Source organism: Gopherus evgoodei, unplaced genomic scaffold (genome assembly GCF_007399415.2).
Source record: "Gopherus evgoodei ecotype Sinaloan lineage unplaced genomic scaffold, rGopEvg1_v1.p scaffold_39_arrow_ctg1, whole genome shotgun sequence".
NCBI lineage: Eukaryota > Metazoa > Chordata > Testudines > Testudinidae > Gopherus > Gopherus evgoodei.
Genome location: NW_022060060.1, coordinates 2,244,949 through 2,316,812, shown reverse-complemented (window position 1 = coordinate 2,316,812; position 71,864 = coordinate 2,244,949). Strand labels below are relative to the sequence as shown.

General features: G+C 48.1%; 3 gene segments (V, D, J or C); all 3 read left to right on the top strand.

The window, feature by feature from the left end:
* The first annotated feature begins 18,928 nt into the window (after positions 1 to 18,928).
* LOC115642334 lies at positions 18,929 to 30,198 on the top strand. The segment is given in 5 exon segments: positions 18,929 to 19,037; positions 25,631 to 25,921; positions 27,324 to 27,386; positions 29,384 to 29,500; positions 29,983 to 30,198. Coding segments are annotated over 4 exon segments (564 nt in total).
* Positions 30,199 to 38,100: 7,902 nt separating this feature from the next.
* Positions 38,101 to 38,553, top strand: LOC115642277. The segment is given in 1 exon segment: positions 38,101 to 38,553. A coding segment is annotated over 1 exon segment (453 nt).
* A 6,471-nt stretch (positions 38,554 to 45,024) lies between these two features.
* Positions 45,025 to 45,691, top strand: LOC115642347. The segment is given in 2 exon segments: positions 45,025 to 45,166; positions 45,260 to 45,691. Coding segments are annotated over 2 exon segments (417 nt in total).
* Positions 45,692 to 71,864: the final 26,173 nt, after the last annotated feature.

Genomic DNA, 71,864 nt, shown 5'->3' with positions numbered 1-71,864 from the left:
CCACATAAATGCCGGCCTGCTGGTGGGGGGGGGGGAACGCACCGTGGAGCTGGCTGCCTGCTGGGAAGGGGGGGGAGAGACCAGAGGGCACCACGGGGCTGGCTACGTGCTGGAAAGGGGGGGTGGAGACCGGAGTGCACCGCGGGGCTGGCTGCCTGCTGGAAAGTGGGGGAGGAGACCGTAGCTCACCGCGGGGCTGGCTACGTGCTGGAAGGGGGTGGGGAGACCAGAATGCACCGCGGGGCTGGGGGGGGGGCCGCGAACCTGGCGCCCTGCACTCAAGTGCAGGGGGGGACCGCGAACCTGGCGCCCTAAATTCTCAACAGGGTTTCCTACTGTCAGATATATCACTGCTGCGTGTTACCTGGGAAGGGCGGGAGGGTCTTCTACAGCAATGTGGATTCTGTCCTGGCCCCTATGCAGCTTGCCTGTGTGCAGCCATGGTCCCCTCACCCCTCGCTGCACAATGGCTCGGACGAGTTAGCCTGACCGGGACAAGGACCACGGTGGCTCTCCCGATAAACTTGCGAAAGCACATTGCCCACGCTCTGGCTGCAACTTTTCAAGAGATTACCGAGGCCGATTACAGAGACGTGATAGAGCAAATCAATGGGCTATTCCACGTTTAGGCATGCATGCAGGCAGCCATAACCCAAACCCTCCTCTCTCAAAACATAAAAATCTGCTTACCCCGAGCACGCTCCTCTGCTTCTTCCTCACCAGCAACTTCCAGCTGCTGCGACTGGCTAGCCTCCTCCTGGCTTGAGAAGAGCTCCTGGCTGCATGCCTCCTGGAACTGCAGGGTGCCTCCTTCCACCCCAGTAGCCTGACTCTCGGCTTCCTCTACACCCTCCCCCACTTCTCCCTGCTCTGAACTCTCCATCGTGCTCCTCGCATTGGCAGTGGGGTCACACCCAAGTATGGCATCCAGCTCCTTGTAAAAACGGCAGGTTGTGGGGGCAGCTCCTGAGCGGCGATTTCCCTCAAGGGCTTTGCAGTAAGCACTCCTCAGCTCTTCTATTTTGACCCTGCACTGCAACGCGTCCCGTTCATGGCCCTTTCTCAGCAAGGACTGTGATATCTGCCCATAGGTATCATAATTTCTCTGGCTGGAGCGCAGCTGTGCTTGCACAGCTTCCTCACCCCAAACACTGATGAGGTCCTGCAGCTGGGAACTGTTCCATGCTGGGGCTCGTCTGGGGCATGGAGGCATGGTCGCTTATTGATTGAATGATTGATTGCACTCCACACCTGGCTGAGCAAACAGGAAGGGGATTTTTAAAATTCCCGGGGCATTTAAAGGTGGAGTCAGCTGAGCCCAGGGCAGTGAAGTGTGCATGATTACCAGAGAGGCTTCTAAGGTATGCTGGGATACCTCCTTATACCCCGGAGGTCAATAAAAGCACTGGTGAGAGTCCACACTTGCTGACCAGCGCTGGATCACCAGCGCTGGAATCCCTACACCCGAGGCTCGACCGGGTGTACAGCCAGCGCTGCAACCAGGGAGTTGCAGCGCTGGCCGTGCTTTCCAAGTGTGGACACATCCTAAGTTGCAGCGCTGTAACCCCCTCATCAGCGCTTCAACTCTCTAGTGTAACCATGGCCTCTGTCTCTTTTCTTCCCTTTGAACTCCCACATGCAGAAACCCTCACTCTCTCCCTTTCTCTCCTACCACACTGATCATCATGGTACGTGAGCGCCTCCTGCCAAGTTTTGTTCTGAGACAAATTGAAAAGAGCAGATCTTGCAAAGACCAGTCAGCACCGCAGTGGTGGAAACACTGCAACTGTTAATTGACAGCAGCTTTTCCTGCAGATTCAGAGAAATCAAAAGGCTGCTGCGGTTTTGTGGGAAGAGTGGCCCAGAGAGACTAGTCCCTGAGTTCGCCAAACCAAACCGCAACACACAGCGTGGGAAAGTGCTCGCTAGGCAAGTCTCAGGTGTGCAGCCAGCCCAGACAAACATTGACTGCGCTGTGGGGGTTGGGAGTCACGGGAAGAGGGTTGTGTGCAGTTAGAGGCGAGAAAATCCGCAAAACTTCCTCTTTTCACTGGAAGGGATTCAAAGACTGGCTGGAGAGAGATTGTTGTGGCTGGGTAATTTTATCCCCTTAATTTATGAAAAGGACAAAACAGAAACAAATCCATTAAATAAAAAGAATAATTTAATAATGTTGTATAAACAATACAATAGCAACAGCACTGCATTACAGTAACTATAGCAATGGGAATACAAATAACAGTACCAATGACAACAGCCATAACAATGTAATTGGCAACACCCAGAGCAATACAATGTCTTTAACAATAGCAATAATATTCGTTCATAATGTGAAAGAACCCGGCAAACCAGCAACCTATGCATCAGCCACCAAGCCAACCAAATTCTCAATCAAGAAACCAAATAAATAACCAGACAAATAAATAATCCAAGTGAGCAACAAAGTAATCAAAATGAATAAATAACAAATTAAACCAACCAAATATATAACCCAACCCAAATCAACTAAACAAATAAGAAACCAAGCAGCAAATCAAGCAAAGAACCAGATGATCAAATGGATAATGAAGCAACGAAACACAAAGAAAGAACTCCTGTGAGGTTGGCAGACCAGGCCAAAGCCCCAGGCCTTACCGCACACTTACAAACTCACAGCTGGAAGCCCAGCCAGTTCACCTGTGTACTAGTACAGATCAAAGCGATTGTTATGTATTTTATAATGTATTTGGTGTTTAAACATCATGAAAACTAATGAGATGCTGCATGCATTGTTTTAACGTATCTGTATCCTGCTATAATGTAATAGCAAACATTTACACTGCGTATAACCCAGAGATTAAATAAGCCACCAAATGAGAAAGAAGCCTTGTGGAATGAAAATAAAGAACTTTAATAGGAAAATGCTAATTTCAAACAAAGGATCTTTTGTATGTGGTGATAGGAATTCAAAGGCTCTAAATGCAGAGACTGCTCTCCAAGAAAGAGCCCACCTATGTGGCGACCCTCGGCAGCTTGTATTCTGTGAGAGGAAGCTGTAAGTATGGACACAAGGAAAAATTCTTCACCTCTGGGCTGTTTGGATTCTAATGAGAAGGTGGAGAACCCCAGAGTTATTCTGGGCAGCCCTGAGAGATTTGTTTGGAAACTGGCAGATTACTACATCTCTGCTACCATTTGGAATCATAGATCATGACTCACCTGTACAAAAAATTTTTTATCTGCTTTAACCTCTCAGTAACTCTCACTCCTTTGTCCTAGCTAATAAGCCTTCCATTAGTTTCCTATAGAACTGGCGTCCAGCATTGTCTTTGATGTGAGATCTAGAATGCTAATCAACCTGGCTGAGTGACTGCTCTCTGGGCCTGGGTGTAACCTGATGTTTTATGATTTTTGTGTAAGTGACCATTGATCACATAGTCCAGATTGAGTGAGTGAAAGAGAGATTGGAGTCTGTGCCTCCATTATTGCTGTACTTCAGGAGTTCACATTTATTACTGGGTTGGTGAAATTTAATTATAGAATATACCACCAGTCGGGCTGCACACCCTGCTGCTTTTGACAATGTGTGCTGAGGTGGGTACTCATGGTTGTGAGCCACCGCAGACAGCGTGACACCCCTTAACATGTAACTGATCAAATAAAAGCAGCCAAATAAAAACCCAACTGATCAATCAGCCAAACACCTCATCACCAAGCAAATGATGAATCAAACAAATAACCACCAACCCAGCAAGAGTCATGTCCTTATCTGTTTCTCAGTTTCCCCATCTGTAAAATGGGTATGACATACTGACCTCCTTGTTAAATAATTTTGAGATCTACACAAGAAAAAGCATTATATAAGAGGTAGGCTTTACTATTATTATTATTATTATTATTATTATTATTATTATTATTATTATTATTATTATTATTATTATTATTATTAGACACAAATAAACACATTCTAAACTTTTAAACTCTCAGAAGAGTCTTGAGTCTCAGACTCATTCTTTGTGCTGGGAAAAGTTTGTTTTATGGCTCCCAAATGTCTATGGCAACTTTGAACATTTGAGCCCCAAATTAAGATTTTCATAAATCCCAAAGAATTTCAGTAAGGTCTGGGTCCCTACCTTTCAAAAGATGCCTATATTTGGAGAGAGAGAAGATATATTTTAAAGAAAATTCACAGTATATTAAGGGTTAGATTTCCAAAGCAGCTAAAGGAAGTCGTGGACAAACCTTTCATTGAAAATCCCCTAGCCTCCTTTGAAAATACCAGCCTAGTTCTCTATAAATGCTTCCCGTTGCCTCCTTTGAAAATACTAGCCAAGTTATCTACAAATGTCTCTTAAAAATAAATAAGTAAACTTACGGTCAAATCCCCAGCCAATGTAAATTGGCAGGGATCCACTGATCTGAATGGAGCAACATTGATTTACATCTGCTGGTGGGGTTGGGCTCTTAATCTTTCAAAAAAGTAACCATGGAACCTCTATTTTCAGTTTCTAAGCACAGTATTTTGGCAGGGCAATTACAGATTAGCTGGGGCTGGTAAGCCTGGTGTTTGAGAATGTGCGATTGCGTCATGTGGTGGTAGAGTGAAGTCTGAGAGGTTTTTGTAACACTGTCTATCACTGTGTATACTACGTACCACAGTGGTTGAAGATAACTGAGTTACTGTACATAAACCAGCCGCTGTAGTTTCTGAAGGGGGAGCTGTATCCTTAGATGCTCCAAAGAAAGGAGGTTAAAAAGATAATGAAAGAGCAGCTGCTTTTAATCTAAACCGCAGAAACTGAGACATTCATGTGCAGTTTGGTCCCCTTATTACAGTCAAGGCAGCATTCTTGGTGAAGGGCAGGGCAGGTGCTACCATTTATGCGGACTAGGCGGTTGTCTAGGGCACCAGGATTTGGGGGCACCAAGAAGTGGCTCCCTCCAATTTTTTTTTAAGTGTTTGAGTGACCACTGCCTTGGGAGGGAAACGGAGTCTGAGCTGCCACCTGCAGCCCAGGGAATCACCAGAGTCAGCGCCTCGACAGCCGGCAGCCCAGAGGTTTCTCTGAGTCAGCGGGCCACCGCCGACAGCTGGCAGCCCAGGGATTCCCCTGGGTCAGCGGGCCACAGTCGACAGCCCAGGGGTTCCCCTAAGTCAGCGGGCCACCGCCGACAGCCAGCAGCCCAGGGGTTCCCATGGGTCAGTGCGCCACCACTGGCAGCCAAGGGATTCCCCTGAGTCAGCGGGCCACCACCAACAGTCCAGGGATTCCCCTGAGTCAGCGGGCCACCGCCGACAGCCCAGGGGTTCCTTGGTCAGCATGCTGCAGCCGACAATCGACAGCCCAGGGGTTCCCATGGGTCAGCAGGCCACTGCCGACAGTCCAGGGATTCCCCTGGGTCAGCGGGCCACAGCCGACAGCCGGCAGCCCAGGGGTTCCCATGGGTCAGCGGGCCACCGCCGGCAGCCTGCAGCCCAGAGGTTCCCCTAAGTCAGCGGGCCACCGCCGACAGCCGGCAGCCCACGGGTTCCCATGGGTCAGCGCGCTGCTGCCGATAGCCCAGGGGTTCCCATGGGTCAGCGGGCCACCGCCGGCAGCCGGCAGCCAAGGGGTTCCCCTAAGTCAGCGGGCCACCGTCGACAGCCAGCAGCCCAGGGGTTCCCCTGAGTCAGCAGGCCACTGCCGACAGCCCAGGGGTTCCCCTGGGTCAGCGGGCCACAGCCGACAGCCGGCAGCCCAGGGGTTCCCATGGGTCAGAGGGCCACCGCCGGCAGCCGGCAGCCCAGGGGTTCCCCTGAGTCAGCGGGCCACCGCCGACAGCCGGCAGCCCACGGGTTCCCATGGGTCAGCGCGCTGCTGCCGACAGCCCAGGGGTTCCCATGGGTCAGCGGACCACAGCCGGCAGCCGGCAGCCCAGGGGTTCCCCTAAGTCAGCGGGCCACCGCCGACAGCCGGCAGCCCACGGGTTCCCATGGGTCAGCGCGCTGCTGCCGACAGCCCAGGGGTTCCCATGGGTCAGCGGACCATAGCTGGCAGCCGGCAGCCCAGGGGTTCCCCTAAGTCAGCGGGCCACAGCCGACAGCCGGCAGCCCAGGGGTTCCCATGGGTCAGCGGGCCACCGTCGACAGCCGGCAGCCCAGGGGTTCCCCAGGGTCAGCACGCCACTGCCGGCAACCTGGGGGTTCCACCACGCAGTTCCTGCTTCGGTTCTCCCACCTCCCAATCAGCTGTTTGGCACTGCATGCCTGGGAGGAGAATTGGAGCAGGACAGCGTGCTCGGAGAAGATGTGGAGCAGAGGTGAGCTGTGGTGGGGAGGTACTGCAGGGCTCCCCGGGCCTGGGGGTGGGGAACTGCCGCGGGGGGTCGGGAGCTGCTGAGGGAGGGGGCGCTCCTCAGGGCAGAGGGGAGCTGCTGCAGGTCTGGGGGTGGGGAACTGCTGCTGGGGGTCGAGAGCTGCTGCTGGGGGGGCTCCTCAGGGCAGAGGGGAGCTGCTGCAGGGCTGGGGGTGAGGGCGCAAGGTACAAGTTTTGTCTAGGGTGCGACACTTCCTTGCACCGACCCTGGTGAAGGGGGATCAGGGAGGGAAGCAAACTTCCAGGCGGGATCTGACTACCCCACTGCGGTGACCCTTACTCCATGTCACAACATCTTCTTCAATAAAGCTTTCATCCCAGGACCAGAGTGACAGCCAGAATGGCAAGCCCCACAATAAAAAACAAACAGAAAAACAAACAAACAAAAAATGGACCAAAACAACCAGGAGTCCTTGTGGCACCTTAGAGACTAACACATTTATTTGGGCATAAGCTTTTGTGGGCTAGAACCCATTTCACCAGATGCATGGAGAGGAAGATACAGGAGCAGGTATAAATACATGAAAAGATATAAATTGCCTTACCAAATGTGAGGTCAGTCTAACGAGACAATCCAGTTGACACCAGGTTACCAAGGGAGGAAAAATAACTTGTGAAGTGTTAATGAAAGTGACCCATTTCCAGGGGGCAGCTCCAGGCCCCAGCACGCCAAATGTGTGCTTGGGGCTGCAAGGCGTGGGGGGTGCTCTGCTGGTCGCAGTGAGGGTGGCAGGCAGGCTGCCTGTGGAGGAGGGTCCGCTGGTCCCGCGGCTTTGGCGGACCTCCCGCAGACATGCCTGTGGAGGGTCCGCTGGTCCAGCGGCTTCGGTGGACCAGCGGAGCCTTCGCAGGCAAGCCACAGAAGGCAGCCTGCCTGCCATGCTTGGGGTGGCAAAATGCCTAGAGCCGCCCTTGCCCATTTCAGACAGTTGACGAGAAGGTATGAGTAATCGTAGGAGTAAATTAATATTGAGGAAGTTAGGTTTAGGTTTTATAATGACCCAACCACTCCCAATCTTTATTCAGGCCTAATCTGATGGTGTCCAGTTTGCAAATTAATTCCAGTTGGAGACTGTTTTTGAAGTTTTTTTGTTGAAGAATTGCCAGTTTTAGGTCTGTTATTGAGTGACCAGGGAGACTGAAGTGTTCTCTGACTGGTTTTTGAATCTGACATCAGGAATCACAATGTTCAAAAACCAGTCGGAGAACACTTGCAACGCCAGGCCTCTGCCTAACTCCCTGTTATGAGTCAGGCCCCAAAGGAGGCAGATTGGCCCTTACTGGGATTTTTACATGATTGGTCCCATGATCCTGAGTGATTTAGGAACACACAGGTCTCCTTCCAAGTTAAATCTCACCAGGAACCTTCACCTCAACCCCTACCCTGATTTTAAAGCTTTATGATTTCAGTGCCTGTCTGGATGTGTGTCCCGCATTCCCAATTCAGAGTGTGTCCAGCTTCAATCTTACTGCACTTTTGGAAGGTGTGAATTCAACAGAGGATGTCGTTATTTCGCTGTAAGTTTGTGAGCCGGCCAGCCCGGACTCCGGGGCTTTAACCACAAGCCCATCTAACCCTTTTTTGTGTGCTTGGAAATTGGAATTGCTTAACACTTAACAAAGGATGTTAATACTGGTGCCCCCTTTGGCTTCCCTTCCTTTGTAAAGCATTTTATACTCTCCAGAAGAAACAATATTATCTATGAGCTAAGCAGTACCATTCAACCAAAGCCAGGTCTCTTGATTCAGTGGCTAGAGCACTGGACTGGGACTTCAAAAATCCTGTATTTATTCCTGCTTTGTCTTTGTGCAGTGACTGGGGAATGGGTCCCTGATCCCTGACTGGGGCTCCTACACAACACCTTAATACAAAGAGTTAATGATTAGTGGTAATAATAAAATTCTTGTCCCTGACAGTGACTTGCCATGTGACCCTGGGCAACTAACTGCAGTGTTTCTGTGCCTCAGTTTCCCCACCTATACCATGCAGACACTGACATTTACTTTCTTTTGAGAAGAACAGATGAAACTGCGATATGGGACTGATCCAAAACAAAATGAAGTCAATGGGAGTCTTTCCACTTACTTCAATTCCTTATGGATCAGTTCCTACAGGAATTAGTGTTATGTCTGGTGATTTCAAACTGGCTAGGGAGTTAACTGATACAATTCCATGAGAATTTAATACAAGTTAGGCAACTAATTGCCTTTGGCTCTTTTGCACATCCCAGTGTAATTAATTGGAATTATATCCATAGTGGTAATTATCCCTGATATGCAAGGGAGTTCTTTCCTATTCAGAGTTCGCACTATAGAAAAAGATTCTTGTTTCAGGGCCTATTATATCTCTTTTTTATGGAAAGGGAAACTTTAATGCCCATCAGAGTCTGGCAGTTTTTGCTTAATACTAAGCTATTGGTTTTATGAGAGGCATTCCTAGAAAATTTAGATGCAGGCTTCCCATTCCTTGGTTCTACTCCCAGCAGGAAATATGCAGTTGGTGTTCATTTCTTATGTCACCTTGGCTTTCCCAAGAGGGAGGTATTTACTGAGCAGAGTGGATTAACTTTCTGTTCAAAGTGTGTTAGTAGCAAAGTTTGTCAAGAAACAGCGGGGAGGAATGTTAGAATATTTTAGGTTTCCTTTTCTAGATTTTATAATGCTGGAATTAGAAAGTTCATTGACATTGTGCAGTTTGGAATTATTTTGATGAGCTCTTCAGCTGTTTGAAGAAGAAAGGGAGACTTCATGTCGATGGTTGTGAAAAATTGATTTTAGGTTTAAATTCAAATTTGAAAATTCATCCTTAGGCCCCAATCACTCAATGACTTTGGCACGTACAGAAATTTACTCACATAAGGATTCCCATTGAAGTCAATAGGGTTACTCATGTACGCAAAGTTAACACACACTTTAGTCTTTGCAGCCAGACAGAAGACTGCTCCTGATAAGCACATGCTAGCCCAGGAGTTAGGAGACAGGAGGTTTGCCACATGGCTGCAAGGAAGTTCAGTAGGGCCAGATGTTTAAAAGTATTAAGGCACCTAAAGATGCAGACAGACACGTAGTCAAGTTTTCAGAAGTGATTTCTGTTAGAGTTAGATGTCTGCCCTTTTGAAAATCCCACTAGGCACCTATCTGCTTCCCTAGGCACCCAAATATCTTTTGAAAACTGGCTCTTAGTCTCTCAATGCCTCATGTGTATAACTGGGACGAAACTTCCTATCTCACTGGTATGAAGTGTGAATAAATACACTGCAGACTGTGAAGTGCTCACATACCGCAGCAATGCAGCCATATAAATAGCTATAAATCTGGGACATTCCACATTACTTGGACTCTTTGAGTCTATCGTGCAAATTACCAGCCTTAATCCTTCTGGCTCACGGGCTGTGTACTTTTTGAGGGTGATGCGATCTGTATATGCAAATAAAGAGGAAAATTCTTTCCTTTTTAAATAACAGTGACTGGTCCTCAGGGGATGCTCTTTGCAGCAAAACGAGTCATTGTGTTCTGCTACTGCAGGGGTGTTGAGAAGAATAACCATGAGATGTTGGGTCAGTTTTCTCCTCTTGTTGGCAGCTTTCCCAGGTAGGTGAATTTCACTGGCACAAGGAAGGGGAAAAACAGAACTAGCCACAAGAATTCTCACCCTGCTTCTTCTTTCCTCACAGGGGTAAAGGCTCAGATCCAGCTGATCCAGCCTGGTGCAGAGGTGAAGAAGCCGGAGGAGTCTGTGAAGGTGTCCTGTAAAGGATCTGGTTACACATTCACTAGCTATGCTATCAACTGGGTTCGACAGGCTCCTGGAAAAGGGCTGGTTTCCATTAAATGGATTAACACAAATACAAGGGTGCCTACTTATGCGGATAGTTTTAAGGGGAAAGTCACCATGACTCTGGACACATCCATCAGCACAGCCTTTCTGCAAGTGAGCAGCCTCAAAGCTGATGACACGGTTGTTTATTACTGTGCCAGAGACATGGTGAGAGAAACCTCATTCAGAGCCATTCAAAAAGGAGAAGTGGATTTACTCCTGGTGTGTGGCACTATCTGCTTATTACATCAACAAGCACCATCCTGATTTCACTGCTACATTCTGCACACTTCTGTTCCTGGTATCCACCTGTTGGGGGATACTCCGAGTCTCCCAGGGAATTTGGACATCCCATTTCTGTAGATTTCTGATGGGTACTGAGCATACCTAACCCTAAACTGCTCTGAAAATCTCATCCTCACATAGTCCTCTCTCTGGGGCATTAGCCAGCATTTCTTTAGGGATGCATGTGACACCTAGCACCATGAAGGCCTGATCTCTGACTGTGGCCTCGAAATGCTATAATAGTAATATTAATATATGTAACAAATGTGTCCCCACATTGACATGCCAGAGCCATTTACAGAGATGTTCACTCCAAGGTACAGGTTCTCAGCTGGTATATATAAGCATAACACCATTGGCTTTAACGGAACTATACTGGTTTATGCCAGCTGGGAACCTGTCCTATTGACTCGCATGGAGAGATGTTGATTTACAACAGCTGGGATTCTGGTTCCATTGATTCCAATGAAGTGATGAACAATTTACTTCACTTCGGATTTTGGCCCACTGTCAATAGAGCTACATGAATTGGAATGAGCTGGGAATCTGGCTCTACGGTAAATAATCTTGAAAAGTGCAGCTAGAGATAAGTACAGTAAAATTGAATGAAATGGGTTTGTGTCAGAAATGTAAGTGATCATTACAAGTTTATAGTGGGAGACTCAGAATGCAGGAGGTGACGGCTTTTTCTTCCTAAATCAAGAAAATAAGCAAAAATAAACCTTCAATAAAACAAAACAAGCATGAGGTTGAATAAACAAGTTGAACAAAAGAAAAAAGCGGAAATAATAGATACACAATTGCAGAGAAAGCGATATACAGCAGGATATCACAAATTATTTCTTCACTCAGAAGTAAAATGAGGAGAGTTTTATCAAACATCGTCACCATCTATCTAGGTTCTCCTGGCTTCCACATCACCAAGATAACTTAATAACGTCATTTCGACTTGCCAGAGGCCCTAAGGCCGAGCAAGGACTTGAGGCCAGCTTTTTCAAAATGCCTGTGTGGCACTGTGTTACTGAGTGACAAAGCAGCACAGTTCCTACTGAAAAACCAGTGCTCAGCCATGGGCTTGCACCCAAATCACTGATTTTAAACCTTTCACCTCTCAGTGTCAGTCTCTGACGGATTCTCTTTAATTCCAGGTAACAGTGTTCTCTTTTCATCTGCCTTAGGTTGGTGAGCGTGTGAATTACACCAGCGTGGTCCTCTTGTTGCAAGTTTGTGCGAAGGCCAGCCCTGAACCTAGTGTTTTGTTTATTGGGGGGGATATTCCATTTTTTGATATTTTCTCAGAAAAGTCAATCCCCTGGTAAATGTGGACAAGCCCTTAGGATGTGTCTACGCTACCAATTTAGGTCAAATTTATTTAAGTCAACATTTAGGCGCTGATTTTGGAAAGTCGATGCTGGATGTCCCCACTACGCACATTCCATCAGCGGAGCGCATCCTCACTACCATGAGTAGCATGGACCCACGGAGTGGTGCACTGTGGGCAGCTATCCCACAGTTCCTGTTGCCAACTGGAATTCTGGGTTAGGCTCCCAATGCCTGATGGGACAAAAACATTTTCATGAGTTATTTTGGGTACACGTCGTCAGCCTCCTGTGATGCACTTGCCTCCTCCCTTCCTCCCTCCATCCCTGAAAGCAACCTGGATCACCTGGATCGATCCGTCCTCAGCTGTCATTAAGACTGCGCCGATCACAACACATCCTCCATTCTTCTCACATTCTTGCCTTTCTTCTCCATGTTAGTCCGAAACGTTTTACAATGTCATCTTCCCATCTTCTTGGAGGCCGACCTGGTGGCCTTTTCTGTTCTTGAGGGTACCACTCAGTAATGATTGCAGTCCACCTATTGTCAGTGAACCATGCTCTGTGGCCGGCCCATCGTATCTTATTATATCTGCTTTCCACAACAATATCTTTCACACCTCTGCGTTCTCTAATCATTTCATTTGGGATACTATCCAGAAGGGAAATTCCCGACATAGCTCGTTCCACTGCCCTTTCAGCTACCGACAGCCGCTGTTCTCTCTTCGTCAGTGCCGACGTTTCACTGCCATACAGCATGGCTGGCAGCACTGTTGAATTGAAGATATTTGTCATGTGGTCTTGTCGATTTTTCCTTTGAGGATGTCCTTGATGGCATTAAATGCACATCATCCTGCCTGAATCCTTCATGAGAGCAATGGCAAACAATCATTTTCATGCCTAAGCCTGGGTTATGCGTGCAGATGCCATAGTACAGCAACCATGAGCACTGCTCAGCTGTACGCTGTTGTTGTGAGCATCACAAACACCTCACACATCATCCTGTGGTATTTGCAGAGCCTAACCAGGAGCCGCAGTGTGGAAGAATGTGATGCCACGCAAACAGCTGTGCTGGAAGCCATGGAATGGAGCAATTCACACACTCTGGCAGCAGCAGCTGGCCTTGTTGACACAGTGGAATGCTGCTTCTGGGCCCAGGAAACAAGCATAGACTGGTGGGACCGCAGAGCTATGCAGGTGTGGGATAAGGAACAGTGGCTGCAAAACTTTTGAATGCATAAGGCCACTTTCATGGAACTTTGTGAATTGCTTTCCCCAGCCCTGAAGTGCAGGAATACCAGAATGAGACCTGCTCTGACAGTTGAGTAGTGAGTGGTGATAGCCCTGTGGGAGCTTGCAATGCCAGATTGCTAGCGGTCAGTCAGGTATCAGTTTGGAGTGGGTAAATCTACTGTGGGGACTGCTGTGATCCAAGTAGCCAGGACAATCAATTCACTTTTGCTAAGAAGGGTAGTGACTCTGAGAAATGTGCATGACATAGTGGATGGCTTTGCCATGACGGGGCTCCCTAACTGGTGGGGCGATAGATGGAACTCCCATCCCAATCTTGGCACCAGAGCACTGTGCAAAGAGTACATTAACTGGAAGGGGTACTTCTCAAAGGTGTTGCAAGTGCTAGTGGACCACAAGGGCCATTTCACCGACATCAGCGTGGGATGGTTGGGAAAGGTACATGACGCTCTCATCTTTAGGAAGTCCGGTCTCTTCAGAAAGATTCAAGAGGAAACTTTATTCCCAGGGCAGAAAATTACTGTTGGTGACATTGAAATGCCAATAGTTATCCTTGGAGACCCAGCCTACCCCTTACTCCCGCGGCTCATGAAGCCGTCCACAGGCAGCCTGGACAGCAGTGAGGAGCAGTTCAACCCTAGGCTGAGCAAGTGCAGAATGCTAGTAGGATGTGCCTTTGGATGTCTAAAGAGGAGCTGTAGCACTTTACTCACTGGGTTAGAGCTCAGCAAAAGCGATATTCCCATTGCCATTGCTGCTCGCTGTGTGCTCCATAATATCTGTGAGAGTAAGCGGGGACAGTTTCTGGTGGGATAGGGGGTTGAGGCAGATCACCTGGCTGCCAATTATGAGCAGCCAGACACGAGGGCAATAAGAAGAGCACATCGAGGTGCACTGTGTTTCTAAGAGGCTTTGAAAACCAATTTCATGAATGATCCAACACTGATGTGACAGTTCTGAGTGTTGTTCCTTACCAACCTGCCCCCTTTTTTGCATGTACTGCCCTGTAAACTAAACCCCCACCAACCGCTGTGTGCACAGTGAATAAAGAGCCTCTTGTCCTCAATTCGTGCATTTTTATTATGCTAACAAACCCTGAACAGAGACAGCACCAAATAGCAATGACAACCAGGTAAGGGCCTGGTAAGACAGGGAGGAAGGGGCAAGGACACATAGCTTATTACCATTGCACTGTCTAGCAATCACAGCTGTGGGAATGAGAGCTTTCTGCTCCATGAACCATCCTCTGGAGCTGAGTTCAAGGGATAATGGAACTTCCCACACACACACATTCTAGGACGTCTAGGAGAGGAGGATATGGAGTTTGGTGAGGAGGGCATCATTGGGTGCAGTGGGACTCTAAGATCTAGCTGCCTTTCCTGCACCTGAACCAGATGCCTCAACATATCTGTTTGCTCCCCGATAACCCTCAACATCTCCTTTTGCATGTTACACTCTTGTTCCTGCCTGGTTTCCTGCCCTCTTGGTCAGTGCACATGCTCTCTGAGGCCTCGTCCAGACTAGGGGAGGAAAATCGATCTTAGATACGCAACTCCAGCTACGTGAATAACGTAGCTGAAGTCGAATATCTAAGATCGGATTACTCACCCGTCCAGATGGCGCGGGATCGATGTTCGCGGCTCTCCGTGTCGATTCCGCAACTCCGTTCGGGTTGATGAAGTTCCGGAATCGATATAAGCGCACTCGGGGATCGATATATCACGTCTAGACTAGACACGATATATCGATCCCCGAGCAATCGATTTTAACCCGCCGATACGGCGGGGTAGTCTGGACGTGGGCTGAGAGTGTGAGCCTCCATGCATGGAGCTGGGCTCTGTCAGCCTCAGAGGAATGCATCAAATCACAGAACATGTCTTCCCTTCTCCACTTCTTTCGCCTTCTAATCTGAGACAGCCTTTGTGCTGGAGTGGAGGAAGAACCCCCAGACAAGGTTGCAGCTGCAAGGAAAACAAAGAAACAAACCGCAAGGGTAGCCTTACAGAACATGCATTGTTGAAAACAGAAGGTTAACTCTTGCAATGAATGAAACACTTCACAGCAGTAAATACATTCCCTGAGGTACTCAGCCACATTTTGTCTTTTAAAAGAAGAGCCTGCCAGTAAGGTACAACACACGGCAGACCACTGGGCAGCAGATTTTGGTTTGCAGGCAGGCATGGTGAGCACACACGAAAGGGTAGGCGGTGTCAGGACACACACGGGGATATTTTTTGCTGTGGAAACTCTTGGCACATAAACAGGTTTTTCTGGGGAGCATCCTTTGCATGTGTACCTCAAATTAAACAGTAACCACAATTGCATTTAACCCCAGTAGTGTTATTACAAGTGTGCACTCACCAGAAATGCCTTTCCTGCCATCACAGTCCTGCACCAGTGGATCCTGGGAGGGGATTAGCTCCAGAATTAGGAAAAGGTCATGACTGTTGGAGAGAATGGATCCTCCGCTTGCCTGCTGTGCATTCGCCTACTCCTCCTCCTCTTCCTCAACAACAATGTCCTCCTCATTGCTGCCCACGGCCGTCTGGGTCCCCTGGGAGTATCCACGGAGAGTGTTGGTGTACCGGTGAGGTCCTTGCCTAGAATCCCATGCAGCTGCTCATAGAAGCGGCATGTCTGTGGCTCCACACCAGAGTGACTGGTTGCCTCCCTTGTCTTCTGGTAGGCTTGCCTGAGATCCTTTATTTTCACATGATACTGCTCTGTGTCCCTGGTGTAGCCTTTTCCCCCATGCCCTGTGCAGTTTTGGCATAGATGTCAGCATTTATTCTGCTGGTTCAGAGCTCTGCCTGCACAGACTCTTCTCCCCAGGCAGCAATCAGATCCAGTGTCTCCTGTTCGCTCCACGCTGGAGCACATTTACTGCCTTGGGCAGGATGATGTGCATCCGGTGTGCATTTGGGCAGGATGGTGTGCATTTAATTCCATCTAAGACATCCTCAAAGGAAAAATCGACAAGACCACATATACAAATATCTTCAATTCAACAGGAATGTGCTGGTGAGCTCTCCACGCTGATCAAACAGGAAATGAAATTTGAAATTTCCCGGGGCTTTTCTTGTGTACCTAGCTGAAGTGCAGTGGAGTTGAAAATGCTGTCCAGAGTGGCCACATTGGAGCACTCTGGGACACCTCCCGGATGCCAATCCCATTGAATTACACAGAATTGTGTCAACCCGACCTCTAATTTGACCTGGAAAGGCCAGCACTAGTGCTACTCCTCTCACCGAGGTGGAGTACAGGCATCGATTTTAGAAACCCTTTAGGTCGGGGGAAAGGGCTCAGGAGTGTAGACAGGCACATTGTAAATTCGACTCAACACAGGGAATGTTGATCTAATGCTGTAGGGTAGACCAGGCCATAATCTCACTGACTTTAATGAAACACTGGTTCCCAAGGGCCACATTTTCAAAGGTATATAGGCATAAAGTTGCAGATAGGTGCCCAATTGTGATCCGTGTGCTGAGCTTGATGAGTCATCTGAGGTAACTACCTACCAGTTCTAAGGGTCCAGCTAATCCAAAAGCTAGGGTCTAACTAAGTGACCCCCAAGGCAGGCTCCTCGTGAAAGCAGCCAGCACAGTCTGCTTGGTGTTGCTACTTTGTTGAGATGTGTCCAGATGTGCCTGGTAGTTCTGATGGACTGCTCCTGCTCCAGCCAAAGTCATTCAACAGGCTGCCCTGTCACTAATGGGATTTTCAAACAGTGCCTAAGAAGGTTCAGGGCCAGATTTTTAAAGGTATTTAGGCACCTAGTGAGATTTCCAAAAGCATCTATGTGCATAATTCTCATTGAAAATCAATGAGTTTTAGGCGCCTACATGCTTTTGAAAATCTCACCAGGCACCTAAATACCTTTACAGATTTGGCCTTAAGTCCCTCACTCCCATGTATTCCAAAAACAGTTAGGCTTAGGCTGACCAGATAGGAAGTGTGAAAAATCGGGATGGGGGTGGGAGGTAATAGGAGCCTATATAAGAAAAAGCCCCCCAAAGTGGGGCTGTCCCTATAAAATCGGGACATCTGGTCACCCGAGTTGGGCTCCTAAGCTACTTAGCACCTTATAAAAATCCCACTAGGTGCCTATCTGTACCTATAAGTGCATAAATACCTTTGTTAATCTGTCTCCAAATCCCTTAGGTAGGTTTGAAAATCTCAGCCTCTGTGTTTAACTTACTTAGGCTCCTTTGAAAATGCCAGTCTAGAACTCAAGCTTTGAGCTCTCCTACCCAGTTTGAAAAAATTGGCCCCGTCTTCATGTTGCCAAGGTTGGAATGAAGCTGTGGTAAGCAACTGCTTTCATTTCCTTGGAACAGTCCTTGAGAAATCACATGACTGCATGCACTCTCATAGCTCTGTACAGTAAGAAAGAAGAGGGATTTTTGTAATGAGGTGTAGCATTGTGTTGGAGTGGGGTACGACCACAGTGACACAAACTCCATAGAGTGCCGTACAAAAACCTGCAGATGCAAGAACAGCAATATTTTGTAGGGGAAAATACACTAATCTGAAATTTCAGAGGAGGTAACTACAGTACTTTTTATTCTTTTTCTCTCTATTTCCATGTAACCCCAAGAAACATTTTGAACAATATCCTAAGAGCTGGAAAGAAGGTTTAGCTCAGAAGCATCTTCTGGAATAAAGTCTTTGGAATCATTCAACTACACAATGATTTTTTCTGTTTTTTGGCAGAAATAGGACATAGTACACACTTCCGGGCTCTGGATAATGTGTCTTGTAAGGATAAAGTCCTGCTTTTAGTCCTCTGTCTTGGCATGTCCACAGAGGTCCTGTAGAGACCTATTCTTCAGCAGGCTACAAACAATGTGGATACAGATAAACTCATCTTCGGAAAAGGGACCACTGTCACAGTAGAACCTAGTAAGTACAAAGCTCTGTATGTTTAAAATTACACTAGAAGGGAAGGGGAGCACTGCTACATGGTTCCACACAGAAAGGATTTTGCTTTCTGAGGTTTGTGAGGATTTTCTTGCCAGCTAAGGACTCAGCTCTGGATGCTCAGATGCATTGCACAGCTCCATTGGACGTAATGGTCCAGAGTCCCCACTTGTGTAAACCAGCATCACTCCATAGGAGGCAAAGGGCCAGATCCCTCCCTAGTGTAAATTGGATGTGGCTCTATTGGAATAAGTGAACCCAATCACTAGCTGGTGCATATCTGCATAGCCACAGTGGAGCCAGTGGTCTGGATCCTTAGCTCATATATATTGGTGTAGCGCTGCTGAACCAATGGAGTTACACTGAGATACACTAGCTCAGGACCTGATAATCTGGGCCAGATTTGGTGTCAAAGTGCCTCAGCGCCACTAAACATCAGTGGATTTGCACAGTTTTAGGTCCGTTCAGAACGCAGGCCCCGAGGGTTGAATGCTGATGTTCTAGGGAGGTTTTGTGATGGCTCTCTAACTCTGTGGAGTATGAGAAACTGATTTTCGGGAAAGGCACCAAAGTGACCGTGGAACCAAGTAAGTAATTCATCCTCAAAAAACAGCATGAGTGTTTTCTATGTTCCTGAAATAACAGCTTAATAACCTGGGGCTGAAGATTTGAAAACTGCTTAAACAATTGGGATGTCCAAGTTCCTTCAAAATGTGTGGGAACTGGATGTCCAAATTGCGTGGATTATTGGGAAAATGTCACCCATGAAGTTTAAGGTTTTTTTAAGAAAAGTAATTAAAGTTTTCAGAGATGGTTGAAATATGGGGTAGATCAGTGGAACAACTTTATAGCTGGTTGTTGGATTTCTTTGTCTCTAGTTCCTTGGGTGTAAACTGAAGAATTGGATTAGGTGGTGGTTGTTGGTTTTTGTTTTGGAAAGTGAAGCTTTAAGTTAAAGGGAAAAGATCTGGGGTTTCTGAGCCAGTTCATGGAGTTCCAGAATTCCTCTGAGCGAGATGGAACATGTAAGTTTTTGTAGGGCCCATTTGAAGTGTGTTAACACATTGCCCTTGATCTTTGGGAAAGGCACTCAGCTGAGAGTTGAACCACGTAAGTATTTCTCAGGTGTATTTTTGAGCTTTTGGGGAAGGGTATAGTGGTGGAAAGGTTGATTTTATTGTTCAGAAATATCCAGCTCTACCTAGAAACTCACAGCAGAACAGTCCTTGGTTGATTCTGGGTAAAATTTTCAAAAGCAGGAAAGGCTTAGATGCTCAACAGTCTTATGTGCCTAATTTCCATTGAAATCACATAGACACTTAATGATTGTCAGTCAGTCACATGGACTTTCAATGAGGCTTCAGCTCCTGAGGTCCAGATTTAATTGTATTTAGGTGACTACTGCTGTCAAAAGGTGCCTAGTAAGATTTTTCAAAAGCACCTAGACAGCTAACTCCCAACCGAAATCAATGCATCTCGACATGTTTGAAATCCCACCAAGTGCTTATCTGCGTCTTGAAATACCTATAAAACCTGCCTAAATTAACCTAAATACCCTTACAAATCTAGATTGTGGGTGCTTTTGAAAATATTACCCTTGAAAACCCAGTTCCCATGAAAATGACATGATCTGGGTGTCCAAACCCGGTAGGCAAAGTTATATGTTTTCAACCTTTTGCATGCTCCATGAAGGAGAATTCCAAAAAATGCTGAAGGAAGATAGGAGCACTGTTCCCTCGGCACTTTTGAGAAGCCTCTTCTCCATGACCACAGCACAGAACGCATTCAGTCATACTTACAGTTGTATTTTAAAAAAGTTGTTTGGTGGGTGGGTTAAGAAATAGTTGGACACAGGGAGAAGCCATAAATTCTGTGTGATTTTTTGTATTTTTAGCTATCTTGTTTCATATTGATTTGTTTTTTGAGAAACCGTTAAAAGAAGTGATAAAAATTGCCTTGAGGTGGGAGGTACAAGCGATTGCGTTCATTAATGACTCTAGAAAATGTGTATACCATTTGGGTCCTTGCTGCTGTTAAACCCCAGGAGAGTGAATTCCTAGCATGGAAATATCTGCTAGTCCAGCTCCAACACAACCAGAGGGGCCAGATCTCCAGCGTGTCAATCAAGAGAAATCAGTGAGGCCAAATGCTCACCTGGTGTAAATGGATGTAGCTCATTGAAGTCAGTTGGACCAACTCCCCAGATCCCCAAGCCCTGGGCCAGATCAGCAGCTGATGTAAATTGACATAACTCCAGAGAAGTCACTGGGACGGGGAGCTCTGGTTGTGTAACTTGCCAAAGCGCTGTCGATTTTACAGAGCCTCGGATTACAAATCCAGAAGGGGCCGTTGTGATCATTTAATCTGACCTCCTGTGTATCACCGGCGAAGAACTTCCCCCAAATAATTCCCATGGAATATCTCTTAAAGAAACCTCCCATCTTGACTTCAAATTGCCAGTGCTGGAAAATCCCGTGGTAAACTGTCCCACTGGTTAATTGCCTTCGGTGTTAAAATATGCCCCTTATTTCCAATCTGAATTCATCTAGGTTCAACTTCCAGCCATTGGATCATGTTAAACTGCTCTCTGTTACACTGAAAACCCATGATCAAATATTTGTTTCCTATGTAGATACCTATAAACTGTGATCAAATCACCCCTCAGCCAGCTCTGGGTTAAGATAAACAGGTTGAGCTCCCTGAGTCTATCACTATAAGGCAGGTTTTCTAACCCTTTAACCATTCTCCTGGCTCCTTTCTGACCCCTCTCCAATTTATCAACATCCTTCTTGACCTGTGAGCACCAGAGCTGGGCACAGGATTCCGGCAGGGGTTAAAATCAGCTCTCTGCTCCTGTTGCATGTTCCCCCTTTGTGCCCAGGGTGGCATTGCCCTTCTGATCTCCTTAACAGAGCTGTGCCAGCTTGCACCACCCACGAATCTGTCCCCGTGAAGTTGTCCCAGCAGCGTAGCTGGCCGGCAGCTCAGCGCTTCGATGGTGCCAGGGGTCAGAAAACGCCCTCTCGGTGCTCTGGGAGGAGAAAGCAGCGCGGCTGTCCGGGTCTCTGCGCAGCTGGGTTCCCGCAGCCGGGGGAGCGCACCAAAGGGGGCTAGCCAGGCACCCCGTTTTTGTACTGCCGCGTGTAAATGTGCCACAACAGCTCTTCTCTTCGGCAGCGGGACCCGGCTCACGGTGGAACCCGGTACGTAGCTGTTGTGTTTTAACGGCTCCGAATCATCACTGCCTGGGGCTAAGACGTTTTGCTATTCGGGGGGCTAGAGAGAGGCTCCCAGGCATCTACGGGGCGATTTTTAAAAGTGCTGCGCGTCCAGCCGCTGCCCCCGTAGAGCCCAGCGCTCCTCAGGCCCGTCCCAAAGACGGAGCCGTTGTGTGTTCAGGAAAGAAGCCGCTTATCGAGCCATCCAAACACGGATTCAGGGGCCCAGGGTTGGGCGCCCGAACCTTGGCCTGTGTGTTACGCTCGGGCTTTCCAAAGGAGCCTAGGTGAGTTAGGTGCCCACGTCCCACTGATTTCAGCACCTAGTTCTCTGGGGCACCTTTGAAAATCCCCGCGTTAAATCTAATCCCGAATCCTCCCCCTGCGCTGAGCTTGGGCAAGTCCCAAATGCGATTCAGTTTCTCCATCTGTGAACTGAGGCTTTGGAACCGGATCTCCTTGGCAAAGCTCTCGGAGATTTGTGGATGGGAAGCCCTGTGTGAGAGCGAGGTATCATTAGTGACCATTCTTGGTGGAGAACTCAGCCCCAAGCCGGCCAGAGTGTGCTGAGGCGGGGGTGGGGAATGGAGAGAACTGCTGTGTCAGAAGATTTTCCTTGCAAATAATTTAAGACTTGGGATGCTGGAAATTTCTCTCAATTGGGAGAGATTGTTCCTTAGGGTTGACATTTTCAAAGCCTCTTAGTGGATTTGGATGCTAAATTAACAGGAATTATCCCAAGTCTTTGAGAACCTCAGCTTGGTGGATACTTTATTTCCCACCAAGGGTTTTAGCCCCGTGTAAAATATCAGGGAGTATTTGACAACCTTAAAAATATCTCCCTGAACGATCGCATTTCCTCAGTAACGATGGAAGGTTCCTGCACAGCCATTTCCCCTTTGTTAGGAGAGGAACTAACTCACTTCAAGGGGAATAGAAGAGCAGTGGGTCTGAGCGAGGTGTGTGCTAGAGACATGCTGCAAATGCCCGAGGCAGGGCAGGGACTCGGTGTGAGAATTTAGCAGTTCGTTTCCCACTGTGAAACTCGCGTTTGGAAATGGGACTAAACTCACAGTCCAGGCAGGTGAGTGGGGGCAAAACAAGTTGGAAGGGTTTTCATAAACCGATAGTGAAGGCTGGGGTTTTGCACGGAGCCTAAGGGATTTACGCACCCAGATCTCATTGAATTTCAAAGGGAATCTGACACCTAAATCCTTACAGGTCCTTTGAAAATTCCAGTTTTGGGGCAAGCTAGAGATACCCTGATGTTCATGGATCCGCAGGATGCCCCACTGATTTTAACAGGGCCACGCACAGACTGAAAAGCTTCTCAATGTGCGTAAAGTTCTCAGAACGTGGCCCCTAGATTCCAGAATGTAATCCAGAAAGTCACAGATTTCAGAGCACTCTCCAATCAGCTTTTTTTGAAGAGCCTTGTCACACTGTGTGCAAAGTGCTGATTCTTTAATATTTGGGAAAGGCACAACTTTGGCTGTGGAACCAAGTAAGTCTCGTATCTCTCTCACTCTTCAGTCTGCATCTTTTCCCTGCACTAAATTCACTTTTTTTTCAAAAGAGAGAGAGAAATAAAGTAACGATTCCTTCCCTGGTTGTTCTGGTGCTACAAAGAAGTACAAAGATAATCAGTTCCCCCCCCCACCCATAAAAACGTTTCATTCCCATTGTTATTTCCATTTTTTCCTTTGCACTGGAGAAAAATGTTCTCCAGGATGAATGAAAAGCAGGCCCACTAATAAATATAGTTGGCTGAAAATTTTCACCAACTTTTTTTAAAACTTGAAAATAAACATTTTCCCCCAAAATCTGTTATGTTCAAAACCTGTCAGCTGTCAGGTTTTTTGTTGTTGTAATTTTGAAGGATACATTTAATTATTTTTAAAATTGAGATTTTGATTGACATTTTTCCTTTCATGAAAACTGCATTTTTTGATTCTATGAGTCATTTTTATAGTCCTTTTGATAAAGTTATTGCTAAAAGTTAAGAGAAATCTTCCTGGGGAAAAAAGGAAGGGCATTTCCAAGCCAGGAAAATGGAGACACATTTGAAACAAATGTCCTTCTTTCCACTGGCACGATAGAGGCCGAGAAGTGGTTACAATTAGCTGAATTTTCAGACTGAAGTGATCTGAGAGGCTTCCTTTAGAGTAGGATTTAAGACAAACTATGCAGTTATCTGACTGGAGAGAAAGTGCTTGGTTTGGAAAGCTACCGCCGTGACTTTTGGAAGTGGTATTAAGCTTTTGGCTGAGCCCAGTAAGGAACCGCTGGGTTGTATTGTCTATAGTGTTTGATTCCCATAGCATAAGCCGAAGGGATGTGTAGCGTCTCCATTTCACTGGTGCGAATCAGGCTTCCTCTGAAGTCACTCTTAGAGCAGCCTCTTGAGTTCTGTGTCTGGCCCTGCAGCACTGTGCATGGGAGACCAGAGCTCTGACTTTTGGCAAAGGCACCAGGCTTTCTGTTGAGCCCAGTAAGTATCAATTTTGTTACCTCTGATATGTCAGTTGGCTGCATTGCTAGGGGTTCTCAGCTGGTGCAAACCAGCACAGCTCTGCCTACAGTGCAGCCACGCTGGTTCTAGGTCATGCGGGAGTTTGACCCGCTGTTTCCAGTGCCTAGATAATGGGGTATGCAGAGCCAGATTATCCCCTCCTAAATCCAGAGTGACACCGTTAACGTGAATCGTGTTCCCACGGTGGAAGTGCGGGGAGAGTCTGGCTGTGATAACTTCTGTGACAATCAGTGGAGATAGAAGGTTGGTTTGACTAGGTCTTAGAATGCATTTCGCACTGAGGTCCTGAGGGATCCGTTTGCACTGTCGGGTTTGTCTCACAGGGGCGGCCTGCCAGTCAGTCTGCACAATACAGAGATCCCGGTACGGGACTGTCAATAGGATAGGGCAGAGAAGAGCTGTCGCATGTACCTGTTATTTTTATTGTAAGTTAAATGAACAAATTATCACGGAGACCCAACACAAGTGGAAAAGCAGCACATCCCCTAATCATGCAGAACTGACTCGCGATTGTGGGTATTAGCTCGCTCTGGCTGGTGTAAACTGAAATACTTCCCATTGAATTTAGTGCTGATGTTGATTTACACCAGTGGGGGATTTGGCCCTTTGATCGAATAAAGCTCTCAGGTCAGTTACACCACCCCATTGAATCCCATTGATCTGTGGCTGATTGACGCCAGATGGTGTTTGGTCCCACTGACTCCAAGGCAAAGCAATGTGAATTTATGTCAGATGCAACCTGGGTTTTCTTCATACTTACATAATTGTCACCATACACCACACCTCAGAAAACCCTGGCGATGAGCAGTTAAATTTCAGGTACTGGCAGTGCCCCTGTATCCCTCAGCCATTCCACATTAACTAGGTTTTCTGGATATTCACGGTAATGAAACATTTTGAGACACCAGCATGAACTGGTCTGATGACATCAGCTTTGCTTGCCTTTAAAGTGCCCATAACAACACTTTTCCAGAGAGGGTTGTGTTCCTTGGTCCTCTCACACGGGGGGTAGGGGAGAACGCATTTAAGAGGTGCAGAAAGAGTTGAAAGATATGGTTATAGCTCTTAGTAGAATTGCAAAAGCCTCTGTGGAACTTGGGAATTGTAAATGACTAAAGGATTTTTGGTTTTTTCCACTGTTACTAGGAGTGGTACTTTACTCCTGAAGTAGAGCCATGATTTCTGGTGCATTCCTTGTAGAGGCAGAAGTAAAAGAGAGCAGGATCGGTCACTCACCGACTGAACTTTCTTTATACTGTTATTGCGATGGTTATGTGTTTTGGCCGCATCAAAAAGCCGTGGAACACAAAGAACCTTCCCGTGGGTGCATTTATAATTTCAGAACAGGTGCTAAAATGGCGCCAATGCAGGATTAAATTATGCTGCTAAATTTGATGCTATAGGTGCGTGGAGTTTGCTAATGTTAAGGCCCCCTTGTTAAAGAGTGAAGTTCTCGCTCACACAGGAGAGGCTGCTGATGCATGTGAGTTCTCACCAATATAAGTAAGTGTTAAGGACATAGGGAACCTGGGAATTGTTTTTGATGTTCATACATGTCCACTCTTGAGTTTTCAGGCTGGGTTTTTCAGTGTGCGACTCCTTTAGTCTCCTTTGAAAATCACAGCCATAGTTCCCATCTCTCTCCTCGTCTCTGTCTTCTGATATTTCCAGCAAGGACCCCAGCTAGTGAAGGTTGCACCTAGAATTACCGTCTTTAAAAAATACCTCAGGTGATATTTTCTCTAATTACCATCAGCAGGGCCTGTATCCAAACCAGCAATTTGGAGATGTAGTGTTCTATATCCCATCACCATATCCAAAACTGAGGTGCATCTGACCCAGAGGCGAGAGACTCCATATTCCATGACTTTATTCTATGATCCTTAACCTAACTCTCCCTCCCTTTAGAATTTAATCTAATTACATTATAACCATCAATTATTTGTTCTCAGAAAATCCAGAGCATTCCCCTCCATCTGTCTTTGTTGTGAAATCGGAAAAGCCAAAACCAAGCGATGGCAACAAGTTGACGGCGGCTTGTTTAGTTAAGGATTTCTACCCCAAGAATGTACAAGTAAGCATGAGTCAAGAGAAAGACCTTGTCTACAAATCGAAAGAAGGAATTCTCTCTTCGAATGGGAAGTACAGCATGATCCAGGTGGTCAAGGTAGAACCCAATGAAGAAGTGGACTGCTATGTTACACATGAGGGAAAAACCTATAATCAAACAAAGGCTCAATCAGGTACGGTTATATGGTCCAAATGTGAATTTTATCATCGCTTTCCAGCTGCACCTCATTTCATGGTGCGTCATAGTCCTAAACTCAAGGACACTCATCCCTACCCAGAAATGTTCCAATGAACCATAGAGCCTGGGGGGCAGATGTCCAGCAGTGTTTCAGTGCCCAGAGACACACAGAGGTGCACGGAAGGGCTTTCTCCTTCCTAACCCATTTAGAGCCAGATTTTTAATGGTACTTAGGCTCCCAGTGGGCGTTAGGCACTTAGATGTTTTTGAAAAGTCCAACTAGGTGCCTAAAAATCTCACCCTCAGTGACATTTTAAACAGCATCTAAAAGCCTAACACCCATTAATCACATCAGGCTCCCGAATGCCTTTTTAGTCACCTTTGTAAATCTAACCCTGGATGGGAAACGTGTCAAACCCTATGTTTCTGTGCTGAAAAGTGACCGTTTAAGAATATGAAAAAAATTCTGCATTTAATGTTTCATGAATAATGGTGTGAGATTTTAATCAAAGTTTTTAAGGAAACATTCTTGACAATATTATTGAAATGGGTGGTTGGAATTTTCAGTAATGTAAAGCTGGATTTTAGCTAAACAAAAATTTTGGAAACTATTTGGATTATATTTTTGATTTAAAAAAACCATGATAAAATCTGAAAAAATATTGCATGGCTCAGTTTTGAACTTAGCAATGAAACTAACTTCAAAAGGTAACTTTTTCTTGGTGAAACTAGCGTTACATTTTTCAGGTGGTGCTAGTTGAAAGTATTTCTATTAGGGCTTAGATTTTCACAGCCACCTCATGGATTTGGATGTTGAATTTTCATTTACATAAATGGGAATTGGGACTTCAAATCTCAATCTTAACTTGTGATCCATCTCACATAAAGTCTCCTATTGGCATCAGTGAGACTTGGATTAGGTGTTTAATGGAAAAAGCACTTTGTTAGATCAAATTAATTAGGACTTTTCAAATATTTTGTTTCAAAACCTTTTCTTGGTGGAAAATAGGACCTTTTAAGTATGTATTTTTACAGAAAGTGTCAGCTTTTTGAGAATATTTTTTATTTTTAGTCAGAAAAAAAAGATTTTCCCCTCAAAAAGGCTTTTGTTCTGGGCTGTTTTTAGCTGAATTCTTTTTTTCAGTCTTCACCTAAACCTTTGGGACAGAATTGTTTGGGTTTTGGTTGCTGAACACCAAAACACATTTTTTTTGGACAAAATTTCTACTTTTTCTGTGGGGGAAAAATAAAAAAAAATAGGACCAATTCAAAAGTTAATTTCAACCTGATTTTCAAACATTTCCATTCACTCATTACTGGGTGTGGGGATGTTGTATTTATCGTTTGTTTCAGAACTGTTTTAATTGAGCTATATTTTCATTTTTCTCTTTCAACAGCTCTCACCCCGGCCCCAATCAATAACACTCAAGTGTGTGAATCTTCAAATTCCACGGTCGAAGGTTAGTTACCAAACATAGAATGAAAGATAATAAAGGGCCAGTGGGATTATGTTTGTTTGAGGAGGTGGATTCAATGCGGATATTTGAAAATGGAATTTCTCAGTTGAAAAATGATGTGTAACTTTTGACTATTTATGGAACACTGGTAGTTTGGAATTTCTCTTTCCATGCAGCAGCGCTGGTCACCAACAAACGTTATTCATTAGGCCCTCCCTGCCAAATTCAGGGTCATGAAAAACACATCAGGGACTGTGAAATCTCATCTCCCCCCATGACATCTGGGAGGGGTAGGGCAGGGAACACTTACCCTTTGCCAGGCTCCAGATGCTAGTCCTGACCATTTTGGGGAGGGATAGAACTTCGTTTCCCCCCACAGGGACCATTCCCAGGGCTGAGTCAGACCCATCTCCCAGACCCTCTCACAGCTACAGGAAGCTCCCCAGCTGCTGGCTGGGAGCCCAGCTCTGAAGGCAGCACTGCCACCTCCAGCAGTGCAGAAATGGAGGTGGTAATACCATGACCTCCCCTACAATTGCCTTGCAACTCCCCTGCCCCCCCAGCCCACTTTTGAGTCTGGAGCCTCACGGTTGCAACGCTATGAAACTGACAAAAATGGAGGTGAATTTGGGAGGTCCCTTGTTATGCGTGGAGTCACTCTGCCTGGGGTGGCTCACAACCATGAGGGCCTACCTCAGGGCAGACTGTCAAAAACAGGGCAGACTCCCCAAACCAGTGGTGTGCTGTAGAATAAGATTTCACCAACTCAGCACCAAATGTGAACTCCTGGATCATGGAACCAGACTTACCATGGAGTCACAGACAGTCCCTTTCCACGCTCCAGTCTATCTTGCCACCCAGTCAAAAGGACTTAGTCACTTACACCAAAAATCACACCACGCTCAGGTTGCTTCCAGACCCAAGAAACCAGTCACTTACCCCTAGAACAATCGGTGCCACAGATCTTACACCAAAGACAAGGCCTGTAGCCAATCCTGTAATAAACTATCAAAAGGTTTATTAACTAGGACAAAGGAATAAAACACTTTCCTACAGGCTAAAGCAAGCAAACATCATTGAGTTACCGGCTAATCGCAAGAGTGGCAGAGTTGTAGTGATCTGTCAATTCAAAGTGTTTTCAGGGCAGGCCAAGGAGGCAGAACTCTCTGCCCTTCAGAATTTAAACAGCTAAAAAGACGGAAAATCATCCTGTGGACTTGTTGTATTTCCTTCATTCAGCTTCTAAGCCCACATGACCAACTTCCTTGCAAGTAGCATTTCCCAGGTGCCATAGGGCCGCTACACAATCCTTTGTGTTGCAGTGGTTCTTGGTGTCCCAGTTGAGAGTGATGGTGCATCTGGATGGGCAGGGGGGATGTGGGAGGGGAATGAGTCTTCTGCCTGAGGTCGTAAGTTCAGAGCAAATATTTTTAAAGTTATAAAGCAAAACTTACATCTTTTCTGCAGCCATGACAAGTGAGACTGATGCATTCAGCACCTCACAAGCATCTGAGAGAGGGTAAATCCTAGAGACATTCTTAGAAGACTGATACCTATTTTGAGCAAAACTAACTAATAGGTGACCTGGTCTGGTCTCCAGCTATGAGTTTGTCAGTTCTTAGCTAATGCCTGCAGCCTGGGCAAGAACTGACGTCTTGCCTGCCAGGGTCACACACGGGCTGAATACAAATGAAATCCACAGTCTAGATAAAATAAAGGAATGATACTTTGTCTGTGCAAAGTGTCTCTGTCTTCTCTGGCTCTAGATTGCTGTATTTTTCTTTAATTACTTGTAATTGTTTCATTCAATCTTGTGCTAACTCTTTCTAAAATGTCTCTTTGCTTTCTTTCTTTCTTTCTTTCTTTCTTTCTTTCTTTCTTTCTTTCTTTCTTTCTTTCTTTCTTTCTTTTCTACAATTTTTACTGAGGTGTTTCCCACTTCCTGCTGATATAACACCATTCGATCCAAGACGTTCCCTCCCTCCTTTTTTTCCCCACAGAGCCAAACATGGAAAAAGTGAACATGCTGTCAGTGACTGTGCTGGGCCTGCGAGTTCTGCTTGCCAAAAGCATCGCCTTCAACATGCTCATGACGGTCAAGTTGTTCATTTTCTGAGGTAGGAACTCTTACTATCATAGTGTCCATTTTGGGGCTTGTGGGGTCATTGTTAGTGATTTTCAAAGGACTTTATGGGAGTTTTGAGATACACAATCCCATTGAAAGCCAATGGGAGTCAATGAGCCAGATTTCCAGCTGGTATAATTCAACTGTAACTCCATTGGAATCAATGGACCAGATCCCCACCAGGTATAAATTCTCTGCACACTCACTGGTTCCATTTGTGGATGCAGATTCTCAGCAGCCTTCAGAAAGGAAGGCCGTGGTCAGGAGCCCAGAATGAGAGGTTTTGTTTGGAAATGTTGGCCTATGATGCCCAAAGTCACACAGAAAGCCTGGGAACCCAGCACAGTTCTCCTGAGTCAGAATCTGGGACATTAGCCATTACAGATCATCACCAGAGCGTAGACACCAGAGTGCTGGTCCTAGTGAAATGAACAGTGTCCAGAATGTCTAACCACAGATCTATCATTTTCATAGGTTGTGACAAGTGAACCAGCAACGGGCAGAAAACAGGAGACAGGGACCAGTGCCAGTGACTTCAGTTGGGACAGATTCACAACTGGTGTAAATCAGTATTACGCTATTGAAGTGAGTTGGAACAAATCCCCAACTGGTGTAAATGGACTGTAGCACCTTTGGAGTCAGTGGGCCACATCCCAACTGCTGTCAATCGGCGACTTCAATATGTCTAGACCAATTATCACCTTCTCCGGATTTGTCCCCAGATCTTCTTTTCCATGTTTTATATTATCCAGTTTTTTCTGTTCCCCTTTCCTTTCATTGCTAGTTAGTTGTGACTCTTAACTGTCTTATCACAAGACAGTAAGTACTTGTATTCTTCTTCAGTCTTCTGTTTAATAGGACTATTTAGCCAGAAGTTTCCCTACCAAGGTATTACACTTAGGCTTCCAAATCCCCTAGGCAGCTTTGCAAAATCTCAGTTTGAATTTCTCACTATATAAAATTACTGTTTTATTGCTTAGAAAATCCATTCATAGCTGAAGCATTTTATCATTTTAGTGTAGAAAATTTATGCCTGGTCTGTCACTGGTGTAAATTGGTACAACTCCATTGACTTCAACAGAGCTATGCTGATATACAGCAGCTGAGGACTTGGTGACATATATACTCACATTATTTTTAATAGCTGGTAATTCCACCTTGGAGATCTGTGCATTTATATGGAACCGATGGTTGTAGCTTGCTGTGCTTACTACTGAAATAATAAAGGTGATTGTGCAAAAGGAAAGAACAACCTTTTCTTTTATCTTCGATCTTCAGTGATCCTGAATTTATTCTAGTCCTAAATGTGTGGCTGGGTCTGAGCTAAGCTCCAAGGATTTTATTCAATGGCCCCTGAAGTCCAGAAATCCAGGGGTTACCGCCATGACTTTCTGTGAATTGAGTTCATCTGTCTGTGGACTTGTTGCAAGAAAAACACTGCACAAAACTGTTCCCACTTTCATCATCAAGGGTCGGATTTTGAAAATTGCCTTTTGTAGTTAGGTGAACAAAGTCCACTGAAGTCAATGGGGCTATGTTCCTAATCCACGTAAATGCTTTTCACAATCCAATCGCAGAGGTATCATGAAGAAAAAGTAACACTGTTAAAGTTTGGATTTGTCAAAGGGGCCTCAAAGAGTAAGGCGCACTGCCCCCAACCCCCTAGCTTTCAATAAGATTTGGGCATCTAACTCCTTAGGTCCCTTTGAAAATTCCAACCACAATATTCTGGATATTCTTCCATCCTACAAAAAGAGACACAGAGATGCACACAAAAATAGCAGTATGCATGCATTCACATGTGTGTATGAGAATAGTGTGTGTGAGAGAGAGATGGGGGTGTAGGCAGATAGGCAGGCAGAGATAGAGATAGAGATGAGTGTGCATGGGGATAGAGAGATTGAACAGACAAAGTTTAGAAGGAAACATTTGTTGTTTTTTTCTGTTCACTGCTAACAGGAAGGCACTGGGAGGAAATAACGTTTGGTGGTTTGCCGGATGATACAGTTGCTACAGCAACCTAGGCCAGAGGTTTATTTGTAGTCAAAATATATCACCTCCTCCACCCTCTTTCCCCTGCGAGATGTCAGTTACTAGCAGGCACCCAAACGAGGCCGGATGCTGCGGTGACAGCCACTCAGCTACTCACGCCATGCAAAACATCAGCCTCTCGCTCATTTCAGAAAAACATTGTAACCGCTGCCGTCTTTGATGGGATGTTTTTCTGACGCTTGCTCTGAGTCAGGGCTGATCTCAGTGCCCCAGTGCAATGCTGAGCCGTGCTGGGCTGTAGGGTGAGCTGTGGGGCAAGGTCAAGTTTAAGGTCTCGGTCGTTAGCTCCACGGGGCTTATGGCCCAGGATACTGAAAGGAGCCTACAGCTCTGGAATGAGGCCTGTGGTCCTCCGGCAAAGTGGTCCTCCAGCAAAGTGTCATAAGGATGATGACACCGGTCTGCACAGAAACCAGAGCTTTCTCGGTGTCTGACTTGGGACGGGGACTGAACTGTCACAGGAACTAAGGACCATCCCACACCTCACTCCCATCCACTCCAAGTACAAGCTGCCCTTAAGCAGCCTGCCCATCTGTAACAGGGACACAGAGCAGCATGAGATGTTTTCCAAACGCCCTCCCAGAACAGCACTGCACCGCAGCGCAGACACAACCCTCTCTTCGGAGCGAGAGCAGAGAAAGTGTGTGTGACAGTTGTCAGTCACATTGTGCTGGGGGTGCGCTGCAGGGAATGATGTGGGGGGGCTCAGTGAGAGGGGCTCCCCCAGAGTCAATGCTGACTCCAGTGTGGCAATAGGGGGTGCTGAGCTGCAGAAAACTAGCAGGTGACAGGGTGCTGGAGCAGCCAGTTTTGAAAAAGAAAACTGAGACCCAGAGCATGCTGGATCATTGATGATCTCATAGAAGATGCTATAGCAGAGCGTGGCAGGGCCCCCCGCCCCCTTGGCTCCTGCCTCTGCTTGTTTCACAAGGTCACCCTGAGACTCGGGGGCTAGTCACCATTGGTGCACTGCGTTCACAGGCTTGTTCCCCAGCGCCTCCCGGGCTGTGGCCAAGTGGGGCCATTGGCCCCAGGCCCCGCGGGGGCCCCCACAAGAGTTTTTTTGGGCCCCTGGAGCAGGGTCCTTCACTCGCTCCAGGGGCCCAGGCTCCCGGAGCTTCTTCCACTCTGGGTCTTTGGTGGCAATATGGCAGCGGGGGGTCCTTCCGCTCCGGGACCCATTGCTGAAGTGCTGGGTCTGCGGCAGCAATTTGGCAGTGGGGGGTCCCCGCTGCACATCTTCGGGTCACTTTGGCAGTGGGGCCCAGAGCGGAAGGACCCCCCTATACCACCAAATTACCACCAAAGAGGGGTCCCCACCGCTGAAGACCCCAGACCCCCTGAATCCTCTGGGCTGCCCATTCCCACCACCATTTCACCAGATACAGTTGGCCCTTCACCATCTGCAGGGAAGAGCTACCTCTCTGCTTCCAGCCCCTGCCTTCTCTCTTTCTTTCTGATCCTCCCTTGGCTTCCTGCCTCTGAGGCTTTTATACAGCCCAAGGCTAATTAGGCTGCAGATGTCTCTGCCTCCCTAATTAAGGCCAGGTTACCTCCAGCCAGCTCTAATTTAGTCCCCTAAATGGGAGCTGATGTGACAGAAGGTTGAATCAGCAACCCTTTGCTCAGCACCCTGCAACAGACCCTATTTATATAATTGTTTATGGTGTATTAAAGCCAATTCCTTTAGGGTAGTGAGTAAAGGTTAGATGCCCTGAGAGAACCCTTTTCGAGATCTCAGCCTTGGTTTATTATTTTTCACTTATTTATTAGGCAAGAACATTCCCTTCCACTGTAGGAATAGCTGGGTGAAAATCTGTGGCCTCCGTCAGGCAGGAGGTTTCACTAGGAAATACTTTGCCACACAGTGCACAATTGGCCTGTGGAACTCCTTGCCACCAGATTTTATTGAGGTCAAGAAATTAGCAGGATTGAAAAAAGCCCTGGACATTTAAATTGATAATGAGAACACCCAGCAATACCATAACAAAGATTATAGCTTGAACAAGAACTTTGAAAGGGATAGAAACCTTCCTTCTTCATGACATTGGCTGAATTCTAAGGGCTGGGCAACAGACAGGGTTTGTTCCTCTCCGACTAGATTTATGGGAATAACCTATACTGACAAAAGCATCTTTACCCTGATATAACTGCATGCTCAGAAGAGGGTTGTGTTGCTTTAGCTCTGCTGGCATCTAGTGACAGAGGTACAAAAACCACCTGCAAACTGCGTGTAAAGACAGGATGGCCCAATGGTTAGGACACTTGCCTAGGACTGGGAAGCCTAGTAAAAGTCCCTGTTCTGTCACAGACTTCCTGTGTGATACCTTGAGCAAGCCACTTAGCACTCGAGTTTCAACGGCATTTAGGTGCCTAACGTCCATTGAAATGTGAGGGTGTAGGAGATGTATTGCACAGGAAGGGCTTTCCGGGAAGTTTTTGTACAGCACTGCAGTCAGGCTGTGTCATCGTGGCTCTGATGACACAGTAATAGGAAGCAGCATCCTCACTTCCCACGGGTGATATAACCAAGTGGAAGGTTTTTCCTGCTAAATCACGCTCCACAGCAAAGCGTCCCTTGGTAAATTCAGCATCCCAGGACCGGGAGTTATCCCTGTATAGAATGGACTGCAGGGTGTTGTCAGAGAGCTGATGATACCAGTACAAATCAGGATCTGAATACGTAGTAGCATAATTGCAAAATATTTTCGCTTGGTTCCCCATCTCCGCTGTAAGAGCTGAGGGTGTCTGTGTTATTTGATTGCACAGAACACCTTTGCCTGTGAATATCAGGAAAGAAAACATGAGTTACAAGGAACTGTTTAGTTATAAGGAATAAATACCACTGGAACACAGCAATGATGTCTGAAGAAGGCAGCGTATTTTGCTGCATTGCTACAACCAATAGAAGGTGTGAACTCATTGAAAAAAAAACATGAACTTTGTTGAATGGAGTGTGGCTTGAAAGCTTGTCCCTGTCTCCAACAGAAGTTGACCTAATAAAATATATTACCTCACCCACTGTGTCTCTCTAATGAACTTCTTCCTTAACTAGCATTCATGGGAAAGAAATAAATAGCTAGAAGATAAGAAAGAAAGAAAAAGAAAAGCAATACTTACTTAATAATATCAGTAAAAGTATAGTTAACACATGGGTTTGAGTAATTTTTTCAGCCATCAGTCAGAATGGAAGAAGCCACCCAGGCTTTCAGTTGGCCTGAATACTTCGTAAAGACAGCAGTGGATTCAGGAGGGTAGTTGACAAAGGAAGTCACAGTAGCTGTGTGCATGCAGTTGCCATGTTTGTGCGTGTGCTGTGAGTGAACTCTGAGGCAGCCAATATGGTGACAGATTTCGTAAGCAGAATGGGGGAAAAGCTCAGAGCAAGAATTTCAGCTGTGATTAAATCAGTCAGTTCTTATCAGTGGAGGATGTGGCCTGCAATTCTATAGCAGTTCTGACATTTTGTACACTCTGTGAAGGGCTGATATTTCTTGGGGGTGGGGGGGAGATACAGTAATAAAATAAGCCATGTCTCTTCTTAGGGCTGGGTTCCTGGCATGAGGTACATGAGATAATCTCCTGCTGGTGCAGAGTGACATATTTTGATAATGTGGAAGGCCAGTAAGATGCCAGTCTTTTAGGGTTAGGGTTCAGTGGGCCAAGTTCTGCCCTCGGTCTACATTTGTGTAGTGATTCTGTGGTGTCTCCATTTTTGGATGCCAAATTTAGGCACCTTAAAGGGGGCAAAGGCTTAGCACATTCTGAAAATCAGGCTCCTTTTTAGGCATTTCCCGTGTGGCACCCAAAGAGTGAAGCATCCAAAATCCCCAGTTACTTTTGAAAATTTGGACACTAGTGGTGACATCAATTAAAGCGCACGGGGTGGTTGGGAACGATGGACTGTCACTGAGTGTGGGGGAGTCAGGGCCCTGCACTCACTTCCTGTGATTCATCAGGACTCTCAGCCAGCCACCAAAACAGAAGGTTTATTAGATGACAGGAACACAGTCTCAAGCAGGGATGGTAGGTACAACCAGGACCACTCAGTCAGGTCCCTCTGTGGGACAAGGAGCTTAGACTCCAGACTTGGGGTTTCCTGCCTCTTCCCAGCCAGCCTAAAAGTGAAAGACCCTCCCCCAGCCGACTCTCTCCCCTCCCCCCAGCTTTTCCTCTGGCCTTTGAGCCGTTTTCAGGGCAAAGGTGTCACCTGGTCCCATACTCATCCTGGCTTAGGTTACAGGCTTAGATATGTCCCTCAAATAAAGTCATCCCCCATTATCCCATCCCCAATGCAGACAACCCCAGTAAAACTAGACAACATTCCCAGGTCAATCCACCCCTCTCCCTACTGCGTCATATGGACTCTCCATCACTTGAAGTCTTAAAAGAAGACTTCATGTGTCTCTCATAGTTATGCTGTGTAGCTCACACAGAAGTTAGTCAGTGTTATGCAAGAGGTCAGATTAGATTACTCTCCTGGCCTTAAAATCCATCAGTCTTTGGAGAACACATTTCCTGTGTGCGTCTTTAGAGAATAGAGCTGTGGTTTTTATTGCCGGTCTTCAAGTGGATGTAAAGTATCATTTTCATTGTAAGGTCTTCAGAAAATACCCCTGTTTATATGTCTTTTAGGGATACTGTAGCGGGGTGATGACCAGCGGGAGGCGCCACGCTGGTGAGTTGTCGCCCCGCCACAGATACTCATGTTTATAACTTTTTGACAGAGATTTTGTGGGACTGATTCTTTTTTCAATGTCTATGCCGTGTTTGTGGCCATAGCTCCACTGGAGTCAATGGCGCAGATCAGCACGTTATGGAGCGGTGTCTGTTTAACCCAGCTGAGAGTCTGGAACAATATTTTTTGCTCCTTCATCACCGATGTTGTCATCTCTGTAGGACTGGAGTGGAGAACAGACTTTTTTTTTCCTTTTTGACATCTAAGTGTTTTGTACAGGCCAATCGCCCCCTCTGCTGGACGAACACCAATTTTCCCCTCTCTCTCTCAGACAGTTATGGAAAATAGGTCAGACAGAGACACCCATACACATTTCTGTTCACATTACAACCTATCGTAGATGTTTTGCTGTTCTGCAGATGACAATGTTTCCTTAGTCAAAGCATGCTATTTTTTGGTATGAAGAAGTAAGACTCTCTCACCCTTGAAAGGAGACAGGGTAACTTGTGGGCAAATGACAGACTTGGGGGACATATTTACATTGGGCGAGGTGCTAAATCACAGAGTTGCACTTATGATTAATAGTAATGGTGTACACTAGTCAGAGAGAGATGAAGATGGGAGAGGTATAAGGAAAACAAGTAGTAGGTGTTAGTATATAGGCTTGTTTGTGATAGAACTTTGGGTTTGACTTTTTGACACTTTTATATCTTACACTAATATGTTTGAACAAAGGACAAAGACACTCTGTGTGTTCTTTCTTTTCAGCTTGGAAAGGAGATGACTGGAGGGATATGATAGAGGTATATGAAATCATGACTGGTGTTGAAAAAGTACATAAAGAAGTGTTATTTACTCCTTTTCATACCACAAGATGTAGGGGTCACTCAATGAAATAACTGGTAGCAGGTTTAAAACAAACAAAAGGAAGTATTTTTTCACACAACACCCAGTCAGCCTGTGGAACTCCTTGCCAGAGGATGTTGTGAAGGCCAAGACTGTAACAGGGTTCAAAAAAGAACTAGGTAAGTTCCTGAGGGATAGGTCCATCAGTGGCTATTAGCCAGGCTGGGCAGGGATGGTGTCCCTAGTCTCTGTTTGTCAGAAGCTGGGAATGGGCAACGGTGGTGGATCACTCGGTGATCACCTGGCATTGGCCACTGTCGGCAGACAGGATACTGGGCTAGATGAACCTTTGCTCTGACCCAGTGTGGCCATTCTTACATATGTTCTTATGTAAGGGCTGGAGGTTTCAGAGGAGTATAAAGAGATTTTAGATACCCACCTGTGACTGAATTTTAATGGGGTTTGGGCATCTGTCCATTAAGCACTTTTCAAACTTCTTGAGTGAAATCAAATCTCCAAAGGCCAAGGCCCAGGCTTTAACCCCAAGAAACTGAGGGTGGGGGGAGGGGGGAGGGAGGGAGAAGGAAGACAGATCGGAGAAAGGAAATTTCTGAAATGCAAAATGGTTTGCCTGCCTTGTGGGATATAAGAACATGGGGTGATACCAGCTTTGTTAGTCAGTGAGATTATTTGGCACTAACCCATTGTGCTAAAGCAAAGGTCAGCAGCAGTCATGCTGTCGCTACCTTGTCTTTGCATTATGGCCTTGTGCATCTTGTCAGGTGAGCAGTGAGGTGCAGCGTCTTGTAAGGTGGGAGTTTTTCATGGCTCCAAGGGGTTGATGACATCAGGGGGTCAATCTTTTTGTGCTTACACCAATCTCTCGCAGTTTTATTTTGTAACTGCCACTTCCAAGGTGTCTTGCACCTTCCTTTGAAGGGTCTGTCGGAGATTAGCTGGCTCATTGGTGTGATGGGATAGGCCAGTTTCTCACTTGTGTTTCTTTAACGGTCTCCATGGCTGTGGTTATGTTAACCCAGCCAAGTTCTGCCTGTGCAGAGCCAGGGAGTTCCATTACCCTGGACTGTGTCGTGTCTGGGAATAACATCAATGACCACCATCTCCACTGGGTCCGTCAGGCCCCTGGGAAAGGTCTGGTCTGGGTCACAGCTTTCAGAACAGGTTTTACCACCATCACTGCTAACGAATTCAAAGGACGGGTCACCCCCTCCACCAGCGGCTCCACTGCCAGGCTAAAGATAGACAGACTGACAGCTGCAGACACGGCTACCTACTACTGTGCACGAGAAACACAGTGCTCGCTTCCCAGCTTCTTCTCCTACAGTAACCTCTGGGGCAAGGGGTTCGTCTCACTGAGCACATCTCTCTGCATGAAATTCAGCCCTCTGCCACAGCCTGCACATTGCAAGAGTCCCAATGCAGCCCTCAAAATGAGACCCTGGGGTTAAATAGGCCATGGGGTGAGCCCCCTGCACAGGGTCAACTTCACCCTCAACAATTAATCTTGTGTCCTTCCCATAACAGACTGCCTGAGGCGGCACCATGATCTATTGGCTAGAACTCTGGGCTAGGAGTTCGGCTCGCTGAGTTCTGACCCATTGCTCTGTGGTGTGGCCTGAGGTCATTCACGGCTACCTACTGTGACAAGGTCAGGCAAGATGGCTACAAGAAAGTTGCAAAAAGTGGGTACATTAGCCCCACATTAAACACGTCCCCATTTCCCTAGTAACCAAACAAGATCTATTCCAGGTTAATTAAGACACTTTGAGGCAATCAAGGACCTGCTAGAACCAGTTGAGACAATTAGCTTGAATGGGACACCTGGAAGCAATCAAGGACTGCTGGAGCTGGTTAAAAAGCCTTCCCTTCAGTCAGTTCAGTAGCATGCCAGAAACGGTGAGAAGAGGATGTGCTGCTGGAGAGCAGAAACTGCAGTAACACTCTCAGGTACTAGGAGGGAACCCTGCAGGTCCCGAGCGGAAACAGCCCCTTTGGGCCCCAGAAGTCCAAGGGAGGTAAACCCCAGCTAGGGGGCAGAGCTAGATTAACTCTTCTAGGGGCCTGGAGCTATGTGATTTTGTGTGGCACCCTAGGCTCTAGGGTGGGGCAAACACTGGGGGGGTCAGTGTGTGTGCGGGTTGAGGCAGGAGGGTAGGTGTGTGAGGAGATGAGGGCTCTGGCTGGGGGTCTGGGATCTGGGATGAGGTGTTTGAGGTGCAGGAGGGGTTCTGGGAACAGGCAGTACGGAAGTATCACTTCCAGATGTTTTGTAGGATGTCCAGGACGTATCCTAAGGCTTCTGGTAGGGAACCCTTCTTCCTGTTCTGTTTTCACATCATCCCATTCACCAGCTGGAGGTTCTGGTCTCTTCTCTACTATATCAGGTCATAACCTGACCCTCACAGCCTCGCCCGGCCTGCACCGCTCACTGAGTTCAGACCTTTTTATTTCCAACCCGCCTGGTTCTCCCCGGAATATGCAAAGCTGCAAGATCCGCCTTCCTATTTAAACATCGACTCTGGCATCTCAGCCACAGGCTCAGGGACTTACTAGGCTGCACTCCTATCCTATCACCATGCTGTGTCTGCTGAAACTCTGCATTTTCCTGAGCGGCATTTCATGTGGGTTTGTCTGTTTCGGGATTCACTCGTTGATCTGAAGTATAGCTGGAGTTCAGGAGCTAAAGGTTGTTGTTTTTTTTCCCCTCCAGAAGTTCCAAAGTTACCTGGGAACATGCAAAGTCAATACTGCTTGTGCTCCTAAATGTGAGTGCTTTAGAAAATCCCCTGTACAAGTTATCCTGTGTGGAAAGACAGTGAGATCAGTATCGGGGGTAGCTGTGTTAGTCTGAATCCACAAGAACAACAAGGAGTCCGGTGGCACCTTAAAGACTAACAGATTTATTTGAGCATAAGCTTTTTGGGGTAAAAACCCCACTTCTTCAGATGCATGGAGTGAAAATTACAGATGCAGTGAGATCAGTAGAGTCACGTGAGGGATTTATTAGACCAATATCGATCTAGAGATCGATGCGTCTCCTTCCCTCTATTGTAGCTGTCTCTCTAATTTAATTGGTTTTAAACATTACTTTTAACAGCCCATTTTCTTTCTCTCCAGGGCCCCAGGCACAGATTGTTCGGACCCAGTCCAGCCCAGAAATTTAGAAAACTGGAGAATCCACTAAACTCACATGTACCATGAGCGGCTTTCATAGAATATCAGGGTTGGAAGGGACCTCAGGAGGTCATCCTGGCTGGGATGATTTAGTTGGGGATTGGCCCTGCTTTCAGCAGGGGGTTGGACTAGATGATCTCAGCAGCTATGGTATGAACTGGGTCCGACAGGCTCCAGGAAAGGGGCTGGAGTGGCTGATTTATTATTATTCATCATCCAGCAACAGCTACTCCCCGGCAATCAGGGGTGATTCACAGCCTCCAAAGACAGCTCCAGTCTCTATCTACACATGAGCAGCCTGGAAGCGGAGGACACCGCCGTGTATTAGGGTATGTCTACACTACGGGATTATACTGATTTTACAGAAACCATTTTTTTTTAAACAATCGTATAAAGTCGAGTGCAGGCGGCCACACTAAGCACATTAATTCGGCGATGTGCGTTCATGTACCGAGGCTAGCGTCGATTTCTGGAGTGTTGCACTGTCGGTAGCTATCCTGTAGCTATCCCATAGTTCCCGCAATTTCCCCCACCCATTGGAATGCTGGGTTGAGATCTCAATGCCTGATGGGGCCAAAAATTTGTTGCGGGTGGTTATGGGTAAATGTCATCAGTCAAGCATCCCTCTGTGAAAGCAACGGCAGACAAACACTTTGCTCCCTTTTCCCTGGATTGCCCGGGGAAGAGGCCACAGCACAGCAGCCATGGAGCCCGTTCAGCCTTTTTTCATTTTTACCATATGTCTACTGGATGCTGCTGACAGACGCGGTACTGCAGTGCTACACAGCAGCATCCCCTTGCCTTTGCCAGTAACAAAGACAGTTACCAGCCCTACTGTACTGTCTGCTACTTTGCAAGTTGACAATGATGGTTACCAGTCACACTGTAACCATCGTCATTGTCCCATGGGTGCTCCTGGCTGGCCTCAGTGAGGTCGGTCGGGGGCGCCTGGACAAAAATGGGAATGACTCCGTAGATCATTCTCTTCTTTAAGTTTTGTCTAATGGAGAGTCAGTCCTGCCTAGAATATCAGGCAAGCCTACTAAAGAACCAGAAAGGCAAATGGCTGCTCCGGGTCAGAGACCCAGATATCCCACAGAAATGATGAGCTGCATGCCATTCTAGGGGGTGCCCCTGCAACAACACCACTCATTGCTTCCCTCTTCCCCCACCTCCCTGGGCTACCGTGGCAGTTATCCAGTATGATGAAGTAATAAAGAATGCAGGAATAAGAAACAACACTGACTTTATTGCCTCTGCAAGCAGAGATCAAAGGGGGAGGGGAGGGCAGTTGACTTACAGCGAAGTAGAGTGAACCACCATTCTGCACTTGCTCAGCCTATGGCTGAAAATGGGAATTTGTGACAAGCACTAGGATAGAGGCACAGGCAGGACTGAATCTCAGTTTGTGTGTGGGCCTTCGGTTGACACTGGTAAAATACAAAATGTCCCAGGATATGTATGTTGGGAGATGGTTCTAAAGGGCAGCTGAATTTTTTTATTTACAGCAAAATGTAGAGGTCTAAGTATCTGATTATGAGCCCTGGTAGCAAGGGGTAGGCACGACCGCACAGTGCTGCTGACTGGGGAGAGCAGCCTGAGGCAGAAGCCTCCAGCTGGCATGATATTCCATGCAGGACTGAATCTCCATTAGACAAAACTTAAAGAAGAGAGTGACCTGGAATCATTCCCATTTTTGTCCAGGCACCCCGGCCGACCTCACTGAGGCCAGCCAGGAGCACCCATGGGACAATGAGGACAGACACCAGTCCTACTGTACTGTCTGCCATCAGCAAGGCAGGGGGGTGCTGTTGTGTAGCACTGCAGCATGGCGTCTGCCAGCAGCATCCAGTAGACATATGGTGACATTGAAAAAAGTAGAGAAATGATTTTTCTCCCTTTGCTTTCTGGGGCAGGGGGAAAGGCTGATGACATATGCCCTGAACCACCCTTGACAATGTTTTTGACCCTTCAGGCTTTGATTGCTCAGCCCAGAATTCAAATGGTTTTTGAAGAGTGCGGGAACTGTGGGATAGCTGTAGTCATCAGTCGCTTCTCCTTCCGTGAGTGTCCATTTCATTCTTTGGCTTTCTGGCACGCTTATCTCAGCTCCTTAAGTTTCATGCAGCACTGTGCTGAGTCCCTGTTGTGGCCTCTGTCCATCATGGCCTTGGAGATTTTTAAAAATGTTTTGGCATTTTGTCTTTTGGAATGGAGAGCTGACAGAACAGATTCATCTCCCCATACAGAGATCAGATTCAGTATCTCCCATACGGTCCATGCTGGAGCTCTTTTTTGATTCTGGGACTGCGTGGTCACCTCTGCTGATCAGTGCTCCACGCTGGGCAAACAGGAAAAAAAATTAAAAGTTCGCAGGGCTTTTCCTGTCTACCCGGCCAGTGCATCCGAGTTCAGATTGCTGCCCAGAGTGGTCACAGTGGTGCGCTGTGGGATAGATCAAGGAGGCCAATACTGTCGAATTGCGGCCACACTAACCCTAATGTGAAATGGCAATAACAGCGCTACTCCCCTTGTTGGGGAGGAGTACAGAAATCGATTTTAAGAGACCTTGATGTCAACAAAAATGGCTTCGTTGTGTGGACGGGTGCAGGGTTAACTTGATGTAACGCTGCAAAGTTCGACATAAACTGGTAGTGTAGACCAGGCCTCACTGTGGGAGAGACACAATGAGGGGAAGCCGGTCTGAGCCTGAGCTCAGGAAAAAACCCTCCCGTGGTGTTAATCCAGTGAAAAAGCCCCCAGCAGGTGGCGCTCCGGAGCTACACACAGCAGCAGGCCGGCTCTGCTCCCTCCTCCCTGCACCAAGAAGACTGACACAGGCGTGCAGAAGGGAACAGTTGTCTCTCCTGGCTTGTCTTCCCTGGCCTCACTCACAGGCTGGGAAAGGAAAACAGTGAAGCACTAACTAGTAGCCGTATGTTACTTGCTTCTCTCCGGCATGAGGGAGTAGCTCGTCCTACTGCTCCAAGTGAAGTCCATTATTATTTTGTATGATGCCCCCTAGGAGCCATAGTCATGGACCGGAGCTCTAGTGTGCGAGGCGCTGCACAAACATCAAACAGCCAGAGTCCCAGGCAGCTTAGGAACTCGATGTAAGACAACAGATGGGAAGAGAGAGACACATGGGGAGCTGGACGGGGACAAGGAACCAATAAGACAATATTGATCAGTGTTATGGGCAGCGACCTTAGCAAAAGAACCGCCTAACAGTCAAGTATTCTTCTATACTTCATGGCAGAGCAGGGTTTTAGGAGCGCTTTGAAGGGAAATAATGAGGCAGCGTTGACCAAATTCCCCACTCCCCCCACCCTATCCCGCTGCCAAGGCAAGGGCAGCTGCAGGGAAAAGCAGGGGGCTACTTGTTTAAATAGTTAACAAATGGACAAAGGAGGCTTCTGTCGGAAGACGGGGATTGTCACAGTGGATGAGAACAGGCACCAAACTAGTCCATTCTCCTATCTCCTCTAGCGGTAAATACCAGCTGCACAAACATTGCAAGGGGCAGTTATAGAGAATCGAACCCAGGGCTGCCCAGAAGATTCAGGGGGCCTGGGGCAAAGCAATTTCGGGGCCCCTTCCATAAAAAAGTTGCAATACTATAGAATACTACATTCTCCTGGGGGGCCCTGCAGTGCCCCCGGGTTGGGGCAAATTGCCCCACTTGCGTCTCCCCCCCAGCAGCCCAGATTGAACCACAGGGGAATGTTCCTTTGTCCCTCACTTGTACATTGGTTTTTCCCCTAAATCAGTTTAATGTAAACAACGCAAAGCAAATGTTATTAGTGACGTCTTAGACCAAGGCAGAAAAGAGACAGAAGTATTAGTGACACCTGAAGCCACATCTAAAATGATCAAATGTTAAAACGCTTATAGAGATTTTTAGAGGGATATTCGCTGCTGGCCTTTCCCTTATTTCAGCTTATACACACAGAGCCACCGCTGGAGACGCAGAGACAGGGTCAGTCCTGTGCTCTGAGAGGTCAAGAAAGAGGCATTGGGGGCAAACCCTGGAGTGTCCTTTTGGCACCACAGATCACACGGGAATCACTAATGGGGAAGGGTTTTCACCTGCCTCAAACAACATGGGCAGAGGCAGTTACTATTCTAGAGGCCCCTGTATTGGCCTAGTTCCAAGCCAGCTGTGTTTGGGGTTGAAAAGGGAGAGATGTGAAGGCCCTCAGTGTGTGATTACAAACATTATCCAGCTAACGGGCATACCCATAAATCTTTGTTGTAAGAGCTGAATAGCTGAAATAGAAACAGCTGCTCAATTCAGGTGCTTGTCAATATCCACTATTGCCACATGATTAATTTAACCAAGAACAGGTGTTTTAAAGCCCTCACCTCAGTATCTGTGCATCTCACATCAATTAGTGAATATTAAATAGAGAAATACAATTCCCATTGGACAAAGGGGAAAGTTTCAATGACCCGGGAGCCTAAATCTTTTTTTTTTTTAGAAGTGTCCTAAATTTCGTAGTCTAAATGCCAGAGACAGTGATTAAGATTTAGGTTCCAAAATCAATTACCCCCAACCCAGCTCCCTGAGGCTCCCTTGATTTCAATGGGATTTGGGTCAGGGCACTACACCTCCCCCTTCCATGTCCTTCTCTCAGAACCGGAGAGCGACTAACGAGAGCACTCAGGGAAGGCATTTGTGTGTTTTATGAGGAGGGATATATGCAAATCAGGGTGGCAGTTTCCTGTTTAAATCTGACCCGTTCTCTGCCCAGGCATTTGGAGACACAATCTGCAGCTTCCTGGGTCTGTGCAGTGACCAGTCAGTCCCCTGAGAACTTTCCCCTCCAGCACCCGGGAAAATGAGGCTTTGGCTCCATTTACTGTTGCTTGCAGCAGCTCTGGAAGGTAATTTCGGACCCTCTCACAATTGCGGGGCAGGGGAACAGTCTATGATTGCTCTGAATATCAATGCGATGTATAATATCTTTCTGTCCCCAGGTGTCCGGTCCCAGGTGCAGCTGGTGGAGTCCGGAGGCGATGTGAAAAAGCCCGGAGACTCTCTCCGCCTCTCCTGCAAAGCCTCCGGGTTCAAAGTTGGGGACTACGGGATGATGTGGGTCCGGCAGGCTCCCGGGAGGGGGCTGGAGTGGGTCTCAAGCATTTATTGGGATTTATGGAACCGCTATTATTACGCAGACTCAGTGAAAGGCCGATTCACCATCTCCAGGGACGATTCCAACAACCTGCTGCATTTGGACATGACCGGCCTGAAGCCCGAGGACACCGCCCGCTATTACTGCGCCAGATACTTAAAACACAGTGCGGGGCGCCGGGCTGAGCTCAGACAGAAACCCGCCCTCGCTGGCTAAGCACAAACTCTCCGCTGGGGGGCGCTGCAGTTCTACAGCTCGCAGCGCAGAGACCGTGAGCGAGAAAACTCCGGTCCGCAGCTGCCCGCCTGTGACACCCCCCCCCCCCCACACACACACACACACACAGATACAGACACGGACTGACCGCGCTGTTAGCAGAGACCAGCCCCAACTCCCCCTTTCCCCCAGGACACTCTGTGCCCCTCACTCCGCCCCTCAGCCCCCTCCACCCCCCAGATACAGACACGGACTGACCGCGCTGTTAGCAGAGACCAGCCCCAACTCCCCCTTTCCCCAGGACACTCTGTGCCCCTCACTCCGCCCCTCAGCCCCCCCCACCCCCCAGATACAGACACGGACTGACCGCGCTGTTAGCAGAGACCAGCCCCAACTCCCCCTTTCCCCAGGACACTCTGTGCCCCTCACTCCGCCCCTCAGCCCCCCCACCCCCCAGATACAGACACGGACTGACCGCGCTGTTAGCAGAGACCAGCCCCAACTCCCCTTTTCCCCAGGACACTCTGTGCCCCTCACTCCGCCCCTCAGCCCCCCCACCCCCCAGATACAGACACGGACTGACCGCGCTGTTAGCAGAGACCAGCCCCAACTCCCCCTTCCCCAGGACACTCTGTGCCCCTCACTCCGCCCCTCAGCCTCCCCCCCCCCCAGATACAGACACGGACTGACCGCACTGTTAGCAGAGACCAGCCCCAACTCCCCCTTTCCCCAGGACACTCTGTGCCCCTCACTCCGCCCCTCAGCCCCCTCCCCCCCCAGATACAGACACGGACTGACCGCGCTGTTAGCAAAGACCAGCCCCAACTCCCCCTTTCCCCAGGACACTCTGTGTCCCTCACTCCGCCCCTCAGCCCCCCCACCCCACAGATAGAGACACGGACTGACCGCGCTGTTAGCAGAGACCAGCCCCAACTCCCCCTTTCCCCAGTACACTCTGTGCCCCTCACTCCGCCCCTCAGCCCCCTCCACCCCCCAGATACAGACACGGACTGACCGCGCTGTTAGCAGAGACCAGCCCCAACTCCCCCTTTCCCCAGGACACTCTGTGCCCCTCACTCCGCCCCTCAGCCCCCCCCCCCAGATACAGACACGGACTGACCGCGCTGTTAGCAGAGACCAGCCCCAACTCCCCCTTTCCCCAGGACACTCTGTGCCCCTCACTCCGCCCCTCAGCCACCCCCCCCCCAGATACAGACACGGACTGACCGCGCTGTTAGCAGAGACCAGCCCCAACTCCCCCTTTCCCCAGGACACTCTGTGCCCCTCACTCCGCCCCTCAGCCCCCCCCCCCCCAGATACAGACACGGACTGACCGCGCTGTTAGCAGAGACCAGCCCCAACTCCCCCTTTCCCCAGGACACTCTGTGCCCCTCACTCCGCCCCTCAGTCCCCCCCCCCCCCCAGATACAGACACGGACTGACCGCGCTGTTAGCAGAGACCAGCCCCAACTCCCCCTTTCCCCAGGACACTCTGTGCCCCTCACTCCGCCCCTCAGCCCCCCCACCCCCCAGATACAGACACGGACTGACCGCGCTGTTAGCAGAGACCAGCCCCAACTCCCCCTTTCCCCAGGACACTCTGTGCCCCTCACTCCGCCCCTCAGCCCCCCCCCCCCACCCCACAGATACAGACACGGACTGACCGCGCTGTTAGCAGAGACCAGCCCCAACTCCCCCTTTCCCCCAGGACACTCTGTGCCCCTCGCTCCGCCCCTCAGCCCCCCCCCCCCCACACAGATACAGACACGGACTGACCGCGCTGTTAGCAGAGACCAGCCCCAACTCCCCCTTCCCCCAGGACACTCTGTGCCCCTCACTCCGCCCCTCAGCCCCCCCACCCCACAGATACAGACACGGACTGACCGCGCTGTTAGCAGAGACCAGCCCCAACTCCCCCTTTCCCCAGGACACTCTGTGCCCCTCACTCCGCCCCTCAGCCCCCCCCCCCCCCCAGATACAGACACGGACTGACCGCGCTGTTAGCAGAGACCAGCCCCAACTCCCCCTTCCCCCAGGACACTCTGTGCCCCTCACTCAGCCCCCTCCCCCCCCCCCAGATACAGACACGGACTGACCGCGCTGTTAGCAGAGACCAGCCCCAACTCCCCCTTTCCCCAGGACACTCTGTGCCCCTCACTCCGCCCCTCAGCCCCCTCCAACCCCCCAGATACAGACACGGACTGACCGCGCTGTTAGCAGAGACCAGCCCTAACTCCCCCTTTCCCCCAGTACACCCTGTGCCCCTCACTCCGCCCCTCAGCCCCCCCAGCCCCCAGATACAGACACGGACTGACCGCGCTGTTAGCAGAGACCAGCCCCAACTCCCCCTTTCCCCAGGACACTCTGTGCCCCTCACTCCGCCCCTCAGCCCCCCCACCCCCCAGATACAGACACGGACTGACCGCGCTGTTAGCAGAGACCAGCCCCAACTCCCCCTTCCCCCCAGGACACTCTGTGCCCCTCACTCCGCCCCTCAGCCCCCCCACCCCCACAGATACAGACACGGACTGACCGCGCTGTTAGCAGAGACCAGCCCCAACTCCCCCTTTCCCCAGGACACTCTGTGCCCCTCACTCCGCCCCTCAGCCCCCCCCACCCCCCAGATACAGACACGGACTGACCACGCTGTTAGCAGAGACCAGCCCCAACTCCCCCTTTCCCCAGGACACTCTGTGCCCCTCACTCCGCCCCTCAGCCCCCCCCCCCCAGATACAGACACGGACTGACCGCGCTGTTAGCAGAGACCAGCCCCAACTCCCCCTTTCCCCAGGACACTCTGTGCCCCTCACTCCGCCCCTCAGCCCCCTCCCCCCCCAGATACAGACACGGACTGACCGCGCTGTTAGCAGAGACCAGCCCCAACTCCCCCTTTCCCCAGGACACTCTGTGCCCCTCACTCCGCCCCTCAGCCCCCCCCCCCCCCAGATACAGACACGGACTGACCGCGCTGTTAGCAGAGACCAGCCCCAACTCCCCCTTTCCCCAGGACACTCTGTGCCCCTCACTCCGCCCCTCAGCCCCCTCCACCCCCCAGTATTCACTGACAGAACCGACATTACAGTGAATGAAAACACGTTAGTTTACCCCCCCCCCCCAGCAGCCAGGCGGGGGGTCTCCAGGCTGCCCTAGAGATCCGGACACCTCGTGCCTATTCTAACCCCTCGGGAGCTCTAGAAAATCTCAGCCTGGGCAGACAGGTTTGGATTCCGGATGGATCCTAGGAGCGCTGGACAGCCACCTGCCAGGGGCTTTCCATGTGTGTTCAGGGCTAGATCCACAAGGTGAATTCAGCACCTACCTGCAGCCTGATGTGCCTAAATCGGACATGCCAGCGAGACCCTCAGAGCCGCACCCTGTAAGCACCGAAATCCGCTAGGCGCCTGGCTGGGGATACGTGCTGCAGGGCCGCCCAGAGGATTCCGGGGGCCTGGGGTCTTCGGCGGCGGGTCCCGCTTCGGCAGTAATTCGGGGGCGGGGGGGCCCCGCCAGGGGTCTTCCGGGCATTTCGGGTGCGGGTCCTGGAGGACCGCTGAAGGACCCCCGGCAGGCGAAGACCGACGGAAGAAGCTCTGGGGGCCTGGGGCCCGCGAGAGTTTTCCGAGGCTCCCGAACCGAGTGAAGAACCCACTCCAGGGGCCCTGAAAAACTCTTGTGGGGGGCCCCTGCGGGGCCTGGGGCAAATAGCCCCACTTGTCCCCCCCCCCGGCGGCCCTGATGTTCTGGCCCAGAGAGAGCAGGAAAGCGAGTCACTCTACAGCCCAGGGGTTAGGACACTCTCTGGGATTCAGGAGGAGACTCAAGTCCCTGCTCTAATGAGTCTTTAATTATAGTTACTTATAGCAAGTGCAACAGCCGTGTCCCCTGCTGAGCTTAGCCCTTAATGTATCAATTCCTAGAACCCTCCTCAGAAAATTCCATCTTGAACTTCATTCGCACCCAAGACAACATACACCACAGGAAAAGAAGAAGAGAAAGAGAGAGCAGAACCCCAGGAGAGAAATAAAACTGAGTTTCCTACGGGGCACCTGGCATCGGCCAGTATGGGAAGACAGGATACTGGGCTAGATGGATCTTTGGTCTCCGTCAGTGTGGGTGTTCTTATGAGTGAATGAGAAGAGTCAGGCCTGTTATGTTCATTGGAGCTACTCAGTGTGTAAGTTGCTACTCAGTGTATAAGTCCTCATAATTTAGCACACTTTTGTAGCAATTTTTTTTTGTTAGTTGGACAGTAGATGTTCCAAATTAAAACTCTGGTAATTAAGTCCAAAGTGAACCTTCTGTTTAGAATCTCCCATGGTCTCCATCACACTAATATCTGAGCACCTCACAAGCATTAAATGAATTTATAGGCACAGCAACCATGAGTGGTAGGAAGCCATTGCTGGCTGTGGTTTGCGGCTGGAATAGAGAGTTAAATTAAGAATGAGTGAATTGTGCATGATCTCTGCTGTTCTGTGTGAACAAGACACCCTCTTATTCACCAGGGTTTAGAAGAAAATTCCGCTGTGGATAAGTTATTCCTTTCCTACTAGGGTCTGTCTTGCACCTTTTTTCCAAGCATTTTGTATTGGCCGGTGTTGGTTGGATGGACAGGTCTGATTTATTAGAGCACTCCCTCTGTTCCAGCCTGTCATGGTATAATTCCCCACTCTGAACCTTAGCATCCAAAAGATGGGGTACCAGCATGAATTCCTCTAAGCTCAATTACCAGCTTAGAACCTGTAGTGCTGCCACCAACCAGGAATTCCAGTGCCTGGTACACTCTGGTCCCCACAAAACCTTGCCCGGGGACCCCCAAGACCCAGTCCCTCTGGATCTTAACACAAGGAAAGTAAACCCTTTCCCTCACCGTTGCCTCTCCCAGGCTTCCCCTCCCTGGGTTACCCTGGAAGATCACTGTGATTCCAACTCCTTGAATCTTAAGACAGAGAGGAAAATTCACCTTGCCCCCTCCTTCTCTCTCCCCCTCCCAGACTCTCCCTGAGAGAGAAAGTAATCCTAACACAGAGAGAAATTAACCTTTCTCTCCCCCTTCCCTCCTTTCTCCCCAACAATTCCCTGGTGGATCCAGACCCAGTCCCCTGGGGTCTCACCAGAATAAAAAAACAATCAGGTTCCTAAAAAAGAAAAGCTTTTAATTAAAGAAAGAAAAACAGTAAAAATTATCTTTGTAAATTTAAGATGGAATATTTTACAGGATCTTTCAGCTATAGACACTGGGAATACCCTCCCAGCCTAAGTATACAAGTACAAATTAAAATCCTTTCAGCAAAATACAAATTTGAACTCCTCCCAGCCAAATACACATTTGAACTCCTCCCAGCCAAATACACATTTGCAAATAAAGAAAACAAACATAAGCCTAACTCGCCTTATCACCTAGTACTTACTATTTTGAATCTATAAGAACCTGTATCAGATAGATTGGAGAGAAACCTGGTTGCACGTCTGATCCCTCTGAGCCCCCTGAGTGAACAACCACCAAACACTAACAGCACACACACAAACTTCCCTCCCTCAAGAGTTGAAAGTATCCTGTCCCCTGGTTGGTCCTCTGGTCAGGTGACAGCCAGGCTCACTGAACTTTTTAACCCTTTACAGGCAAAAGAGACATGAAGTACTCCTGTTCTATTAACCCTTAACTATCTGTTTATGACACAGCCACACTTTGAGTTCATGGCATTGCTAGTAATAGAGGTTTTCAAAGGAGCCTAAGGGAGTTAGGTACCCAGTTCCCATTGAATTCCTAAGGGCATTGTGGACCTCACTTCTTTAGGTAGCTTTGGAAACTCCTAGCCTGAAGACAGATCCCCTGTGTCCCACTCTACTGCTCTAACTACAAACAAAAGGGCAAGTGGAGGGGAGAGAGGAAAGCCAGATGGAAGAAGGGACATTTCTGAAATGCAAAATCATTTGCCTGCTGTGACATTACTGACATAACATATTTTATATATGCAGCAAATATTGTACAAAGGTTGCTGTGTACAGTGTCATGGAGAGGTTATGATTATGCTGGCTGTCTGTGCGTATCATTTTTTGTAGTCGAAGTTATGAATATTGGCTATGTACTTCTATGTTAATATGTTTTGATTTAAAGTCACCTCAGCGAAGCATGTGGTCGGCTTCTTGAGAAGGAACTATTCTCAGTAAGTGCCCAATCAAGAAACACTTAACGGACAATGGAGTTTGAGAGACATCATTCGAAATTGGAGATTTCCTGTAAACAATGGTGTTGGCTTGTAAAGAACTGAGTGATGCATGAACGTGTGACTTGCTCATGTGACTCCAGGCTCCATCTTGATGAAATTTTCCACAGTAAGAACAAAGAGGTGTCCTTACACCTGGAAGAGACTAAGGCCTGGTCTACACTACGCGTTTAAACTGATTTTAGCAGCGTTAAACTGATTTAATGCTGCACCCGTCCACACAACGAGGCCCTTTATATCGATATAAAGCACTCTTTAAACTGGTTTCTGTACTCCTCCCCGACGAGAGGAGTAGCGCTGAAATCGATATTCCCATATTGGATTAGGGTTAGTGTGGCCGCAAATCGATGGTATGCCCTCCAGGCGGTATCCCACAGTTCACCATTGTGACTGCTCTGGACAGCAATCCAAACTCGGAGGCACTGGCCAGGTAGACAGGAAAAGCCCCACGAACTTTTGAATTTCATTTCCTGTTTGCCCAGAATGGAGCTCTGATCAGCACAGGTGACCATTCAGTCCCAAATCCAAAAAGAGCTCCAGCATGGGCCGTGCGGGAGATACTGGATCTGATCGCTGTATGGGGAGACAAATCTGTTCTATCAGCGCTCCGTTACAGAAGACGAAATGACAAAGCATTTGAAAAAATCTCCAGGCTATGATAGACAGAGGCCACAGCACAGTGCTGTGTGACAAGCGTAACAGGAAGCCAGAGACTCAAATGGACACTCATGGAGGGAGGGAGGGGGTACTGAGGACTCCAGCTATCCCACAGTCCCCACAGTCTCCGAAAAGCATTTGCATTCTTGGCTCAGCTCCCAATGCCTGTAGGTCAAACACATTGTCCAGGGTGTTTCAGGGTATATGTCATCAATTTACCCCTCCTTCCCCCCCGTGAAAGAAAAGGGAAAGAAATCGTTTCTTGACTTTTTTTATGTTACCCTATGTCTACTGCATGCTGCTGGTAGATGTGGTGCTGCGGTAATGAATAGCAGCATCCTCTCCTATCCCTTCCCCGGTGGCCGATGGTACAATATAACTGCTATTCATCGTCATCATCAGCCTGTGAGTGCTCTTGGCTGGCCTCAGGTGAGGTCGGCCTGGGGCACCTGAGAAAAAATAGGAATGACTCCCAGTCATTCCCAGGTAGATGGTACAGAACAGTTGGTAACTGTCCTCATCATAGCAACTGGGGGCTGAGTTCCATCAGCCCCCCCTTTCATGTCTAAAGGAAAGATTCTGTACTGCCTGGATGATCATAGCAGCTGGAGGCTGCCTCCCCCTCATTTTATCTCACTAAAAAGTCAGTGTTTCTTATTCCTGCATTCTTTATAACTTCATCACACAAATGGAGGACACTGACACTGTAGCCCAGAAAGGTTGGGGGAGAAGGGAATCAATGCGTGGGGTTGTTGCAGGGGCACCCCCCACGAATGGCATGCAGCTCATCTTTTCTGCGGGATCTGACACAGAGCAGCTGTGCTCTCTGATACACTGGTTCTCTAGTACACTTGCCCCATATTCTAGGCAGGACTGACTCTATTTTTAGATAAATCATAAAGGAGGGATTGACTCTGGGAGTCATTCCCATTTTTGTCTTTGCGCCCCCGGCCGACCTCAGCTAAGGCCAGCCAGGGGCAACCATGACAGCAGCAGACGGTACAGAACGACTGATAACCGTCATCTCATTGCCAATTTACAATGGCACAGCAGACAGTACAGAACGACTGGTAACCATCTCTGCTACCTTGTAATGGCAAATGAATGCTGCTGTGTAGCGCTGCAGTACTGCCTCTGTCAGCGGCATCTAGTACACATACGGTGTCAGTGACAAAAGGCAAAACGGGCTCCATGGTTGCCATGCTATGGCGTCTGCCAGGGCTATCCAGGGAAAAAGGGTGCGAAATGATTGTCTGCCGTTGCTTTCATGGAGGAAGGATTGAGTGACGACATTTACCCACAGTCGCAGAGAACCCCCTCGTCCAGCATCCTCCTCCTGGTGTTATAGATGATGACTTTGGCCAGAGCCAGGAGGAGGTTGACCAGGAGGTCTCGCAACTTTGTGGGACCACAGACACAGTGTGCAAAAATAAATGGGGAGGGGGATAAAAGTGCAGCCAGAACCTCAGCAAGAAGTTCTGGAGGAGCCAGAAGAGGGGCTGTGTAGTGGGGTGGTCCCCTACTCCTGCCCTGAAGGGTTAAAAACAGCCCTGGGAGGGGGCTGTGACTGGAGAAAGCAGCTTTTAGGCTGCGCTGATTGGGGGAAGTGGCTGCAGCTGGGGCTACGCCCCAAGCAGACTCAGCTGGCCCTATAAAGGCAGAGAAGCCGGGGCAGACAGAGCCTCTCTTTGCCTGTAGAGGGAGAAGGGCCTGGCTGAAGGGAGCTGGACACAGGGTACCTGAGTGGAGCAGGGTTGGGAAAAGGCAGAGGAGCTGGGGAGCTCCAGCCTGGAAAGCCCCAGGCTGCGGACTAGCATAAGGTCTACAAGTACTAGGGGTTGCAGAGGGCAGCCCACAGGTAGGCAGAGGCAGCAGGTCCAAACCCTCCTTGCTGGTGATGAGTGGCTGATACTGCAGTCTGCCCCAGGGAACGGGGGTTAGATGATTGGCAGTAGCCTGATACTGAGGTGAGGTAGGAATAGTGGGTGAGGGTTCCCTGGGGATGGGAGACCCTAAGACTGAGGTGTTACTGCCAGGGGGCAGCACCCCATGTAAAAGGGCACCGGGTCCAGGGAGGGACACGGGGGCCAGAGGACAGGTGGATCACCAGCCTGCAGAGGATGCTTCTGGCTGGCAGTGAGCTAAATCCCAGATATCACCAGCAGGAGGCACCGCAGGGGTGAGTCTGCTTGTCTACAGGCTGCAACTTGGCGCATTCAAGGTAGCCGTGTGCCAGGTTATCCCTCATGCTTCAGAAGGAGCCGGCCTTGGGAACAGAGGTGAACTGTGCCAGAAACAGAACAAGCAAACAAACAAAGAAGTCCTACAAAAATTGGAAACAAGATCAAATTACGACGATAAGTATAAACAAATAACATGTATGTAGCGGCAAAATTAGAAAGGCCAAGGCACAAAACAAGATCAAACTAGCTAGAGACATAAAGGGTAGCAAGAAAACATTCCACAAACAGGGCTGGTGCAAGGAAGTTTCGCGCCCTAGGCGAAACTTCCACCTTGCACCCCCCCCAGCTAACCCTGCCCCCCACTCCCGGCAGCTAACTCAGCCCCTCACCCAGGGAGCCCCCCCTTCAGCAGCTACACCCCCCCCACTGTGACAGCTAATCCCTCCCCCCCTTGTCCCCCCTTGGCAACTAACCCAGCCTGGGGATACTTCCTCCCCTCCCACCCCTGGCAGCTAACCCTACCTGGGGAGACTTTCCCCCCTGCAGCTAACCCTGCCTGGGGAGACCTCCTGTGGAAACTGAGCCTGCCTGAGTAGCCCGCCCCAGCTCACCTTGAATCTGCCTCCTCCACCGAGCAAGCCGGTGCTGCTCTAATTCTCCTCCCCGCCCAGGCTTGCGGCGCTGATTGGAGGAGACTTAGAGCTGGGCTGTGTGCTCAGCGGAGGAGGCAGAGCAGAGGTGAGCTTGGGTGGGGAGCTGTTCCCCTGTGCGCCCCCCATTACTGCAGGCAGCCCTCCCCACGCACCCCCACCCCCAGCTCACCTCCACCTTCTCACATGAGCGGGCTTTTAGGCGCCCCCAATCACTAGGCGCCCTAAGCAGCCGCCTAGTTGGCCTAAATGGTTGCACCGGCCCTGTCCACAAATACAGTAGAACCAAGAGGAAGACCAAGGACAGGATAGGCCCATTACTCAATGAAGAGGGAAAAACAATAACAGAAAATGTGGAAATGGCAGAAGTGCTTAATGACTTCTTTCCTTCAGTTTTCACCAAGAAGGTTGCCATAGTGAATTCCAGTGAAAATGGGATAGGTTCAGAGGCTAAAAAGGGAAAGAAAAAGTTAAAATTTACTTAGACAAATTAGATGTCTTCAAGTCACCAGCGCCTGATGAAACACGTCCTAGAACACTCAAGGAACTGACTGAGGAGATATCTGAGCCATTAGCTATTATCTTTGAAAAGTCATGGAAGAGGGGGAGATTCTGGAAGACTGGAAAAGAGCAAATATAGTGCCTATCTATAAAAGGGAAACAAGTGCAATCCAGGCAATTACAGACCAGTCAGCTTAACTTCTGTACCAGGTAAGATAATGGAGCAAATAATTAAGAAATCAATTTGCAAACACCAAGAAGATAGTAAGGTGATAAATAACAGTCAGCACGGATTTGTCAAGAAGAAATCATGCCACACCAACCTGATAGCTTTCTTTGACAGGGTAACGAGTCTTGTGGATGGGGGGGAAGTGGTAGATGTGGTGCACCTCTACCCCAATATAACACGACCCGATATAACATGACTTCGGATATAATGTGGTAAAGCAGAGCTACTATAAGGTGGGTGCACAACTGGTTGGAAAACCATACCCAGAGAGTAGTAATCAATGGTTCACAGTCAGGCTGGAAGGGCATAACTAGTGGGGTCCCACAGGGATCAGTTCTGGGTTTGGTTCTGTTCAATATCTTCATCAATGATTTAGATAAGAGCATACAGAGTACACTTTTATAAAGTTTACATATGATACCAAGCTGGGAGGGGTTGCAAGTGCTTTGGAGGATCGCATTAAAATTCAAAGTGATCTGGACAAACCGGAGAAATGGTCTGAAGTAAATAGGATGAAATTCAATAAGGACAAATGCAAAGTACTCCACTTAGGAAGGAACGATCAGATGCAAACATACAAAATGGGAAATAACTGCCTAGGAAGGAGTACGGCAGAAAGGGATCTGGGGGTCATAATGGACCACAAGCAAAATATGAGTCAACAGAACGCTGTTGCAAAAAAAAGCAAACATCATTCTGGGATGTATTAGTACAGGAATTGGCAACCTTTGGCATGAAACTCACCAGAGTAAGCACCCTGGCAGGCTGGTTTTTTACCTGCCGTGTCCGCAGGTGCTGCCGATCATGGCTCCCACTGGCTGTGGTTCACCACTTCAGGCCAATGGGGGCGGCGGGAAGCGGCGGCCAACACATCCCTCAGCCCACGCCACTTCCCACAGCCCCCATTGGCCAGGAGCAGTGAACCGCGGCCAGTGGGAGCCATGATCGGCCGAACCTGCTGACGCAGCAGGTAAACAAACTGGCCTGGCCCGGCAGAGTGCTTACCCTGGAGAGCCATGTGCCAAAGGTTGCCGACCCCTGTATTAATAGGAGTGTTGTAAGCAAGATACGAGAAGTAATTCTTCCGCTCTACTCCGCACTGGTTAGGCCTCAACTGGAGTATTGTGTCCAGTTCTGGGCACCACATTTCAGGAAAGATGTGGACAAACTGGAGAAAGTCCAGAGAAGAGCAACAAAAATGATTAAAGGTCTAGAAAACATGGCCTATGAGGGAACATTGAAAAAACTGGGTTTGTTTAGTCTGGAAAAGAGAAGACTGAGAGGGGATATGATAACAACCTTTTAGGTGTTTGAAAACTGTTAACGAGGAGGGGGAAAAATTATTCTCCTTAACCTCTGATGATAGGCCAAGAAGCAACAGGCTTAAATTGCAGCAAGGGTTTAGGTTGGACATTAGGAAAAACGTCCTAACTCTCAGGGTGGTTAAGCACTGGAATAAATTGCCTAGGGAGGTTGTGGAATCTCCATCATTGGAGATTTTTAAGAGCAGGTTAGACAAACACCTGTCGGGAATGGTCTAGATGGTGCTGGTCCTGCCATGAGTGCAGAGGACTGGACTTGATGATCTCTTGAGGTCCCTTCCAGTTCTACGATTATTCTTGGCATTTTCGTAACACCTGAGGGGTCCCAACCAAGAAGAAGGTCCCAGTGTGCTGGGTACTGCCCATACACACCACAGGAGACAGGCCTTGCACTGAACAGGTTTCAGTCTCAACAGAGAAGCCCAACAAATGAATCAGAGACAGGAGAAGTCACTTGATTCACTTTGCACTGTAGATCAGTGTCACTACCAAGAACAGAACCAAATTTTCCTGATTCCAGCTCTGGTGGCCTAGCCAGCAGACCATGCTGCTTCCCAATCCTGATATGATTTGAAGAACAGACATTAAAATGGCAGAGCTCAAAGCCACAAATCTCTGGGTAAAATTCTACCTTTGGAGAGGCAGGAGAGCAAGGTCTGTTCCCCAAGGAACCTGTACTCTGAGCACGGATGTGAGAGTCCAGTGATGCTTGGCCCCTCTACTGTCATTATGCCAGGGGTAAAATTCGTGCAAAGAGAAAAACGTGTTAAGTGAGAGGAGGCCAATTCCACAAGGGATATTGTAGGAGTGGAAGCCAGGCAGCGACCACTGTGTATGGCTGGCACAGTAGTAAGTAGCTGTGTCTGCAGCAGAGATTCTGTCTATCTTTAGCTTGGCAATGGCACTTCTGGTGGATGGGGTGACCCGTCCTTTGAACTCATCTGCGATGTAGGTGGTGTAACCTGTTCTGAAGGCTGCTAGCCAGACCGGACCTTTCCCATGGGCTTGTCGGATCCAGCTCAAATGGTGGTCATTGACATTATAGCTGGAGTCCAGGATAATGGAATTGTCTGGACAGACTCGGCTGGGTTAAAGTGATTTCGGATATGCAGCCTGTAATGGGGCGCAGACTCACCCCTGCAGTGCCTCCTGCTGGTTTCCCCAGGAATTAGCTCAGTCCAGGTCCGGAGCACCCTTTGGGGGTGATGTCTTGCCCGTTGTCTGCTCGGCTGTGTCTAGCAGCTTGGGACTCACGTCACCCTTGGACCGGGGTGTCCTCTTCAGAGCACAGCCCTCTCTCTGTGCCCCCAGCTTAGTTCTCCCCCCTTCTGGCGGAGATCAACAGTCCTCGGTTCTGCCCCATGCCACAGTGGCCCCTTTCTCAGGGGCAAACTACAGTCCTTCACTTGGACACTTTCTCCAGCAGCCAGTGGGGGAAGGAGGGAATCCAGGTCTGCCTACTACTCTGGGCCTTGGCCCAGGGACCCTTGAGTGGCAGTTGCTTGCCACCTTCCTCCACTCCCCTCTTCTGCCTGCCTTCCCTGGGCCACTTCCATGTAGCCCTAGCATGCACTCTGCCTTGTATTAGGGCACTCAGCCTGGCAGTGGTCAGCCAGGGACCCCCTCTGCCCTCTTACCCAGCCCAGCACTGCCCTGCCCTGTGCAGGGTACCTTCCCAGCCAGCTAGTCCTTCTCCCTTTCTGCTCAGGGAGAGACTCCCTCTACTCTGCTGAGCAGGCCTTTTTATCTGGGCTGCCCCAGCAAGCTGTCCCCTTTTAGCTCCTAACGAGCCTCCTCCTAATTGGCTGCAGGTTTTCACAGCCTTCCTGGCTGCTTCCGCCCCTCCCTCTCTGGAGTGGACCTCCACACCACTGCAGGTTGCATCTCTGTAGCCACTGTGCTGGCTGGAGCTCCCTCCCTGAGCTGCTGCTGTGTGTGTGGTGGGGGGCCCTGCCAGCCTCCCCCGCCCCCGAGGGAAAAGCGAGGATCCCACAACCATCTCTGGGTCCCTCCTGCTTGGCCGGCTGTCACCTGGTGGAGAAGGAGGAAGACTGCTGCAAGAACCTCTGGAGGGGGGTTGTTGCTGCTGTTGGGCTGAGTGACTGGAACACATGTGCTTGTGGGGTGGTGGTAGCCTCTGCTGCTGTGAGGGACCGGGGAGAGGCATGGCGCCATAGGCACCGACTGTGTGGGTGCTCCGAGCCTTCCCCACCCTTCCTCAGCAGTTTGGTTCCCACCCCTCCATGCTCTCAGCTGTTTCCTGCTCCCTCTGGTCCCTGCCTAGCCCAGCCCACTGCTTGGTGTGCCCATGTCCCCTCTCTGAGAGCTTGTGCGCCTTCCCCTTTCTGTTACACACCCTGATCACTGCCCCTCCCCTGATGCCATTGTAGCCCTTCCCTGTTTAAGTTCAGCCGGAGGAGCCAGCCCCCACCCTGTACCTGTGACCGCACCCCCTTTCCTGGTTCATTTTGCTGCACCCTACCATTGGTATCCCCTGCCATGGGCTAATGGGGAAGAGTGGTTTCTTCTCCTCTACTCCTGCCCTCTGCACCTTCCCTGCATACAGCCTAACAGGGAGGAGTGGTTAGCCCCTTTCCCTCTCCCCACCTGTTTTTGCCCCTCCCTTCAGCTGGACCTTTCTCCCCTGCCTGTCACCTGGTGGGGAGGTTCAGCAGCCCCTTGCCCCACTCCCATACTATTGCCTCCTCCTGCCCCTTGTAAAAATGGAGGAGGATACTGCACCCCACCCCACCGCTGCCCCTCCTCCTTCTGCCGTTGCTCTCACTCAGGCCCTGGGGGCAGCCCTCTGACCATGCCTAGACAAGCAGGAGGGCCTCGCCTCTGCCTGTAGCAGTTTGGCGAGGCCCACGAAGAGAGGGCCGCAAGATTATTGTCCAGCGAGGAAGAGGACCCACATTGGGGGGAGTTTTCCCTTCCTCCTGCTGTCTCACCCTAGCTGCCCCGAGCCCTGGAACCATCACCCTCGCCCCCTGGCCCAGCCCCTGCTGAGCAGCCCTCCACCTCGGAGGGCTGGGTACTCGTCCAGGGGAAGCATAGTGCATGCAAGTCGTGGGCTTGATCCCTCCCCTCCAATGAGGAGGGGGAGGAGACCCCCCCTTAAAGCCACTGAAGGGGGGGTGAGGCTGCCACACCTTCCACTTCACTCCCTGACAGAGCCCAGCAGGAGGCACTGGTCGTTGAGACCATGGCAGCGAATTGGGGCGGTATTGCCCCCCTTGCAGAGTCCCCCAGACAAGGAAGTCACTGCTGAAGTTTTTGTTGTTGTTGTTGTTTGTTGTTTTTAGATCATTCGAGATCTCTTGGTTAAGCCAGGATGGTTTCTTGCCATACTTTTTGTCTTTCTTACGCAGTGGGATAGTTTGCTCTTGTGCCCTTAATAATCTCTCTGAAAAACTGCCAGCTGTCTTCTATTGTTTTTCCCCTTAGACTTTCTTCACCTGAGATCTTACCTATCAACTCCCTGAGTTTGCTAAAGTCGCCTTCTTGAAACCCATTGTCTTTATTTTACTGTTTTCCCTCCCACCATTCCTTAGAACTGTGGTTCCCAGACCTGTTCCTCCGCTTGTGCAGGGAAAGCGCCTGGCGGGCCTGGCCAGTTTGTTTACTTGCCGCACCCGCAGGTTCAGCAAATCACGGCTCCCAGTGACTGTGTTTCGCTGCTCCAGGCCAATGGGAGCTGCTGGAAGTGGTGTGGGCTGAGGGACGTACTGCCCACCACTTCCAGCAGCTCCCATTGGCCTGGAGCGGTGATCGTGGCCAGTGGGAGCCGCCATCGGCCAGACCTGTGGACGTGTCAGGTAAACAAATCAGCCCGGTCCACCAGGGGCTTTCCCTGCACAAGCAGCAGAACAAGTTTGGGAACCACTGGTCTAGAGTGAACACAAATTCTTTTGGTGCAGTGGTGTCCAGAGGGCAGCAGAACTTGGGGAACGAGACAGAGAAGTCTATTGCATAGTGACGGGTGGAAGCAGTGAATGGTCAGGAAGTGAGATCATGTGGTGCCCTGACCGGGAGTTGATAACGCAGGTAGGGGAATGAGATAGAAGCTGCTACACCCGCTACTGAGCAAATGACGGTAGCAGAACTGCGAAGGACAGAGATCTGGCAGCTCTTCGTTCCTCCTGCAGCTGTGGTCAGCTGTGAAAACCACATGGCGTTTCTCTTTCATTTGAAATTCCAGCTGAGAGTCTGTGGTGTCCCCACTGCCTGCTGCCTTCTCAACTAACCTACCATATGAGAGAGAGAGAGAGAGAGAGACTTCAAGAGGGACTATCCTATTGTCATACCGTGTGCAATTTTCAAGGGACAAGAGTTATATGTTGAGAGTCTTTCATTCAAACTGTGTCTTGCAATTTATAGCTTTAAAGTTTTGCTGAGCTTGAGGTTCTGAAAGGGCATAACTCTCACCAGGCGACCTTCATTGTGCATTTTTTGACATTTAAACCTTTCGCAGAAAAGTCTGTTACCATATTTGTTTTCTGTTCATCTATTAATAACAGTAAAAACACACTTTATCGCCCAAACACTTTATTATCATTACAGCAGGGTGTTTGAGCCTGATCCATTGCTGTACTGAGTCAAAGGGACTGAGGTGCCCTGAGTAATTTTGGAAAATGGGACCAATGCAACATTTTTTCAAAGCACCTAAATGATTTGAGATCCTTAGCACCAGATTTTAAAAGGTTTATAGCCCCCTAATGCCTCATTAAGTTCAGTGCCTCACTGGAGTTAGGGACAGATTTTTTTTTAAGGTAATTGAATGCTTTAGTACCATTTTCAAAAGTGACTTGGGCTTTAATTGAAAAAAAATGGTATTCAAGTGAAGCTCCTAATTGTCTAAAAGAGTGGATTTAAAAAAAAAATTGAGTGCATAATGATGCAGAGAGGCACTTAATGGGATTTTCAAAGCACCCAAGCCACATTGAAATCCTTTTAAAAGTCCCACTAGGCATGTACATGCATATTTAGGTGCCATATTTCTTTAACAATGTGACCCTAAGTCACTTCTAAAAATGGAACTTAGGATCCTAAGTCATTTGTTGCATCTGAATATCCACTTCATTCCTTGGTCTTTGCAAATTATGAATCACAATGTAAAGTTTTCAGACTGTTTTGAAGAGAACCACCCTTTCCCATCTGAGCGTGTCTTTGAAGACATCTCTTACTTTCTCATTCCTGAGGCCATATATGTATATGGGTTTAGCAAAGGGTGAGCACGGTATGAAGAATGGCTGCTGCTTTTTAGAACCCGATGAGTGGCTCTTTTGGGGTAATATGTACATGCATCTGAAGAAGTGGGTTTTTTACCCAAGCCAAAATAAATCTATTAGTCTTTAAGGTGCTATCTACCCCTTGATGTTTATATACACGAAAATGGAGCAGCTATAGAAGATAGACTCCACTGCAATGTGAGCTGCACAGGTGGAAAATGCCTTTTGACGACCGGTGGTGGATGGGATGTGTAAGATGGTGGTGATGATATACATGTAGGACTCTGTTGTTAAGCAAAGAGCTAAGCAGCACCGTAGAAGTGTATAGGGAGCTCAGCTATGCAATGATTTCTGTGTCTATGCAAACCAGTTTGAAAAGGGATCTTATGTCACAGAAGAAATGGTTAATGACATTGTGGCTCCAGAATGGTAAGTGGGACACCAGAAAGGTTGGGCTGATTTAAAGGCTCCCAACCAGGCACCAATAATCAACTGAAGAGGCAATTGCCCATTCATGATGGCGGGCAATATAAAGGCTTACAATAGGTATGTATCTATCAAAGGACATCACGGCTACCAGAATATATTCTGAGGTCTCAGGGAAGAAATAGAAACAAGTTTGGGTGAAACATCCACTGATGAAACTTATGTCAGCACATCAGGCTATTTCTTTCATTGTTGTGGGAAGGTTGGCCATGTGAACCATATTCCTGAGAGGGACAAGTTGCAGAGAAAGCAGTACACTGAAGTGTGGAGGAGGTAATCACTGCACACCAAGGCTATGATCACCATGATCCTGACAAGCGTCAGTGTGTAGGTCACCAGAAGAAATAGGAAGATTTTGAATCTGGAGTTGCTCAGAAATCCTACTATGATGAATTCCTTCATTCTGGTTTGGTTCTCATTCTCCATGGCTTTATATCTCATCAGTTGCATAAAGAAGAGTAGGAAGATACAATCAGCATAATCTCTTATTTACAGTAAAGCACTTCAGTCTACTTTAGATGAGATTTTTCAAAGGAGTAAAAGGGAGTTGTCCAACTCTACCTGAAATTCATTGGGACTCGTGTGCTTGCTCACTCTGGTGTTGTTTTTGAATAATGATCTGCAATGGCTGAAATGATGTTATTTCCTCAGAGATTATTAATCCAAGAATAATACAGCCCTCTACAGCATGCAGAAAGAAGCCCTACTTTACCACACTGGGTGTATGTTGAAGAGAAGGGAGTTTGGTCCCTTTCTTTGTACATGGTGGAATGGAGACAATATTCACTCCCAAACTAACTTTCCAGCTCTTTTTCCTTTCATAGGATGAAAGACACAATTCCTTTTGCAGGGAAAAATACTCCTCCCCCTCCAATTAATTTCACCATGTGTTCAGTTTTTTTTCTACTGATGGACCATAATAGAAATTCTTTAATTTACCTAACTGATGAGGATAAAGGAATCTCTAGCATCATTATTACTAATAGCTGTGACAACCACCAGTTCTTCATAAGCTAAAAACCTCTTTCAATGGGTTATTATTTCATCTATGATAGAACCTGTCTGTAAGAAGTATCCCTTAGTAATCACTTAGTGTTGTTTATAACATACTGCTGTAGACACTTTTCAGAAGTTTAAGGGTTCTCCTCCCTGGCCACCTGGACTACATTGGGAAAGTTAAGGTAAAAAAATTGCACATATTCCATCTCTTTCCTTTTAAGTTTAATTGAAGGACAAAACTTCTTAGATGCAATACATCTATTGATACACACAAAAGGGCTTTCGTAAACAAACGAATATATATAGTATACAAATGAATGACAAGAGCTTAGCATATAAAAAGTTAGTAAATATTAACATCAGCTTTTTGAAGTCCCCAGCCTTACCCATAACAAATTAAAGAGAAGTGGCAACCGAAATATAGCCAATAAAACTCTGCATCGTGAGAATACCTTGCAGCAGCGAAGGCTTCTTATTCTAGCAGGCAAAGGCATAATAAGACCTGTTGGCTGGAAGTTAAATCACAACCAGAATTAAAGCACTGATTTTTAACTGTGGCATGGGCTGGGTCACTGCTTTCCCAATCTCCTATTGATCAGGAACTGTGAACCACAGCCACAGAGAGCTGCAGGGCTCTGTGCCTGAGGACGCTCAGGTAAATAAACATCTGGGCGGCCCACCAGTGGCTAACCCTGATGAACCACTTCCAGCCTGCAGACAAGAGGTTCCCCACCCCTGCTCTATGCCATTATCTAAATCATTGGTGAAAATAGTGAACAGAACCAAACCCAGAACTGATCCCTGAGGGATCCCACTCATTACACCCTTCTAGCATCACTGTGAACCACTGGTAACTACTCTGGGACAAAGGGGACTTTAGATGAAAACTTATGCCTCAATAAATCTTTGGTGCCACCTGCCTCCTTGTTTTTTGTTTACTCTCTGGGAATGGTTTTCCAACCAGTTATGCACCCACCTTATAGTAGCTCCACCTAGCTTGCATTTCCCTAGTTTATTTAGTAAAGTTTTTGATACTGTCTTGCATGAGCTTCTCATAAAGTCAAGATATACCATGTCTACCACTTTCCTGCTATCCACAAGGCATGTTACCCAGTCAAAGAAAGCCTTCAGGTTGGTTTGACAAGATTTGGTCTTGACAAATCCATGCTGACTGTTAATAAGGTGATAAATATCTTCTAGATGTTTGCAAATTAATTGCTTAATTATTTGTTCCATTATCTTTCCAGGTCCAGAGCAATACCCACATAGCCCTCAGTCCCAGCCCTGCACTCCATAAACTTGCCTTACACTGTTCAACACCCCCATCCTCACCCCCATTGGGCAGTGGAAGCTCAGACATCTGTGATTTTATCAAAGAAAATGAATTGGCACCAGTCCTTGTTAACCTGAGCAGAGATTCCCCAAACAAGTCAAGCAAAACACACTGGTTTAGATTATAATTTAAAATAATATTGTATGACGTGATTAAAGCCAGTTAAAATTTCAGGAATACAGGCACATAAGGTCAGAATTGGTTACAAAAATAGAAGATAAACATGCAGTCTTAGTCCTAAACCTTTACCAAGCTAAACAAACTTTGAAGCAAACAACTTTGCTCACCCCTTTGGCTGTTGTAGGCAGTTCACAGTTCTGGGCACACGGGCTGGATTCCCTTCCCAGCTGGAGACCAATCCCTGCAGTTCAAAGTCTTTCAAACAATCTTGTTTCAGTAGAGCTGGGAGAGAAGAGAGGCCGTGTTCTGGAAAATTAAAGGGACATCGCTGTTCTGAAGTCCAAATGGACCTTGGAGGATGTCACATTACCTCCTAGTCTGAGTGAGTATATATGATAGCTTCACAGTCAAGACCCAAAATCACATGATTAACAAAATTACCTTTCTTCTGCTGCAGAATACAATCGCTTTAGCAATGGAGCATGCCTTATAAATTTCTACTGATACTGCAGTTTATGTTACAGACCTCACCGTCATATTACTCTTCTTCAGTATATAATTCACACAATTATTTCTTTTCCTGGATATTTTCACTCAGATAACCTGGACAACTGCTTTTTCATCAGCGTATCCAGCCTCAGGTGTGACACAACTACTTTTATTATAGCTTGGATCATGAACTCCACGTCTATAGTTCACACTCCCAGCTACAGTCAAACACCAGCAGAACCAAATGTTCATTAATAATTTTCTTTTCCTGCGCCTGCATTCACCAATTAAGATGATGATTCTAGTATGAGTCAAGGAGATAAATAAACATGATCTCCTTGGAATTATGTTGACTGAAGGATCTGGTGCAAGGAATCTATGGCTTTTCTAGTCTACGATTTTCTGCCTTTCTGACTGCTGATTCCTCATGAATGTTCCTTTATGGCCCAGTGCAGGAGTGTTCTCTACAGAAAAAATATCTTTTGGTTAATGGACTCAGAAGATCTGGCTTTAATTCCTGGCTCTGTCAAAAACTTTTGTGAATTTGGGCAAGTCACTTAATACTTGTGCAATGGATATAAAGTTATTTTTTATCCTCACACTCCCACGCTGAGATAGCATTCTTTAATGTTTGCATGGGACTTCACCAAAATATCAACCTTCCATTTGGATGACAAATTTAAATACAGCTCCTGGGTTTACATTTGCCAAAGAGTTACACAGAGTAGTCATATCATATCTGCCGACAAAAATCTCTGTCACCTAATATGTAATGAGACACATTCATTCCTGATGTATGTTCTCTGAAGGCAATGGAGGTTTGACTGCAAAGTGAAATTCACCTCTGTGCAGATGGTCAGAACTAGAGTTGTTTGAAGATATTCTGACTGAAAAGTTTTCCCTCTGAAAATGCTGCCTCAACTAAATAAAAAAACGTCAGGGAATAGATGGATTTCATTAAAACTTTCATGGGAAATTATTGACATTTCATTCCAATGAGGTGAAAAGTTTATGATGATGTCATCATGTAGACATTTCCTTTTTGCATAGTTTCAAAATTCCGTGTGTGTGTGTGTGTGTGTGTGTGTGTGTGTGTGTGTGTGTGTGTAGGGGGAGAGGCTGCATTGTTCCCAATCAGCTTGCAATCAAATTCCGAGATATTAAGATCCTCCCTGAAATGAAATGACCTTTCTCTTCATATCTTTAACCATAGTTCATTTTGAATAGCTTAGCCCATGAGAAGATTTAGTTGAGGATAGTAGCAATGTAAATTATTACCCATTGGGTGAAAGAGAAACCCAATACTCTTAGTTTATCACCTTTTCTCATTCAAGATGCCCATTGGTGTGCAAGGGACTGCTTAGCTATGTAATAGCTCAGCAGCTGCATTACAAGACTTCACAAACATTGTGTAGTGTGAATAAAGGTGGCAGCATCTCACCGTTGAGTAAATTGTACTCTCAGTGTGGGTATGGCTGGTAGGGTTATGTGCTATGAGCTACACTGTGAAACTCTTACTCATATTGGTGAGTTTGACAAACCCAGTGAGACTCCCCCTGCAGCTCCCCTATGTGATGGGACTCCTACTCCTGGATCTCAAAGTTCTCAACAGCAGTGTTTCCTCACTGGTGCATTTCTTGGGCACCGGCTCTCAGTCTGTTACCCTGTCATGGAAACAGAAGCCCTTCAGCCAACCTGAGTCAGTTCCCAGGAACCAGTGGCTACCGCCCACATGATACCTCAGAGTTTAAACAGCCTCATCCAGGCTCCCACCAAAGGTGTGAGTCTTCTCGATGACTGTTTAACTCTTTCAGGAGGCATCTGGTAGCTGTGAGCTCAGCCTTCCCTGGGGGTTTCTTTGGGGACTATCTGGGATTCAGATAGCTAAGCAGGGTCCCCTGCCTTTTCTGTGTACTGGGTTTCTTCTCCTAATTGGAGTCTTTCAGCCCAGCTTGTCTTCTCTTGGTCCTTGACTGGTCTGTGCCCTTTCTCTCTCTTGCCTAACCCTTCCTGTTACTCTAGTCATCTTGTTGGCCCACTACAGTAAGGAAGGTGAGGAGAGAGTTCCCCACTTCCTCCTCCAGCCACGGTGTGTGAGGCAAAGCAAGTGCCTCTCCGATTGGCTAGCTTAGGTGGCTTCCCAACCAGAGTGTTTAAAGCTTCTGCCACTGACACTGCTGCTGCTTTGTTCTCAGAGTAAAGTCCATAGTGCCCCCCGCCCCTAACTTTCAGTAAGATTTGGGCATCTAACTCCTTAGGTCCCTTTGAAAATTCCAATCAAAATAGTCTAGATAGTTTTTCATCCTACAAAAAAGAGACACAGAGATGCACACAAAAATACATGAGCATGCACATACATGGGTGTGTAGGGGGATAGTGAGTGTGTGTGAGAGAGAGGGGGGATTAAGGGGATAGATAGAAACAGACAGAGATGGGTATGTATGAGGATAGAGAGACTGAAAATACAAAATTCAGAAGAGAACATTTGCTATTTTTTCTGTTCACTGCTAACAGGAAGGCACTGGGAGGAAATAACATCTGGTGGTTTGCTGGATGATACAGTTGCTACAGCAACCTGGACCAAAGAGGGTTATTTGTAGTCAAAATACATCCCCTCCCCCACATCCTTCCCCTGCGCGATGTTAGTTACTAGCAGGTGCCCAAACGAGGCCGGATGCTGCGGTGACAGCCGCTCAGCTACTCACGCCATGCAAAAGATCAGCCTCTCGCTCATTTCAGAAAAACATTGTAACCGCTGCCGTCTTTGATGTGATGTTTTTCTGATGCTGACTCTGAGTCAGGGCTGACCTCAGTGCCCCAGTGTCATGCTGAGCAGTGCTGGGTTGTAGGGTGAGCTGTGTGGCAGGGTCGACTTCAAAGTCAAACAGGCACCTGTTATGCAAGAAGTCAGAAAACAGAGGAATCAAAGAAGCTGCCTAAAGAAGTAGATAGGCTCTGACTTGCTACGACCTCCTTCATTTGTGGTGTGAGGGGAGCCTGAGATATTTAAGTGCCTATTGATGCCAATGGGGCCTGGGAATGGGGTTTTAAAGGTATTTAGGAGCCTAAAGAGGCAGATAGGCTTCTAATGGAGTTTATAAAGGCACCTAAGTGAGTTTTCTGCCTAACTACCATTGATATTAAAAACAAAGTAAGAGACATTAAATATTCTGAGGTAGAGAATCATCTTTGCAGCATGTTGATCTAGACTTGTTCATTTGGTCAGATGGGGCGAGACGTTGGACAGCTTTTTCTCACACACTGCTGCCTATCTTTAGGCTGCCTTTACCACAACTTTGGTTAATAAGTTTTTCAGTCCCATCCTGACTGCATGCTTTCTTTGCACAAACCAGCTTTCCCCCTGTGCCAGCGATTCAATTGCACTGTTTAAATCCACAAAGTCTTCTTATGCCAAGTAACTCCCACCCCCTTAGATAGGCTATATGCTAGATCTGAAAGTATGAGAACTGAGATTCTAGGCACTTTTCAAAGAGAGAAGGGAGGAGGATCCGTGACCCAGGGAACACACAATGTAGAAATAGACAAGTTAACAAACAGAGGGTGGGCAGAGGAGAGATTTAACAACTATTATAGAAATATGCTAACAGCATTATAGTGAGATTGGGTTCAATTTTACCACTTCATACTTCCTCTAGAAACATTAACCTGGTAGGTTCAGGGTAATGTTGCTGGGACTGCAATTAAGGATTTGTGTAATATTGTTGGAGGAAGTAAGAAGATCTCTGTGAGGCAGCAGAGACTGTGACTGTCAGTGAAAACCTGCTGTATGGAAATTCCTTTACGGTTAAACTGTGTCCCATAACTTTACCCTCCATTGCTTTTCTGTTCTCTGTGTGTGTGTTTATATGTGAGAGATATCAGCTTTGACTATCCTTAACTGGATTTAAACAACTGTTTTCTCTGTGGAATCCTATGCGTAAGGTGGAGTCTCTTTATATAACCGAGATCTGTCTACCAGACTACAAGTGCATTCGCAGTGCAAACCATGCTATGCTGCCAGAAACCAAGGGTTCTCTTCTGATAGAAGAAGAAGATGAAAAGTTGAACTGCAAAACATTTCAGAACTGGGCTTGCTGCAGTTCCAGTGAAGCATTCACCCACAAGGGCAGCTCCAAGAAACAACTCATTTCTCTGGAATACAATTCAAATTGCAACAAAGAGAGTTTATGTAAAGAGGTTTAGCACGGTGACTGGACTATACACACAGTGATACAGACACCATAGATCACTGCACAGAAACCTTAAACATAACGAACATTTTTTTCCTCAGGCAAATGTCTAGCCCTTCCAAATCTTTTGCCATTTTCAAAGGAAGTTATATGAAAAGACAGAAGACAGGGCCGAAAAAATATTTGTCAATGTTTTTCTAAAAAAAAAAAAAAAAGTTTTAATTATGATTTACTCTTTTAAATCCTTTATTTTTCATTTATTGTGAAGGAAAAGGGAGCTCTTATATCTGGGATCGGCAACCTTTAGCATGCGTCTCGCCAGGGTAAGCACCCTGCCAGGCTGGGCCGGTTTGTTTACCTGCCGGGTCAGCAGGTTCGGCCGATCGCAGCTCACACTGGCCGCGGTTCATCGTCCTAGGCCAATGGGGGCTGCAGGAAGCGGCACAGGACGAGGGATGTGCTGACCGCTGCTTCCCGCAGTCCCCATTGGCCTGGAGCAGTGAACCGCCACCAGTAGAAGCCGCGACTGGCCGAACCTGAGTGAAATTCTGAGAGGGCCAGGCCAGACCAAGCTTACCCCACCCCCCCGAAGGGAAGGGGTGGAACGGGAAGTACAGAAGGTGGGGCCCTTAGCCCAGTCAAGGGAGCGCCAGGGAGGGAGACAGACACAGGCTGTCCCTTGTAGACCCTGCTGCTGGGCCAGGGGAGGCCCTGGACCTGGAGGAAGGACTCAGGCTACCAAGACTGCCCGCCGCCGAGTACCCGGAGGAGCTGGAGGAGCCGGGCAGTGACCTGAGCCCAAGTTAGCCCAATGCCGAGGGTGAGTTGGAGCTCCTGGGGCTACTGGCGGCTGAATATCCTGATGGGTTGGAGGAACCAGAGGGACCCACTTGAGAGATCGAGTAGGAAATAGGCCAGGGGCAGAACTGGACAGTGCGGTGAGTCAGTATTTGGTCAGCCTGTTGCGGACAGATCCCCGCTGACAGGGCCCTGGGGTGGAACGCAGTGGAGTCAGGTGGGCCTGTGTTCCCCTACTCCAGCCAACCCGCCTTGGGTGGCAGAACCCCAATAAAGTGCTGAAGACTCTTGCCGGCACTCCTCTGCCTGAGGGGCGCGCCGCTGACTCTTGCCTGTGCTCCCCGGCTTGAGGACATGTCACGTACTCTGGCCAGTACTCCTGTGTCACATCAATTACAATGGCACATCTCCCTACGCTAATACCCTGTTGATGGAGAGGTGTGACCAAAGCCTTCCAGCGAGGCAGTAGCACGCCCCCCACCCCTAGCGGCTCAGCGGACCAACGGAGACCTTGCTACAGGCATAAGTTTTCCTAGGCTGGAGCTTGCATCTGATGAAGTGAGTGCCAGCCCACAAAAGCTTATGCCCCCCCAAAATTGCTAGTTTTTAAGGTGCCACAAGACTCCAAAATTATGATTCTTACAATCTCTTTCCCCCTCAGGTGGCTGGACTGCTAAATTCATAGCATCTGTGGGAGACATTAGAAAACTTGTAGACTCTCTCCACCTCTCCTGTAAAATCTCCAGATTCAAATTCAGTGACTACTGGATGAGTTGGTATCAATTGTTTCCAAGCAAGGGACTGGAGTGGGATGTTCTG